The sequence below is a fragment of the Mirounga leonina genome, unplaced genomic scaffold (genome assembly GCF_011800145.1).
Source record: "Mirounga leonina isolate KUSES-001 unplaced genomic scaffold, KU_Mleo_1.0 Mir_200, whole genome shotgun sequence".
Classification (NCBI taxonomy): Eukaryota; Metazoa; Chordata; class Mammalia; order Carnivora; family Phocidae; genus Mirounga; species Mirounga leonina.
In genome coordinates, this window is record NW_023270503.1 from 26308026 (window position 1) to 26379434 (window position 71409).

The window sequence follows — 71409 nt, forward strand, 5'->3', positions numbered from 1 at the left end:
ATGTTACAAGAGTTTTAAGTTCTAATCCTTTTTTCATTGTGACTATTAGTTTGGCTCCCTTAGGGCTCAGTAGTTATTTTCGATGAACATAATTCTTCCTTGTGGTAGCATTCATGTTTCTGATCAGCGATACTGAGCAAAGTATCAAAATCTCACTGATACCAGTTTGTCAAACTGATTTTAAATGAATTTTATAAGAGTCATCACATACCATAATTATTTTTTGTCCAAAGTGACTATAACCATTCACATAACTTGTAGGTATGTGTACGTGTTTGTAAATTATTTCATGATGAGAATGCCCTAATTGTAGCTATTGAAATATTAACTGAAGTAACTTTTTGGCAGCTTAATAAACTTTAACTGTGGTAAAGCCTCTGGCTAAGACTTTTACTAGATGTTTATATATTTTTAACCTTAAAATGAAAAATATTGTTGAAAGTTTCTACTTGAGCAATTGTATTTACGTATATGATTTGTAAATTCTTCTAGGTAGTTATAACCAGAGTAGTGCACATTTGATATATGTCACTGTCTTCAGGAAAATTGGGTGGAAGGTGTCTCAACATCAAAAGTATAATACTACATACTTTTGTGCCAAGTCATGCTGAACTAGGAAATGGAGATTTTCTTTTTTAGTTCCTGTTACTGACAATTGGCATGAACTTGGGCCAGTCACTCTGTTTCCTGGGTTTCGATTTCATCATCTGTTAAATAAGGAGTTTGTAGTAGAAACTACTAGAGATCCTAGCTCTAAACTTCGTGATTTAGTTGGAGGCAGAGAATCCTGTGACATTCCCATCGTATTTGAACAGATAATTCCTTTATTTAGAAAGGATTTACTTAGGACAAAGTTATACCCCAATACAAAGGCACCTTTTAAAGATCTGCTCCTATTCAAAGCTTCACTGATTACTTGGAATTTGGTATCATGAATGCACAATAGCAGGATTCAGAGGTGGTAATAACACTGGGTCTGGAACTCCTTAAAGGGCAGAGCCTGGGGTCTTGCTGTTGCACCTACTAGCTGAGTGAGCTTATTGAGTCTCAGTTTCTTCATCCATAAAATGGCAATAGTAATAGTAATAGTAGCCACTTCATCAGAGAGTTATGAGAATTAGATTAGAAGAGGTTAAACACAATAATGTTGTAACATACTTAGCATATTCTGGGCACACTGTAGACACTGAAAGATTAGTTGAAACTATATTAATCTAGAAAAATGTAAAGGTTTAATTTTCTTTTGTAAAAGAACTTTTGAGAAGACATATAGATGGCCAAAAGACACATGAAAAGATGTTCATCACTCATCTTCAGGGAAATGCAAATGAAAATCACAATAAGGTAACACCTCACACCAGTCAGAACTGACTAGTATCAAAAAGACAAGATATAATAAGTGTTGGAGAGGATATGGGGAAAAGGGAACCCTTGAACGTTCTTGGTGGGAATATAAATTGGTAAGCCACTGTGGAAAACAGTATGGAGGCTCCTCAAAAAATTAGAAATAGAACTGCCATATGACCCAGTAATTCCAATTCTGGGTATTTACCTGAAGAAAAAACCCCACCAATTTGAAAAGATATATGTGGGCGCCTGGGTGGCTCAGTTGGTTAAGCGACTGCCTTCGGCTCAGGTCATGATCCTGGAGTCCCTGGATCGAGTCCCACATCAGGGAGCCCGCTTCTGCCTCTGACCCTCCCCCCTCTCATGTGCTCTCTCTCTCTCATTCTCTCTCTCTCAAATAAATAAATCTTAAAAAAAAGGAAAAGATATATGCACCCCTATGTTCATTGCAGCATTATTTATAGGAGCCAAGATATGGAACCAACTTAAGTGTCCATCGATAGATGAATGGATGCAGAAGATGTGCTATATATACATACAATGGAACCCTACAGAGCCATAAAAAGAATGAGATCCTACCATCTGCAATCACATGGATGGACCTAGAGGGTATATACTAGTTGAAATAAGTCAGACAGAAATATACCATAGAAATAAGAAACAAGTCAGAAAGACAAATACTGTATGATTTCACTTATATGTGGAATCTAAAAAACAAAGGAAATGGACGAACAAACAGAAATGGACTCATAAATGCAGGGAACAAACTGGCAGTTGCCAGAGGAATAGGGGAGGGGAGTGGGTGAAATCGGTAAATGGGATTAAGAGATGCAAACTTCCAGTTATAAAATAAATGAGGCACGGGAATGAAAAGTACAGTATAGGGAATATATTTAAAAAAAAAGAAAAAAGAAAAAAGCCAGCACTATCATAATTAGAGCCAATGTCCATCCCGGATAAATCCCAGGTCCTGTATGTTGAGATGCATCCTCAAACTTCTGCTGTTCATGGTGGGAGATAACCAGGCTGCTGCCCAACTCCTTTCTTCCCTTGGTGGATTCCAGAAGGTACTATGACTACTTCCTTTGCTCTAAAAAAGGATTCTGTAGGTATTTCCCTGTCTCCCCACTGGGGTGCTGCTTAGGGACTTTCATACCAATGTTTTTCCTTCCAGGCTCTACATTCCTTCTGTTATCTAAGCTCATCGGAAATGAAAAGTAGCTCCATCCACGAAAGCCTGGGAACCCTGTGCACCGAGGTATTGATTGACATCCAGAGAAACCAAACAGTATTCCCTCCATGGAATCAGAAAAATAAAAAATACAATCCGTGGGCTTATTTGGCTTTTCTGAGTTAAATTGGTAATTTATCTGTTGCAAAACCCACATCAAGAATCTGATTCCCCCAGTTAGCATTCTTCTCAGAGTTCATGAATGGCGAGTTCTGAAATGCACTTGATATAGAGCACATTTAAAAACCAAAATGGGGGCGCCTGGGTGGCTCAGTCATTGGGCGTCTGCCTTCGGCTCAGGTCATGATGCTGGGGTCCTGGGATCGAGCCCTGCATTGGGCTCCCTGCTCTGCGGGAAGCCTGCTTCTCCCTCTCCCTTTCCCCCTGCTTGTGTTCCCTCTCTCGCTATGTATCTCTCTGTCAAATAAATAAATAAAATCTTTAAAAAATATAAAAACCAAAATGATTTCCCCTGTTTAGGCTTACTTGATGCAATATTATGATACAGCCACTCTTTCTGAGACATCCTTCACAGTAATGAATGGGTGATAAGGAAGGGTTGAGAAATAATTTGTGAAGCCTAGGTTTTGCATTGTGTGTTGTAATTAATCACCTGGATTCTCCCCCAAGGCTCTGAGTTCATTCTTTTAAAAAACCCAAGTTGGTGTATTAGTATAATGTTGTTGCTCCAGGGTATGTAATCTTGTTCCAGGAAGAAGAAAATAGAATTTTTTTAATCATAAACCATAGTGCCAAAATGTGGTACTATTGAGAGCCATTCTAAAATACGCATATCCTTATGACTAAGTCCAACTTGGTGTTTCAAAAGGATTGGATTAATTTTTGAACTCACTTTCTTACAGTTTTTTTGAGTAACATTTAAGATCCCTAAGAAGGGAGTAGGAGAATGCTACTACTGATAGCATTTCATCAAGGCCTGGGAAGGGGTCAGCCCCTGGTTGTTGTGGGTTGTTGTATTTCTGGGCCTCTGTTTTCTTGCCTGTGAGTGGGGGAGGTCAGGACAGATAGAACAACCTCAACTTCAAAGAATTGTTTTCTTCAGACATAAAAAAATACAACTAAAATAAGTAATCCAGAAAAGAGTGGGATTCAAGCCTGAAGTTAATTTATAACGCAGAATTTAAAGTCAGAACCCAGAATCCCAGGCTTAGAGAATGGGCTTGGAGAGTGGGCAAGCCACCCCCTCCTTGGCATTGCCCCCATTCCAATTTTTTTCAATTCTGTTCCAGAGAATTTGGGCAACCACTCAGTCTCAGTCTCCTCATCTATAAAAGGGGGGTAAGAATACTTGCTTCACAAAATGAGATAATGTGTATGAAATGTGTGTCATATGATTAACATTGCAACTGTAATGCATTATTTCTACTAACAAGCAGTACGTTTTTGCAGGAGATAGACTAGTGCGCACCATGCTGTATGGAAACTGTGAGGCCATTAGAAACAGATCTGGGTTAGAATCCTATGTCTGCCTCTTGCAGGCTTTTGGTGGCTACTTCACTTCTCTGAGCTTCAATCTCTTTACAGGGTCATTGTAAGAATTGAATCAGGTAACATCAAATGTTTCTATCAGTGCAGAAAGCTCTTGGATGGTACTGATTTGTGTATTAAAATATCCAACATGAAGGTTGGCATACAATAAGGGCTCAATAAATGTTTTCCTCCCCCTTCCCTCCTCTCTCTGCTGTCAGTGAATTATATGAGCATGTCTGACCTCATGTTTCTTTTGGGAGTTAGGTTCTCAGCTGTCTATTTGCAAAAATCTTCTATTCTCTCCATTCTAAAACAAAAGCAACTTTATTAATGAAAAAATATGATGAGGTTTGTTGAGTCACCTTGTTTTTTTTTGTAAAGACAACCATGTACTATATAGTTAGAGTAATTACACAGTCAGTTATTAGGTTGATTATTCAATAATTAGGGTTCATTATGAGGACAGATTTATATTATCTTGATTAGTCTTTCCTACATTCAAGCAAGGACGACTGAGGGTTGAGAAATCATACTGTATAAATACTGGAAACCCGTGATGCCCTTTCTAGGATGGGTAAAATCATGATCTTACAGGGAATTTTTTGGGACCGATTTATAGAAAAGGGAAGTTATATAGCTTTAAAAAATAATTTATGAGCTGACTGGATTCCCTCCACTTCTAACCAATGTTGTGTGATGTCCCAGAAGGTATAAGCTCAGCTTTTTGAAATGTTCAGTTGAAAATTTTTTGTGTGTTTTTAAAGAAGTCTCTATAACCCATTCTAACTCTAAGATTCCAAAAATTATGCTCATTTTATTTTATTCCAGCAATATGCCCTTTCAGAACTGGGAGCAGCAAGAACTCAGAACTTCTAGCAGCCCTCCAGAGGAAATATCCAGGAATGTCAGAATGATGTATCTGTTCTTGGAGTGACAGCCTTCAGGTATGATCTCCAAAACAGTGTAACCCAGCCTTTCTTTCTGTGGGTAATCAAACTGTGGCCAGGACTTTTGAGGTAGAGCAGAAATGACGTAATGAGAAAGTAAATGCTCTCTTGTGCCTCTTGTGACCTGAGCATGAGGGATGAATACTGGCCCTTATCATTACTGTAACATTCCTGGATCATAAGTGATATCGGACAGCAGATGGTTGCCTTACATTTTTTGGATTTTCCATATAATTTATGAATAGAGGACAAAATACACAAAACAGGCTTTCCCGAGTCCAAAAGGTGTAACAAGAAAATATCCTCAAATACCTTTGTTCAAAATTACTTTAAGCTCTTTTGCCATTTTCCTGGAAATTGTCTTTTGTACCGATTTCTCCTCCCATGGCTCTCTGGAAATGCAGCCCCCTCTTGAGTTCCAGGGACACCCATGATCTTACCTGCTCCTGCAGGTGGCTGATGTTTTCCTCATACTGGGTGTAATTTTGCTTACTGCCAGGATCTCTCTGCTCGTGCCACTTCAAGATGTGACTTTCGAGTTTCTCGTTGGCCTCCTCCAGGGCACGCACCTTGTCCAGGTAGGAAGCCAGGCGGTCGTTGAGGTTCTGCATCACCTCCTTCCCACTTGCAGCTGGGAAGGAGTTGCCTCTTCTAGATCCCCAGGGACCTCCAGGAGGCAGGCAGCTTGGTGAGCTGAAGGAAAGGGAGATGCGGACACCCCCGGTCCCCCCATGGATGCTGGGAGCCTGAGGGAAGCTCCCCAGCTGGTCCCAGCTGCCTCCCCTGCCACGGAGGGAGCCTGAGGGGATCTGGCTAAAGTTGTGGCTGGAGTTCATGGTCCCATCTGTGTTTGGTGCAGGGCTGGGCTCTGCTCTGCTCCCTGGCACTGTAGGACTGAGCCGCCCCAGACTGCCCTGGATGGTTTTACGCCCTTTGCTGTGGGAGTTCCCTTCCCTGACAACTGTACCAACAAGATCGTATCATTGTGTGACAGGTGTTTCCTCTTGGTCAATCCCAAAGTGCCCTGGGCCTTCACACACATTGTTGTTGTTTAGAGCCACATCAACATACCAGTTTGCTTCTCCCTTCTCGTTGTAACCGGGAGGTGTGGCCCACGACGTGAGGTGGGTATTGGTCTCAGGTGTCTTTCTAACCTTCCTGTGGAATTTTTCCTTTGACCATTTATCTGAAAAGGACCAGACTGAAGTTTACAAAAAGGTTATTTGGTATACTACAGATTTCCTTTTAAAAAGTAGACATTAACCACACAGACACACATGCCTTCCCCCACCCCAAATAAACAAACCGCAGCTCTAAAGCTTGGGTGGGAGAGACTCCCAAGGGAAGAGCCAGATCAGAATCTCAGGTCCGAGAATAAAAATACTCATGCTGAGGAGCTGGAGAATGTTCTGAATATCTGATGTCTTTGTGGCAGTTACTGTTTGATGGAAAGTAATTTCAAAGGATCATTCTTAAGAACAAACCCTCAATTATAATTAATTAATGAATGACCGAGCCTTCCACTTCTAGGGTGCCTTTCATCCCCAGCACACCTCAAAACCAAACAACCCAGCCTGCACCACGACTTCCTTGGCCCCTGGGAAGAATGCAGCCTTTGGTAACTGGCCAGCAGCCCTGTCCTGGTTGAGCCCCGAAAAGGTTGGCTTCTGAGTGTCTGTGACCTGCAGGGGGTATGGAAGGACGCAGGACTTGTGCCATGGGTTGTCTAATGTGCTTGGTTAATCTTATGCTTCATCTGCCAAGGTAAAGGTTAGAAATGAATAAAGAAATAGTCTGGGGATGGGGAGCCACGTGCTGGTTACTAGCAATTAGATTTAAAGGGGACTTTGAAATAAAATGGCAACATTGGAAGGGACTTGAAATGCAGCCCCTCCATCCAAGCCACTAATTTTGCAGTGTGGAAAACTGGCCTGGGTGGAGGGGGTGGTGGGGGTGGCAGAGGACAGATCGTGGGTTAGAGGCAAAGCCATGGTGGGATTCTTTCCACCACACAGCGTTGTCCTTCATTGAGTTGAATCTTGACAGAGTCCTGTAAAGATTCTCTTCCATCATGGTGGTAATGGGACTTCCCAGGTTTCACAGCCCTTTGACGGTCTTTATTAAATGTGCACGACCACTCTTGAGGTAGCCATGCAAGGGTTATTGTCCCCATTTTACAGATAAAGAATCAGGGGCTCATGGAGGTGACTGCTTCAGAGCTGATTTGCATGTGCAATGTAATTCAGCACACAAATTTGTAGGTGTCAGTGCCTTGGTCTGTGCTGTTTCCACTGCTGGACACTCACTGCCTGACTGCCTGCACCTGCTCCCCTGACTTCCAGATGTAGTTCAAGGGTTACCTCCTTCCACGATTGTTTACTGAATTTTCCTGCATAAGTTGGGTGCCCCTTCTATGAAGAAACCACCTTTTCTGGATCCTAAGATCCTCCGGAGGGGCAGACAGCTTAGTATTCCCACCGCACTGTGGAAACTGGGAGCCCCTCAACTGGGCCCAGCCGCCTCCCTGGACCTGACTCCACCCCTGTTCTTACACTCATCACTCTGCATTTGTTACACTCCTCTGGGACTGCAGGCATCTTGAAAGCTGGGATTATGTCTTCCATCTCTGAAACACCAGAGTCTGGCTTCTTTTTTTTTTTTTTTTAAGATTTTATTTGAGAGAGAGAGCACGAGCACAAGTGGGGTGGAGGGCAGAGGGAGAAGCAGACTTCCCACTGAGCAGGGAGCCCAATGAGGGACTCGATCCCAGGACCATGGAATCATGACCTGAGCCGAAGGCAGACGCTTAACTACTGAGCCACCCAGGCACCCCAGAGTCTGGCTTCTTATAGGCATTTCATAAATGTGTGTTAACTCAGTAATGAACTTTTTTTTTTTAAAGATTTTATTTATTTATTTGACAGAGAGAGAGATAGCGAGAGCAGGAACACAAGCAGGGGGAGAGGGAGAAGGAGAAGCAGGCTTCCTGCTGAGCAGGGGGCCCGATGCGGGGCTCGATCCCAGGACCCTGGGATCATGACCTGAGCCAAAGGCAGCCATTTAACTGACTGAGCCACCCAGGTGCCCCAGTAATGAACTTTTTAGAGTTAGGATTTTAACCCTGCTCCTCTGATGTCATCACCTCCTGCCCTTTTGGGAAGTGTGAGTTGTAAAATCAGATAGTAGGAAAAAGCCTCTCCAAGGGATGAAAAAGCCAGCCATAAAGGCAACCTCATTCCTAATTACAAATAAAATTACCTAAAGCACACCAGCTCTGCTTGTCCACCCTGGCAACAAAACCTTGCAGAAGTCCTCTGGAATTTCTTCATCTCACTCCACAGTGAGATGAATTTTTCCAAGATGGAAAAATTTAATCAAGTCTAAAGGAAGACTTGAGTGTTCTATGGTCACTTACATCTCTGAACATGAGAAAGAGACAAAAGGGAAACAAGGCAAAAAGAGAACAAATGAGGGGCGCATAGAGACTTGTTTGGATGTGTGGTGGCAAGCAGTGCTCTGATGGATGTGGATGGTGCCATATCTTTTATTTTGACTCAAGGTTTGGGTCAACTCTGGATTGTGTTCTCATGGACCCAGCCTCACAAATGACAACATCCAGATGTAGGTTGCGTAAAGGGCCAGTCTGTGAGCCATCTCCTGAAACTCCCTCCCAGTGATTGGCGATGGGGATGATCACCTTCCCGCGCTTTGCAGGCCTGTCTGAAGTGGCAGTGACTTATTAGCCCCGTGAATTTGGCCCATGCGTCATTTTACATCAGTGTCTAGGAGTTTGGGTTTATGGGAGTTAACCTGGAGCAAAATACTTCTTGTATTATATATAGCAGGACCAGGTAAGGAAGAATTGGTGGTACCATCTGAGAAGACGGGAGAGAAGTCACCTCTTCTAGAACTATTATGCAAAGGTTTTCCTTGTAGCTCCCAATCTGTAGAGCTCCATTGGATTTTAAAAGAAATGGTGGATTTCTGTTGGTTGGTTGGTTGGTTGGTTGGTTGGTTGGTAAAAAATGATACATGCTTGTTATAAAAAATACTCAAGTAATACATGGAAGTATAAGAAAAAAGATTCTACCACACAGACAACCATCAGTAAATTAGTGAACATTATTTCAGATACTCTCTATCTGTATATATTGGTGGACATAGGGATGACTAGAATAATTTTAGAAAAATGAGCTCATATGGTTTATTCTATTTTAGAAGAATTAAATTTTAAAAATTTAGTTGACAGGTAAGCTGAAATGAATTCACTTTAGTTACATATTTTCTATAGGATTTTTAGACTTTCATCACATTCTTTTTACAATTTTTTAAAAAAAGATTTTATTTATTTATTTGACAGAGAGAGATAGAGATAGCGAGAAAGAGAGCATAAGCAGGGGGAGCTGCAGGCAGAGGGAGAGGGAGAAGCAGGCTCCCTGCTGAGCAAGGAGCCCAATGTGGGGCTCGATCCCAGGACCCCGGGATCATGACCTGAGCCGAAGGCAGCCGCTTACCTGACTGACCCACCCAGGTGCCCCTCTTTTTACAATTTTTAATGAGAATAAAATGGCCTGTATATTTGTGGAATCACAGAACTGGAAAGAAGGGCAAGAACAGGTCATTTGTTGCAGCTGTCTGCTTCTAGGTAGGTCCACCACAAATTGCTGAGCTTATTTTTAAACTAATTTTTAAACTAATTTTTAAAGAACTCAAGAGATAAAGGCTCAATCGCCTTCTTAATAGATGCCCAACATTTATTCATCTTTTTGGTCAATGAGCATTTCACCTACGATCTGGTTTCATGATTTTTTTTTTTTCTGTATTTCTATGGAGTTCAAACTGTTTCTAAATTATTCTTCTTTGCATGACTTTACAGTAAAAGATTTGTGATTTTCGCATTTGGTTCATCTTTCTGATAAATTGAGATGTGGTCACTAAAGGGGATGGATATTTTGCAGGAGAGCTTGGGCAGTGAGTGAATGAAGCGGGTTGCATGTGGGCATATCGGGGATCAGAAGGGAGCCCTGGCAGCCGTAGGCTGTCATTTCCTGGGAGCACAGTGTGTGTATGTCTTTTTTTTAATTTTTATTTTATTTTATTTTATTTTTTATTCTTATGTTAATCCCCATACATTACATCATTAGTTTTAGATGTAGTGTTCCATGATTCATTGTTTGTGCATAACACCCTGTGCTCCATGCAGAATGTGCCCTCCTCAATACCCACCACCAGGCTAACCCATCCTCCCACCCCCCTCCCCTCTAGAACCCTCAGTTTGTGTGTATGTCTTTTAAAGACAATCATTCCATCACTGAGACATTCCCTAGGCACCCTTTTCTTTAGAGTGAGAGAAGTACAGCCAGAACAATCCCCAAATAGATTTTAGACTCTGCATGGCATTTCAGAACAGATGAGTAGCAGATCTTCAGGCAAAATTGCTATGTCATTATCCTGTGATTTGGAGGGCTGCACAATAAGATTAGACATTTATAGAAATAAAACACGGCCCCTGCTGTGGAGCCAGGTTGGACATTCTATAAGTACCTAAGTTTATCAAACTGTGGCCAAATAAAAATAAGATTTTTTCATATTTTGATTTTTCCAGGAAAAAGGGGCCAACAGGGAGAAGGTTTAAGTGAAGAAGTAAGTATTCAGTATAGTATTCCAGACTAGGAGGGGAAGGCAAGCCAACTTAAGGTGCTTCCAAATAAGATGTGTATATATTGACTGATGTACAAGGAAAAATAATAAAAACACGCACAGGCAAAAAAAAATGTCAAGATCATAGAAGGAAGTTTTCTCAAATGGTAGGTGATGAGACAACTGTGTTGGAAACTCTTCTTGATCTGATTTTGAAAAGCAGGAAAGAATTAGATGAAGATGCAGAGGTAGACAGAGCCTCGTAAGTGACCACAAACAAAGAGCATGTGTGGCCTTATGGGCAGATTCAGGAAATTTGAAGAGAAGAGATCAGAATAAAGAAAGAGAAAGCAGTTTTCAATTCAATAAAATCTGGCCATAAGTATTTATTAGGGTCTTACTCTGTATTAGCATATTTCTGAGCAATTTGGACATATAAGAATGTAAGAAGCGAAAGACACGTTTGGCACATTTACTGCACGTCAAGCAACTGCCCGGTGACCCCAGCACTTAAGAGTAAGGAAGCTGAAAGACCCAGGCTCTGGATTGCTCACCTTTAAGTCCTCAATACTATTTTCAGTTTATAGAAGGCTGTGGTAGGCCCTCCGTAAATGTTTATTAACCTTGGTCTTGGGAAGTTCCACTACTGTTCTATGGATTGCGTCAAATAGACCACGTAAGATACAGATGAGAAGAAAAGGGAAGATGATGGTGGCCGGGTCTGGTTAAAAAACAAGCTCTCTAATGGAGCGGATACTTGAGGGACTCTCGTGGTTGAGAGGGTGCAAGAGATCCCAGGTAATGGAGTCGGAAAGAATGGCTGGAAAGGAAAAACAAATCCTGTGGAAGTTCCCAAATTCTAGATTCTGCTGATTGCATCCCCATGGTGTTTTGTTTTTTTTTTTAAACATGTTCCCCTGACCCCTGTATTTCTTGTAAGATAGTAGTTTGATCTATAGGCTTTATTAGATTCCTGTCTGACATTTTTGGCAAGAATGCTTCCTGGGGAGTGTTGTGTTCTTCTTGTTCATGCTTTAACAAAATGCCTCATATCACCCTTGCTTCACCATCAATGCTTAAACTCTTGTAGCTTCTGTATCCCAGGGGAAAATTTCCCAGGTGAAAAAACAAGACAGTGCCTCATTCTGAGCTGAGGTTTTTCACTTGGAATTCAATGGATAGACTTTAGGAAGTTAGTAAACATCTCTGAAAGTGTGTGCAAAATTGTCTCTGCATGTTCATATGTTCACTCTTCTGAGAGGAAGTTAAGCTTTCATTAACTTGTCAAAGGAGCATATAAATAGAAAAAGCTAGGATCTAATGGTGTAAAACTTTAAAGGTTCATTCTCTCACTGGCCTTTAGTTACCAGTAAGATGTGTAGGATTTTCATGTTTTGTAGGAACGCAACATTGAACTTCAGTAATGAACCGTATTTATCACCTGTCTCATACCCATCACTTTATAGACAGGAAAATAAAGAAGGGAAGTACTTTGAGCAAGGGCCCTTGGCCAGTTAATAGCAGAGCTAGGACTAACAGAAGGATTCCATGACACTGTTGTAGAGCTAGCCTCTCTACTTTATTACTATTTTTTTAAAGTCATAAAGCTGTTGCTTTGGATTCACTAACATTTTTGCACTTGTGGGATGTCGATTCATGCATTTGTTCATCTACAAATAGCCAGCTATGTTTAAAATGTTTCTGTTCCTTTTTTCTCCCGCCCTTCAACTATGCATCTTGTCTCTGATTCCATTGCTACTTAAACTCCATAGCCACACATAATTAAAGTCCTCTAATTTAATTCACTTAATTATTTATTTTATTGGGAGTTTCCTTTGGAGGTGCCCTGGACTAGACTGATGAGACACAGTTCCTGCCTTCAAGCATCCTTCCAGTCTATGGATATGGAGGTTTCGTTTTGCTTTGTTTTTTGCAGTTAGTACTCTGCCAGTGACGCAAACTGTTGTGTGAGGGTCTGTGCTAGGGGTGCTTAGGAGCAGTTCCTGATCTTTACCCATCTAGACCTTGAATTCAGAGTTGTGAGATCTCAGAGAGACATGGCAGTTCAGTATTACCACCAACAGAGAAAGCCATGTTTTCCTGGTTGTTGGGATCTTTCCACCCAGTAATGATGAAGTCACGTTGATGGTATAGTGGTGAGCATAGCTGCCTTCCAGTAATGATGAAGTCATCCTCATCTGAGTGACAGATTTGTCATTCAGTCCCTCATCGTGGAGCTTGGGGAGATTGGGTTGGCCTATCCCATGATACTGAGAGTTCAGTCTCATTTATCACTATCACTTTTTAAAAAAAATTTTTTAAATTTTTTAATTTTTTTATTATGTTATGTTAATCACCATACATTACATCAAGAGTTTGATGTAGTGTTCCATGATTCATTGTTTGTGCATAACACCCAGTGCTCCATGCAGTACATGCCCTCTTTAATACCCATCACCAGGCTAACCCATCCCCCACGCCCCTCCCCTCTAGAACCCTCAGTTTGTTTCTCAGAGTCCATAGTCTGTCATGGTTCGTCTCCCCCTCCGATTTCCCCCCCTTCATTCCTATCACTATCACTTTTAAAAAAGGAGGCCCATCCCCTCCCTTTTCCCAGTTTCCTTTTCCAGCTGCCACCAAACCTCTCTCAGAAGGTAAGAGATGTTCCAGCCAGACAGCTTCTTTGAAAGGAGTGCCAGGACAATCCGGGCTAAGCCTGGCTTTAGAAAGATCCCCAAGTCCTTCTGCACTACCTTTGGCATGACACCAGGACTTTTAAGGTGATTTTGTTCATTTAAGGCTGCAGAAGACAAACAGATCCTACCAGAGGGTGGGGAGAGCTAGTGCAAGACTGAAATGATTTCATTTTTTTTCTCCTTTTTATCATCTTAATCTGATGAACATGATAGGTAACAGATAAATCCCTTATACAAAGGTTGTTGTCATTGATAATCCTTGAATTAACCTGCACATTAGCTTCAGTGCTGGTGGGGTGTTCCTTTCTTTTGCCATTTAAGGAGATATTTTGAGTAACTGTGATGTTGGTTTGCTGAGACATCATGTCGTGCAGTTTGCTGAAGTCTGTCTTGGTAGTTTTTTTTTCTTTTAAAGATTTCATTTATTTATTTGACAGAGAGAGAGAGACAGTGAGAGAGGGAACACAAGCGGGGGTGGGGGGTGGGGTGGGGTGGGAGAGGGAGTAACAGGCTTCCCGCAGAGCAGGGAGCCCAATGCAGGGCTCAATCCCAGGACCCTGGGAAAATGACCTGAGCTGAAGGCAGATGCCTAACGACTGAGCCACCCAGGCGCCCCTGTCTTGGTAGCTTTTACCTCTAGTCCAGTGTGGTTCACGTTGCGACATAGTCAGTGTGTGGAGGGCTGTGGGAAGGTCCTTGTGCTCCAGGATTCTTTCCCACTTGACAGTTGTTGGTGCCTGAAATCCAACCATTTATTTGTTTGGTTCACCAAAATAGTGCTTCCTATTAAAAAAAAAAAAGAAGACCTTAATGTATTGTTCACCTTTTTATTCATTCATCCATTCCTTCAACAAGTATTTATTGAATACCTGCTCTAAGTGATTGGAGCAGAGAGAGCAAGGGGAACGGGGATGAGATGAAGCTGGAGGCACATAGGTGCTAGGATGTTCCGGGCTTTTCCAACCCTGAGTATTTTGATCTTAAACATAAGTTTCCTACAGAAAGATTTTAAGTGGGGGAATGCTGTGCCACGATCACATTTGTGTTTTAAAAAGATAACCCCAGGGGCGCCTGGGTGGCTCAGACAGTTGGGCTTCTGCCTTCAGCTCAGGTCATGATCCCAGCGTCCTGGGATCGAGCCCCGCATCAGGCTCCCTGCTCGGCTGGAAGCCTGCTTCTCCCTCTCCTACTCCCCCTCCTTGTGTTCCCTCTCTCTGTGTCAAATAAATTAAAAAAAAAAAAATCTTAAAAAAAAAAAAGATAACCCCGGCTGTCTTATGGAAGTTGCTTGAGAGCCAGAGTAAATGTGTGGGGGTCAGCTGGGAGGCTACCGTGCCGATCCAGAAGCAGAAGCAAGACGATGGTGGTTTACTCATTATTTTTTTGTAGGAAAATGATTTGGTGAAATATGCAAGGATATTTAAGGAGTAGCACAGCGTTAGTTTTCCGCCATGAAAAAGAAGACGTTGTCATAAAATTCAGTTTGTTTTTGATTCTTACGGCATCCACAGTATGTACGTGCTGCGTTGACCTTTTCTATAGGCTTATATCATAAGCACGGTGTTGAGTATGCTGTCTTAGATGGTACATGCTTGAGACTTGTCCTAATCAGTCTGCTTTTCGACAGGAAATAGACTAATCATATAGTTAGCTAAAATATTCTTTTGTTCAAGGTTCTTAACCTGTTTTATGGATAAGTAACTACTATGATGGACTCTCTGTTACAGATAAAAGAATTTACACAGGGCGCCTGGGTGGCTCAGTCATTAAGCGTCTGTTTTCGGCTCAGGTCATGATCCCAGGGTCCTGGGATCGAGCCCCGCATTGGGCTCCCTGCTCTGCGGGGAGCCTGCTTCTCCCTCTCCCACTCCCCCTGCTTGTGTTCCTGCTCTCGCTGTCTCTCTCTCTGTCAAATAAATAAAATCTTAAAAAAAAAAAAAAAAAGACTTTACACAGTAAAAGGGTATAGATTTGCCTGAGGTTGTCCAGTGTTGGTGGCACAGGGGCCCTGGGGGCCCATCCCCTACTTAACCACTGGCTTCAAATGTCATCCATGTATTGACCATGACTTCATGTGTGTTTATAGTATCTTTGCAGATTTATTTCTAGGTTGCTCCTCTTAGTATTCGTGGGTGATGTCCTTCTTAGCTATTTTCTTGCTTATTACTATTCATGGCTTGGCTTTTGGTTTGGGAAAATTGGATTTATTCTTTCCCCATTCTCTCCTTTCTTTTGGTTAGGAATGATCGCTTTTTCCTTTCTTTTCTCTTTTTAAGATTTTATTTATTTACTTGAGAGGGAGAGCAAGCGAGAGAAAGAGCATAAGCGGGGGAAAGGGGCAGAAGGAGAGGGAGAAGCAGACTCCCTGTTGAGCAGGGCTGGATCCCAGGACCCCAGGACCATGACCTGAGCTGAAGGCAGGCACTTAACCGACTGAGCCACCGACACGCCCCAGGAATGATAACTTTTTCTATGTTTCTAGTTTCAAAGAATTCCCTGCCCCTTTTAAAAATCACCCTGATGATGCTATACCTTTTCCATATCTTTGTTACAGTGTGGATTAGTGGAAGGGCTTTGGCCTGGGGGTTAAAGACCCTACTGTGCTATTAACACACTGGGTAATCTTAATCTCTTGGTCTCAATTTTCTTATCATTAAAATGGAACTAACAATCTTTCCTGTAATTAATAGGGCTGTTGTTGGGAGTGAATGAGTTAATGTACATACATGAGCTGTATAATCTATATGTAATGTACACACACAAACTATGTAATCTCTGTACAGTGTATATCCATGAGCTGTGTAATTGGCATTCAATGTACTCATATGAGCTTTGTAATCTGTAACCTTCAGTGCACAGTTGAGGGTAGAGGATAGTGATGATTGTAAACACTCCTTGTCTGCCCTGCAGCCACGATCCCACAGGTCTTGAGAGAGAGGAGACCAATGAAGTTGTCAGGAGGTCACAGAGCTCAATAAAAAAAGCCTCGCCTAACAGGTGTACTTCTGTCCCTCAGATGAACTCAGAAATAAACATTAATTGCAAGAGTTTACATTTTATAGATAGAGTCCATGTGAAGGTTAGTCTAGGTTTATGCTGATGAATGTTCTAGTTACCAGCTTCAAGTTCAGATTTTGATTCTGCCATCTGCTGCCCAACCCCTCAGGCCTCAATTTCCACAAATGTGAACTGAGCTTAATACTCTGATGGATAGGGGTTATTGTGGGGATTAAATTAGATATTGCATGCACTGCACATAAAAAGTGCTCAGTGGTGCTGATTAAAATATGTGTGTGTGTGTGTGAGTGTGTGTGTCTGTGTTAAAATAGTCTATTCTGGTCAAGTAAAATAAGCCTACATCACTCTGTGTTCTGGCTTCAGACAGTTTGCTGGGAAGTTATATATTTTTTATAGAATGCTCTAAACTTACACACTGTTTCAGTATCCTTGGTGTCTTTTAAATTCTCACTTTTCAATGAATTATATCCCAATTTCTTTGCTTAGTATATTTTATTCTTACTCCAACTAGGTTATCTGTTTGAAGTTACTTATATTTTAGGATGGACACTTTTTTCCAGTCCGAGGAAGTTACCAGAGCATTTTATTTATGATGTGTTATAATAACTGGGGTTTAAGGTATCATGAAACACAGTGAACCAGTCTTACCGTTCTTCCCTAGGAAGGCTTGAATTTGTCCTGTTTCCTTTGAGCAAGTGAAAGCCATTCCCAAACACATTTGTTAGATCTCACTCCCATTCTTTCTTTCCATCTCTGTCTCTCTCATTTCTCCCATGAACCATGACTCTTTCTCTCCCCTTTGTTCTCTCCACTCTCACCCAGAGTGAGAGGAGAGGTTGGGAGAGTGGCCAGATCGGCTGGAGGGACAGGATCATTCCAGCTAGCTGTCCTTTTTCTTTAATCCTAAAGGCATAACAGTCAATTAGGGAATAAATTCTTGCAAAATGTATGTTGGTTAAAAAAAGAAGAGGCAGTTTTGCATGATGGTTAAAAGTGCAGGGTCTGAAGTCATACAGCCCTGGGTTTGAATACTGGTTCTGACACTTAACTATCCATGAAACTCTGGTAAGTTATGAGTGTCTCTTGCCCGAGGCTCCTCGAAGATGAGTGGGTGTGTAGGAAATACACAGAGAGAACACGGAACACTTTGTTTGGCACATTGGAAGTACTCAGTAAATGTTAATTGTTGTTATTGTTGCTATAAAAAGGTGACCCCCAGAAGGTTATGGAGTATGTTTACATCTTCAAACTATTAGTTAAGGTATAAGCCTAAGTATACACTATCTTTACATCACTTGTGTTCCCTGAGGCTTGATGTACGACATGGAAACTTGATTGGTTGGTAGATTTAAATACTCATGACTTTATTACCGTACACATCAAGCTCCAGTTTGGGTCTTGTGTTTTATGGAGATAATACATGAGACCTCTCTCTCTATCTCTCTAGTTTTCTTTTGGTTTAGTTGTAGGAGAGTGTGACAGGCAGAATAACACCCTCTCCCCAGCATGTCTGTTTTCTAATATCTAGAACCCTGTGAATATATTATGGTACGTGGCAATGGGGAATTAATGTTGCAGACAGAGTTAAGGTTGCTAATAAGCTGGCCTTAAAATGGGGAGATTATCTTGAATGACTCAGGCGGGGCTGTGTCTTTAGAAGTGGAAGAGGGAGGTAGAAGAAAGGCCACATCAGGGAAGGAATGTGGGAGGCTGGAAGAGGCAAGGGCTCAGGTTCTCCTCCAGGACCTCCAGGAAGGAGCACAGTTCTGCTCACACCTTGTTTTCGCTCAGTGGGACCTGTGTCAGACTTCTGAAATAAGATAATAAATTTGTGTTGTTTTGAGCCACTCAGTTTGTGCTAATTTGTTACAGTGACAATAGCAGATTAATATAGCGTGTGTGTGTGTGTGTGTGTGTGTGTGTGTGTGAGTGAGAGAGAGATACAAATAGGAACTCTAGTGATGGAATTTTGCTGAAGACTAAATTAAGGTGAATAGAATATTTTCCATGTCATTTATAAAGCATATATTTTCACATGTATCATATGGATTTTTAATTGTTAGCATAATAGCAAAGATGGTTGTAGTAACTATTTCATAAACTCTATCCAAATTATAGGCAGATTTTTAATTTGCAAGTTAATGTATATTATATATCTTACAAAATTAAAGAATTTAAACCACATTTACTTAAACATTTCACCAATGGTTTTTATTGAAAAATATAAAGTTGCAAAAAAGCAGGACTTTTCTTGAAGAGCGAGGGCATCCGTGGGTAACATCATTAGGGTGGATGTGAATATTTGTTTTTCAGTTACAACCCAAGGCTATCTCCCACGTGTTCTCCTCCTCTGGCCTCAGCTCCTGAACTCCTCTGTGGACCTTCCTTTCAGATAGAGCTACCTGAACCACAGGTTTTTTTTTTTTAAGATTTTATTTATTTATTTGAGAGAGAGAGAATGAGAGACAGAGAGCACGAGAGGGAACAGGGCAGAAGGGGAAGCAGACTCCCCGCTGAGCAGGGAGCCCGATGCGGGACTCGATCCCGGGACTCCAGGATCATGACCTGAGCTGAAGGCAGTCGCTTAACCAACTGAGCCACCCAGGCGCCTGAACCACAGGTTTGTTGATCACTAATTGCTGTTTACTGCACAGACTTCATATCATTAATATGAAGAGGTAGGGCTGTAACTGCGGTGCTGGACATGATGCCTGCAATCCATTCCCACCAAACATTCTGTTCTGTTTGGGTGAGCTGCAAATGACCTCTTGTCTTATCTCACTCTGTGGCCACAAGAGCATACCTGTTTTCCCCCTTCTTCCTTCTTATTTGTCTGTGTCTCCCAGGATCTCCCCTGAATTTGCCAGTCATAGCATCTTCTACTTTTACTATCTAAACCTAGTACATTTGATTTCATTTCTGAGTGCTACCCCCCAATAATTTGTAGCCTATATTAAAGGGGATTCTGGGGGCGATTTTTGACATCCTATCCTGTTACCTTATATCCTGTTAATCTTAGGGTCACAACCAGAAAGTCCCCTGCAGCTTCAGCAGCCCATGATTGATGTTGAACTACAGATCATCTGTTGGAAACATGGATGGCTGGCAGCCATTGTTTCGACGTTGTGCTCACCATGACTATGAACAGGGTTAGAAATGAGATCTATGCTTTCCTGATGCTTCTCCAAATCAAGCCCTCTTGGTTTTATGTCTAGTATAGAGCTGTGCCATTCCATGCCAGTCCTCAAACAGTAAACTTCACATGAACTCAACCACTTAACTCCTGTATTTGGAATGAGATGAGATGGAAGTGCCATCTAGTTGGGCTGTCTGATCTCTGAGAAAGAGCTTCACAGGGTGACATTCCCTTGTGCAGTCACTCTGGTCTGAGTCTCTTCTTAGTCCGGTGAGTTCAAAAGCCCCATTTTATTAGTGCACCAGAACCAAAGGGATTCTCAGGAGCCGAGTCACAGGAACTCACCTAATTCTTAGGTGCCAGATGAACAAGCCAGAATGCAAACTTAATAATTTAATGGTGAGAGATGATCCATTCTGCAACCAAGAAATTCCCATCTGTGTTGTATCTGAGTATTAGAGAAACCAGACTGTGATATGGAAATTGGTTGGTAAAATGGAACCAGAAGAGAGATGTGGCGTGTTAAGGAATGCGGCCTGAGGAACTGCCCTGACTCTCCATGCACTAATGTGATTGCATGCAGCATCATTTCTTCCTGGATTGGGCTGGGTATAAACACTATCGAGTGCTTTTTGGGTTCACCTTCTTCAGAACTCCGGGACAAACACATTTCCTTAACTATTTGTGCCTTTGATTGGGCTACAGATATATTATATGGTCAAATTTGAGTGATTAGAACCAGGGCATTTAGAGTATGGAAGACACAAATTTGTTCAAATTTTAACTTGACCGTTACTAACCGTGTGATGCTGAGCAAGTTAGTTAACTTCTGTAAGCCTTGGTTCATTTATTAGTGAAGTGGGAATAATAATAGCATTGTAAGGTTTTTGTGAGGATTGAGTGAGATAACTCAGGTAAAGCACTTAACACAGTATCTGAGGCATAATATTCAACTGATTTTTAGTTGACTAGAAGAAGTGTTACTCTTTCTACTTGTTGACCATAGGAGGCACTGTGGCTTCTGAATGGATCTCAGCACTTTGATTACGTGTTGATTGTTCTGTAATAACTGGGACAGGTTTGTTTGGAGGCTTCCTGCTGCTTTCTCTGTTGAGTCCATAACCTGACTCCAGGGAACATCGGGGTCAGGGGAGACAAGGGCAGCAGAATCTTTTTCTCGGAGAAGGGCTCCTATCTGGGCTGCCCTGTCATGTTCAATCTCCACAAAAGTGATCCTGTTTATAGGGCTGGCTTCACACTGTTCTCCCTTCTCCTCCTGGGCTGTCTTCCTGTTGGCTGCCAAAGAGTATGAAGGTTGATATATTACAGGAAGGTCCTTTCCAACTGAGTTCCGTAACATTCCAGAAAATAGAAGAGTTGGGCTTACATGTGGTAATCATTTCCCTATGTATATGTATATCAAAACATCTTAAATAGATATATTTTTTTTAGATATATATTTTTTACTTAAAAGATAAATAGTAAAATAAAAAAAGAAAGTTTCCATCCTTAATCTGGTGCTTTCATTAAGTTATCGGGATGACTTTGCTCTGCAATGTCATTGTCAGCTCCAGTGAAATATTTCATTAGCTTGAGTGTGACTGTTTGGCAGTTGAATGTAAGTGTCTCAGAGCAACAATGAAATCATACTCACAATGTTCCTGGATGCCAGGCATGCCTAAGAGCTTTGCATGCATTCATTAATGTGATCATCTCAACCCTATGAAGTAGATGCTATCAATAGCCCCATTTTAAAGAAGAGGAAGGGGAGATACAGAGGTTCAGTAACTTGCCCAAGATCTCACAGAAGGTGGCAGGGCTGAGAATCAGACCCAGCTTGTCTGGCTTCACGAATCTGTTCTAAATCAGCATGTGATTGTTCTCCTTGGTCCAAAGCAGCCATGTTCTCTTCTTGCTTTTTTTTAATGCTTTGGTAGGCACAACTTGTTTTGAATTTTCACCCTAGTCTCCTTTTCTCCCTCAAGTTACAGAGTTCTCTTAAATAGGATGTGATTTTTACTTGCCTTCCACTGTGAGACTTCTCTCTGCACTCACAAAAGCTATGCTGGAGGTGGGGGGAGGTGGTCTCTTGGAGAGTGGCAGTGATGGAGAAAGGCACAGTTATGTTTTTCTGATGGGTCAGTGGCAAATGAGCTGACAAATACTTATGAAAGAGAAGACCTTTCTCTCCTTACATACAAGTTGGGGATAGGCAATTCTCTATAACTAACTATATGGATTTGGAGAAATTCAGCCCAAAATGTGGTCTCACTAAGTCTTCTGGTTTAGTAGAGTTGTGTGGCTTCTCTAAGAGCCACAGATATCAAGTAGGTAAGTAACTCTCAAGCATTTGCTGGACCCATTGGGCCACCACAATGAGCTATAAAGCAGAGGGTTTTACCCCGGCTTAGAAGAAGGCCTTTTGATTATAGAAAGATGCAAAAAAGGGAGCCACAAATCTGCTTTCTTTCTAGGAAATAGTAAGATAAACTTTAATCTCAGGTGTTTTCTTCAGGTACCACCAATATGTCCACTCTGATTCTTTTTTTTTTTTTATTCTTATGTTAATCCCCTACATTACATCATTAGTTTTAGATGTAGTGTTCCATGATTCATTGTTTGTGCATAACACCCAGTGCTCCATGCAGAATGTGCCCTCCTCAATACCCACCACTAGGCTAACCCATCCTCCCACCCCCCTCCCCTCTAGAACCCTCAGTTTGTTTTTCAGAGTCCATCATCTCTCATGGTTTGTCTACCCTCCGATTTCCCCCGCTTCATTCTTCCCTTCCTGCTACCTTCTTCTTCTTCTTCTTTTTTTTTTTTCTTAACATATATTGCATTATTTGTTTCAGAGGTACAGATCTGAGATTCAACAGTCTTGCACAATTCACAGCGCTTACCAGAGCACATACCCTCCCCAGTGTCTATCACCCAGTCAGCCCATCCCTCCCACCCCACCCCCCACTCCAACAACACTCAGTTTGTTTCCTGCGATTAAGAATTCCTCATATCAGTGAGATCATATGATACATATCTTTCTCTGTTTGACTTATTTCACTCAACATAATACCCTCCAGTTCCATCCACGTCATTGCAAATGGCAAGATCTCATTCCTTTTGATGGCTGCATAATATTCCATTGTATATATATACCACATCTTCTTTATCCATTCATCTGTCGATGGACATCTTGGGTCTTTCCACAGTTTGGCTATTGTGGACATTGCTGCTATAAACATCGTCCACCCTGATTCTTATGTTGTTCCAGACATAGAGGGAGTAAAGAGAGAGAGAGGGAGAAGAGAGGGGAGGGAAGGGATGGGAACAGCAAGAAAACATGTTCAGAAACTTTGCTACTGGTGACAACTTAACTGGAATATTTAGAAACATCGGCATATTACATATTTTCTTATGTGCATATAAGTGGTAGCCTGTGGCTTAAAAGCATCATCTAAGAAAACCCTCCAAATATAATGCTCAACCTGAAATGATCATTTGACTACATAAACCTTTCCAATGTTGCCAAATAGGGTTGGTTGTTCGCATTTGAACGGGGTGCGTGGGTTTTTCCCATGAAGCTTGTGAATCATTCATGAACACACCAGATGTTTCCAGCTAGCCAACCAGCCAAAGGATTCATTTCCTATAAAGACATTTGATTACAGTGTTGAAACAGTGCATTCCAGGCTTGCTTGCATTGATATTAAACATGGCATTGTGTCATGGATGCTGGTTGCCTCAGCCTACAAATTCTTCCTAGCGTGGATAGTGCTCTTCTCTTCTCTTCTGGGACACTTTCCGTTTCTCCTGAATTCTAATCTTTTTCTCCCTCCTCCTTATTTGGAGAGGGCACTTGCTTTAAAAAAAAATTTTTTTTTATCAGAACTTGCATTTTAAGTCAAAATGGACAGAATTAGGATAGACCTATTCAGGCAATGAGTAAGATACTTTTCTCCATCGTTTGGTAAATGGAAATTATGGGAATTAATAAGAAGAACATGCCATCATTAGCTTCTAAAGAACTTAAATATCTTATCAATAGCATCTAATTGCCTTTTTAAAAAAGACATCAGAGAGAGAAGGAATTGGAGGATATTATTTCTGGTGTTATTTCCTATTTACAGATGCAGAAGGCAAGACAAAATAAGGTGAGTAACATCAGGGATTGTAAGAGAAGCTGAAGATATTAGATCAGAAAAATCTCTGGGTGCAAGAGCAGAGAAGTCAAATGATGCTCCTAAGAACTAGAAAGGAAGGTCACTGCCTGCTGGTCCAAGGTTTTTTTCCATCACACCCAGTTCCAGCACTGTCTACTCCAGATGTGGTGGGGAATGAGAAGTAGAAGAAAGAGCACTGGATTCTTTCACTGACTGTGTCATCGTAGACCAGTCCCCTTTCTCTTTGGACCCCAGTTTCTCCACCTGTGATATGAAAAAGGCCATTAGATGCCATCAAAAATCTTTCTAATTTTCAAAGAAATATTAGTACTCCCATGTTCATTGAGGCATTATTCAAAATAGCCAAGAGGTGGAAACAATCTAAATGGATTGTTTGATGATAAATGGATAAAAAAGAACATGAGATATACATGTATGTACATATGTATGTATACATATATGTGTGCACACACATACACATGTAATGGAATATCATTCAGCATTTAAGAAGAAGGACATCTTGTGGTATGTGACAACATGAATGAACCTTGAGGACATTATACCAGTGAAATGAATCAGTCACAGAAAAACAAATAATGCATGATTCCATTTATATGAGATATGATATGATTCCACTTATATGAGACATGAGATATATCTAAAATAGTCAAACTCATAGAAGCAAAGAATAGAAAGGTGGTTGCCACGGAAGGAGGTTGCTTGGGGGGAGGGTAGAGGGAGAGTTGCTAATCAAAGGGTATAAAATAAGTTCTAGAGATCTGCTGGACAACATTGTGCTCTATAGCTAACAATACTGTATTGTTCACTTAAAAATCTGTTAAAGAGTAGATCTCATGTTAAGCATTCTTATCACAATAATGTAAGGTTAAAAAATAAAACTCACTTAGTCTATGAATTTATGGACAAAAAGAATGACCAATGCTGATATCGTAGACTCCTTAGATGGTCTCTCACTAGAAGCAATGACAAGCAGGCTAGAGAATAGTTCTTTGAAGAGTTGAAAAAATAATCTCTTGCTACTGTGAATTGTTTCCATTCTTGGAGATCGATTATAGAATGTATCCGGTGCTATTTTAACCTTCTTAAGGAAATCAAGTACTTAACATTCAATCTTATTATTGCGTGACACTGGGCGATAGTCACAGAGTACTCAGTATTCACACAATATTGTGTGATAGTCATTGAACTGCTCTATCCATTAGTTCCTTTATCTATTAAGTGGGACTATTAAGGGTAACTCCTTCGTGGTAGTAAGGATTAAATGAATTAGTTATTAAATGAGTTACTTATTAGCTTTTTTTTAACCCTACCTCATAAACAGGTGGATAGATATGTAGAGAAGGAATTGTCTGCAAGTGTGGTCATCTATCAAGCTAGTGTCAGAACTTAAAAGATAATTCCCTAAGGCAGGAAGTCATTCAGATCTTTAAACCAAAAGGCATTTGTCATTTAGCAAGCAGTGGCTTTTATAATTCAGCACACATGCTTCGGGTGAGAATTTTGTTAAATTTGGATGCCCAGGTCCCACACCTGGAGATGCTAATGCAGGAGATCTAGGGTACGGCCCAAGCATCTGAATTTTATAGGCTCCTCAGGGGATTTGGATATAAGTGGTTTCTGAGTCAACTAGAGAAATCCTGGTGGCAAGTAATGTAAGGGTTACCACCGACTGAACTCTTGAGGAAAAATTTTCAGGCCACTCCTTCTAAGCAGAAATTGGTGGAATTGATCCTAGAGAATGAGGATGGAGAGGTTATGAGCCATTTATAGGGATTGGGGGACAGTTAATGGTTGAGAGGCAAAGGGGAAGAGAGAAGCATGGTTACCCCTGCATTTGGAAGTGTTTAAACCAGCTGTCATATTAAGGGGGAGTCAACATGAAAAAAGATGAAATCTAGAGAAAATATATCCCTAAACCTCCCTTGTTTAGAAATATAATTACAGACCACCAAATGGGTTTTGATACTCTTTCCTTCTCTGAGACAGGCTCTAACAAACAAAAGGCCATCTTGCTCCTTGGAGTCAATGTCTTACTAGGACTTTATAGATTTCCATAGAAAGGAACCTGGTGTTATAACTGCCTTATAGGATTGGGATTCATAGTCTTTTTGGTTTCAAATATCTATAATTCAGCCTAGTATGTACGAGGGTAAGTTTGGCACATGGAATACTTTGCTTGGAGTGGGAAGAAGAGAGCCTATTTTGGGGAGAAATTGGGAATGGCATTGCCATATCAGCCCAAGATTAGCCTGAGTCCAGCAAGGTTCCTAAACCCTGAATCCTGTTGGAATAAAAACTCAGAGCAGACTGTGCTACTCTGGCCTCTCACCAATTGGTTTCCCAGGTAGTGTTGATAGTACATATCGGGTCCACTGGGGACTATCACTGAACCAGATACAAAGGAAGAAGTTTGTGAAATGACAAATGCCTAGCTTCCAATTAGGGGACAAAACCTCTCTTCTGCCTGGCCTTATACAGCCTTATACTATTATTATTCCATTTAATCCCTCCAGTGCGTCAGGACCTACATTGTTATGTCCCTTTTACTCAAGGTCATACACATAGACTGGGATGAGACTCTCTCCTAGGGCTTCTGAGCGCAAGCCCCCTGCTCTTCCCACATTTCCATCCTTCAGTCTGAGATGGTATGCTGTGAAGTGCTACCAGGGGTAATCTGGGTATTCAGATGGGAAGGAAGTTATTGATAGGAAAGAGATCATTCTGGGAGTTCTGTATTCCATTTGCTCAGTATAAGTTGCTACTTGTCTGGAGGGAGTGACTGCTGAGCTGTGAGTTAAATGATGCTTTTGTCTTTGCTGTGGGCACCAGCCATCAACTGATATCTGATATAGACCCTAAGACTTCAGAAACGTTTTACTGAATAGAATTGCAGGCTTGATGACAGGAAGATCTTGTTCTGTTCTTTTTTCACCCCTCAAAGCCGAGCACTATTAAAACTCCCCAAGTTATGAGTGGATAACTACATTTATGGGGAAAGAATTTTGACAGGAGATAATAACACAGTTAAGTCTAGGGCTGTAGTTAAAAGCAAAGCTTATGTAAAAATAACATTTGCATCACGCTCTTCAGTGTACCAAGTAGCATGACATTAACAATTTCATTTGATCTGCACAACAAACCTGTCAAGTAGCCATGGTCCTCATTTAACAAATAAGGAAATTAAATTAGATGAAAGCTAAATGTTCTGCCCAGGGTCCCAAGAGACTAGTTTAGGACTTAAGGTCTTTTGACTCCACATTCTGTATTTGATTTGTAATTATTTACTAAGACTTCTGGAAATGTCAAATAACTTTGTAGGGATTGACTGAAACCCTCTGTGACCCTGTGAGAAGCTCTGATAATGGCCAGTACATACATGGTATCTTCTCACTTGAGACTGTCTTGTGCTTGCAAGCAGCAATTACTCAATGATTACTTTTCTGCAAAGTTTGTGGGATCAAGTCCATTTCTCTCTGATGGATAGGTTGAAGGAGGAACCTAAGCTATGTTTTCATGGTCATCAGTCCCAGGGAGATGGAGGAACAGGGTTATGGCGTGAGAGTTCCAGCTCCATGTCCCTTGTTAAACAGTCAGAAACAACTCCCATTCCCTAAAGAGTGGAAAGAGAAATAGCAAACATTTAATGAAAGGATCCATGTTATTTCTTCAAAATGCTCTAGATTCACTCCCCCAACTCTTCCTGATGCTTGTTGAAAATATTCGGAGAGCTCAGTGGTTACAAAGTTTTGGAGAACACCGACATCTTCAAAAATAGCTTGGGGGAATGTAAAGTATGTGAGTATGGATAACAAACAGCAGAGTTCAACAGGAGTCAGATTCATGACTGTTCAAGGAAACAAAACATTAAAGGTCTTTTCCCCTATTCATCCTATTCCTATATAGGCTTCTTTCTATAGCCAAGGAAGGATTTTAGAAGGGAAGGTCGCTGCTTCTCACCTCATGTACCATGGCCAAAAACAATCCTAGAACTTGTCTGACTGGCTCTAGTGAGGAATGTAAGTAAACAAGACCTGAGTAAACAGGAGAGAAACCTGCCTATCACCTGTGGAGTTAAGTAATGTAGGGCACCTTTCTGGGAACTTACAAATCAGTGCCTGTCTCTCAGAGAAATGGGTAATGTCCTTCCAGAGAAATGTCATTTATTATCCTGTTGACAGCGGTGACTTAGGGAAGAATCGGAATACAAGGTATTCTATCTAGCAATGCAGACCCACTGTGGCAGTAAGAAACTAAGTACCTTAAGGGGCTGGGGACTTTTTAAGCCTTTCTGGTAGGAGCAAGTATTGACCTCTCTTTCATGAATGAGGGTCATTTTCATCACCTTGGGATGTTAGACTCTGACAGTTCTGATGATGAAGCAAGGCTGCACATGCTCATGAGAAGAAATGATTTTGCCATCCTTAATCTCCTGAGTGATGGTGAAGATTTTAACCAGTATTCGGGGCAGGGCTCTGTAGGCACAGCAGGGCTCGTGTGTCCCGCGGGAAGCTGATGATGTACTGTGAACTGGGGCTGTGCTTTCCATGGCACAGGCCTTACTGGAAGTCTCACATTTGGTGGCACACAGGTTACAGGGAAACCTAGAAAAAAACAGAATTTTACCTGTGATTGAGGGAAGGTAACGATGGTGATGGAGAACAATAGCGGTGGGTAATTTTTCAACATGTGTCACTCAAAACAAGTACTCCTAAATGCTTATTCATTCATTTTGTTCTATCGTTAGTCAGAGAAAAAGAATGAGAACAGATCCATGGGAAGGCAGCATCTTAGGTTTAGAAGCGTTAGATTATGTAAGCTGCCATTATGTAAGCTTCCACTGCATTGTGGAAGAACACCATGCCAGGAGTTGAAGACCAGGTGCAGCCCAGCTCTGTCATTTACCAACTGGTGACCTCAGATAAGTCAATGAACCCTCCTGAGCTTTAGTTCTTCATCTGCAGACTGGGTATAATGGGAACTAAACTTACAGGGTCAACAGTGATAAGGGCCAAGTTGAGGGGCTTATTATCTGAGGAAAAGAAGTTAATCAGATATTTTTCTGATCAGCAAGTCACAATACTACTGGTGGCCTGGACCCCATCTATGGAAGAGTCCTCAGTGCTTTATCCAGAAGCTTCAAAATGCCTTCTGGGAATATTTAAATGAAACTTTACAGAATTGGAGTTGGAAGCAGTTAACAGAACTCTATAGAAAGCATCATCTTTCTTTGATGATTCAAGGCACTTTAGTATATTGTAGCTCCTCATAGGGACTAGCTATGGTTAACCTTGTGCTAGTATAATGTGGCAGTTAAAATGTGCCAGTTAAAAGAATGCTGTGAACAGAGTTCACTGACTATCTGGGGGAAGAAGGTCTCCGTAACAATTGTAACTGAGTCTGCATCTGGGCATTACTTTGGACTGAGTTGCTTCCTCTAAAGAGTTGTGCTCTATCTGGGTCAGTTCCTTATGAGTTGGTTGGCTTCTTATTGAAAAGCATTACAATTTCTACTTTAAAAATGGTGCTAAAACACACATATCTACATGCTGTTGTTGGCATCAAGGACACGTGGCTGGACGGGGATGGGCATTTCAGCCTTAGCAGAATGTTCCTCCGAAGGGAACAGGGTCATCCTATTCAATCTCATGAAAGTTCATCTCACTGGGGGAAAATCTATAAGTCACCAGGAATATTTGAATATTTGGGAAAACCATTTTCCCCCTTGTACTTTAAAAAACTCAACATACAAGGAATTAACCTGGCACACTGGCTCTTCAAAATGACTCAACTCAGCTAAGACCTCAAATTTGGACTAGGTTACAATTGTAGGTCTCCAAATAGCACAGCTTTCCCTCCCACAAGTTTCCATCACTGGCAAGAAGATCAAAGAACACGCCCCCTGTTGCCAGTGGCCGCATTACATGTATGCAAGCATATTTCCTAGTAGAAGCTGTTTTTTATTTATTTATTTATTTATTTTTTATTCTTATGTTAATCCCTATACATTACATCATTAGTTTTAGATGAAGTGTTTCATGATTCATTGTTTGTGCACAACACCCAGTGCTCCATGCAGAATGTGCCCTCCTCAATACCCACCACCAGGCTAACCCATCCTCCAACCCCCCTCCCCTCTAGAACCCTGTTTGTTTTTCAGAGTCCATCGTCTCTCATGGTTCGTCTACCCCTCCTATTTCCCCCGAGAAGCTGTTTTTTATTTTACTTACTTGACATCTGAACTCTCCAGAAGGCTGCGGTATGTGGCAATCTCACACTCCAGCCGAGACTTGACATCCAGCAGAATCTCGTATTCTTGGTTTTGTCTTTCCAGGGCACACCGGATCTCTGCCAGCTGAACCTCCACGTTATCAATCAGACACTGGATCTGGCCCAGTAAGGCTGTGTAGCGGGCCTCTGTCTCCGCCAGGATACATCCCTGGGAATCTCTCTACCATGGAGGAGGAAAGTAGGGTTTATAATGATGACTCGTTGGAGCCTAGGTCACTTGTAAACTGCATCATTTTAAACAATGGTTTCTTTGTGACAGGTACTAATGAATCTCCAAGCCCTCTTATTACTTCCTAACCAAATAAATCCAAAACCAAAATTATCAACTATGCTAAAGCTCGCTTCCCTTTACCCTCTTTACTTATTTTTGCCTCCCTTTAAGCATTTACTTCTTTCTTAATCACCTGATAATATCCTACCACACTCTCCTCCCTGTGAGACAAAAAAGTATTCCAACTTATTTTACACCTGGGCTTTAAGAACCTGTTACCATGGTACCTCATTCTATGAATATTTATACCTTAAAAAAGAAGTTAGCAGCATTTAGCCATAAACAATTCTTTCACTGAGTCCATTCCTTTATATCTAAAACACGAGAGTTGAAACTTTGATGATTAAAGTTCTTTCCTGCTCCATCATTCTGTAAGTCTACAGATAATGGAATTTTAGGTTTGAATAACCTATTATTTCTATGGTTTTCCCAATTTTTAGAGAGGGGAAAACTGAGGTTCAAGGGGTTAGGTGAGTTGCCCATGGTCACATGACTAGCTGGTGACAAAACCAGCTTTGGGGCAGGATCTTCCAAATACCCTTCACATCAGAGCATTTAAATAATTCCCTACTTCAGAGAGGCAGTACAATGAGGCAGAAGTGGTTCCAGCTTTGGAAACTGAATTCTGGCTCGGACTCATTTCTTCTCTGACTTTTAACAAGTTACTTAATGCCTCAAGATCTCAGTGTTTCCATCTCTATAAAATAGGCAAGATGGAACTCACCTGGGATTTGGCATGGGAAAATCACTTTAGCTCCCTGAGCCTCAGTTGAAAAATTAGATTACTAATTATGCTACCTTCTTTATAAAATTATTTTATAAATTTGATAGTTTGTAAAAATGTTTTGCATGTAATAAAATGCTCCCTTAGTGTTTCCCAAAGTGTACTCCATGGGTCATTATTGCCATGAGATGCTCTTTAAAAAAGGGGTCCAGAGTCAAATAAGTTTGGAATGCTGAATACCATATATCTCCTTCTTGGAGATCTATAGTGCATATTAGCTTATTAAAGGCCTGCAGGAAGGTACCCTGTTGAACCTATGTTTACTCCAGCTTTTCCCAGGCTTATTTGACCACAAGCCTTTTTTTGGCTATAGGCCCTTTAGAAAACAGAGGAACTTCTGAAGGACACAATTTGGGAAACATTGCAACATGCAGGTGTCAGGGGCTATTGCCATCACTGCTGTGTTAGGCTTGGTCAGCTTGCTGGGTACCATTCGGTGCTGGGCCTGAAGTTCAATCTCCAGGGCATTCACGGTGCATTTCAGTTCAGTGACCTCCTTCAGGCAGCACTGCTGCTGTTGAGAGCTGGTCACCACCTGCTGGTTCAGCCCCTCCATCTGAAACACAAAGATCATGAATATTATGAAGGAAAATGTGACTTTGATTAACAGGCACCTGGAAATGCAATGTCAACTTTTTGGTTTTGACTTTTCTACCCTCCCCACCTGTGTGTTGAACCATTGTTCCACTTCTCTGTGGTTTGTCTCCATGATGGACTCATACCGACATCTCATTTCTTGTAGAACCCGGTTTAGATCAACAGAAGGGGCAGCGGTCACTTCAATGTTGAGTCTGTCCCCAAGCTGGCTCTGTAAGGAATTGATTTCCTATGGAAAGAAAAAGAATGTGAAGTCACTTGGTGAACAGATGACACCCTTGTGCTCTTGTATGTCTAACAGCAATAATTTAGCTTAATTGTATCTGAAATGTGGCTCACAATAAAGGAATAGATGATTTATAGGTGCTATTGAGATGCTATAAAATGACCTCAGGCTATTTCAGATATGACTCTGTGTTCAAATATGTGGAACATTAAAAGGAATTAATTAGTAAGATCAGAGTCTTAAGGAATTTAGATCATTTCTAGGGATGGGTAATGGTGAAGCAGCAGAGAGGTAGAATTTATAATAAGAGACCATAGTCTCTATGACCCCAATATGGGCTTTTGCCAATCGGACTTACAGCAATAGTGGCAGAAGTCTGTGTAGGGATGCCTACAAAAAGATGCGAAACCTGTGAGGACAGGAGAAAGGTTGTTTCCTTCTCCTGGAAAAGCTGGAGAGGGCAATGGAGGCCTCAGATACTGTGTTATAGGCGATGGATTTGAAACACTTGGAGCCAATGGTAGTAGCAGTAGGAATTGTTAGGGCTGAAAAGCAGAGTAGTATCTACTTTTTGGAGACAACTTTTGCCAAGTTCAACTCAAGGGAATTACTGCAATTTTTAGAGGCTTAGCTTGTAATGACTCTCTTGGTTTTTCTCTAACCTCTTCATGGTTGTTTTTGAGGCAGAGGAGCTCCTCCTTCAGAGACTTGACTTGTGCCTCCAGGTTGGCCTTGGCCAGGGTCAGCGCATTCAGGATCTGCTGTAGGCCTTTGGCGTCTGCCTCCACCAGCTGGCGTATGGACACCTCGGCTTCATACCTTTAAAAATGAGACATGGAAAGAGAGGCATTAAAATGCAGATGGTGTAAGTCAAGCCAAGCAGAACTCCCTTCCACATTTTCCTTTGGGCCTCTCATTTATTATATTTCTGTTGTGGGTTTTATTCTCTTTAGAGGTGAGACCACTTGATAAGCATCACCGTGTAATTATTATTCCTTAATCAGTTTGCCGGCGTGAGGCCATATTGCTGTTCTTTGAGATAAGGGAATTTATCCTCCTTCCCCTGCCCCTAGAGGCAATGCAGTAGACGTGGAAAGAGCAACGGATTAGGAGTTAGAAAACTCGGGTGCACGTTTTAGCTACGTCTTGTCCTAGTTGTATGTCTTTGGATGTAACTGAACCCCCTCAAACCACAGTTTTCTTGCCTTAAACAAGGCAACTATATATTAGCCCTCCCTATTTTCCTGAATTACTGTGCAGGTAATCAGATGGGTTCATATGTTAGAAACTGCAAGTACTGTTCACATGTGAGTGGTTATTAATCTTTATCGTTTATCGAACGTGAAGGTTTTTTTCTGGGCTAGTGCTGGTATGGTATGGATCAGGAGGTTTAGCAGATTTGGGGATAATCTTCTTGGGAGTGAGTAGAGTCAGAAGTGGGGTGAATTCTGTCGTGAATGACAGTGCTGGGTGGGCTTACTTGGCTCTCAAGTCATCAGCAGCCAGTTTGGTGTTGTCAATTTGTGAGACCAGTCTGGAATTCTCAGCCTTGGTACACAAGATCTAGAATTAAGAAATTGTACACACAAATGAGACAAACACCAGGATCTCCTTCTTAAAAACCAAGGGCTTGTGTGCATGGCAATTAACAGGGGCGGGAGGGGAGTAGTTAGGCTTTCATAGCTATACTTAAGAAGCTTGGGAAGCTTTGGAAAGTCCGAGTTTTTGTTATTTTCCTAAAAAATCAGCAAAAACCACTCCAATAAAAACGCTTGTATATGTTTTACTGTTAAAATATAAAATCTGCTCTTGAGTTGCCTCTTCTGGAATGTAACTGCCATGAGGACAAGGACTTTTTAGCTCACTAATATTTTCCCAGAGCCTAGAGTAATGTCTGGTGTGTTACTGGTGGTGTTTGGTAAATACTTGTTGAAGAAATAAAACGGAATAACTCTAGCATGTACAGTAGCAGCAGCATATCGCTCTGATTAGGAGCTAGGCTCGGTGTTGGAAGACACCATTGAAATATTTTGGAGATGATGAAATGAGCATGAAAGGGAGAAACAGTGGTGATGGTAATACAATGGATAAAACACCAAATAATTCCTAAACTGTTTAGGAACTTATTAAAACAAAACGCTCTTTCTCAGATCCCCGTGTTCTTGTTTTTGTTAAAGAAATGGCAGCAATAGGCTGTTGACATATTTTGGCACATGTTGACACGCTTGTGACACAGCAGAATATATCTCTGGAAGATGAGTAAGTATAAAACTCTGAATATTGCCTCAAGATGACAATTTCATTCAAGAGATTTTCTTTTTCTACAAAATATGTTTTTCCAGCATAAGATGAACTAAAAATATTAAGGTTTAGCAAATGGCTATTGGTTGGAGAGTGTCATGACACGACCTGATTATACACGTTCCTAAGAATCTTACCTTCTGCTGGAGCTCCTCAATGGTAGCGTAGTAGGACACGTAGTCAGGACATACAACACAGAGCTCTTTGTTACACTCTTCCTGGATTTTGCACTCCAGTGCAGCATTCTCTTGTTCCAAGATCCGCACCTTCTCCAGGTAGTTAGCAAGGCGCTCATTCAAGATTTGCATGGTCTCTTTCTCGTTACTGTTGATGCCTTCACCGCACCAGCTGCAGTCATCCAAAAGGGGACAGGGATTGAAGTTGCTTATTACGCAGATGGGTGTGAAGTAAAAGCAAGGAGTGGGTCTGGCAGCCCTCAGAACATGGCCAGTTGGTTGGCTGCTGTTGGCTTCAAGACCACCATGTTGGCAGCTGGTATTAGAAGAAATGGTCCGAAAATTTGTAATCCTAGAGCAGCCTTGGTGTGGCGTTGAACAAGAAATCGTTGTTGTTGTACAGTCCTTGGTATCCATAGTGTGTACCCAGTTTTGGTTTATTTCAGTCTGTGGTCCCGATCGAAAGCTCAAGCAGCCGCGACTGTGTCTGAATTCCAAGCTTCTTGGCTATTTCCTCTTTGAAGTGCTTATATAGCTTTTGCTCTAGGTGGGGTCACAGATGGCAGAATGTTTTCCTTTCTAATGTTTATATCAAATCCCGTAGGAACATCTCATTAGTCTGCTTTTTACTCACCTGAGAAGAGTTACTTGTCTCATAAAAATGTGCATTGAGGCTGTTACTAAGTTATGACCCGTCACAACTACCACTTGTCATTGGATCCAGAGCTTCACATGAAGTCTTCAAAAGGAACTGTCGTCACAGTTCTAACAGCATCCATTATTAAGTAGGTGTGAGTATATTAAGTTCATTAAATCCTTGTTGACCTCTCCACCTGGCACTAAGCTTGATCAGGAATGAGTTCATCCTTCTTTTCCTTTCTTCTCTAGAAAAGGGAAACTATTAATACCTAATAATTATTGGAGAACTTAGAAATCAGTGTTTTATTTTGTTCTGCCCCACTGATTTTCCCATTTTCATTGTTCAGACATTGTGAGTATAGGTTAAAATGTTAGTTTTAAATAAGACCCTTTTTAAAGGTGATTACTAGATTCCTGTTTCAGTTTGCCAGGTAGGGTTTGATTGCTAACAAGAAATTTCTTGGAAAACCAAAAGGTTTCCAAAGCCTACATTTTATGACATTTTTAGTGCTCAGTGTTCGCTTGTGGAATTACATTAGCTAAAAATTTGTCATGGTGTTGGCTTATGTTTGCTGTTTAAACATGATCTGTTTAAAGGCATGTGTTTTTTTTTTCTCAGGAATACTTTCTCAGCATTTTCTTAAGAAAGTTATTTGTTCCTGATCCTTTATGGAGACTCTAGGAGAGAATAATTTACTTGCCTTTTCCAGCTTCTAGAGGCTGCTCATGCTCCTCAGCCCGTGGCCCCTTCCATCTTCAAAGCCAGCAGTGGCAGATCTTTTTCACATGGCATCACTCTGACACTAACTCTTCTGCTTCCCTCTTCCACGCTTAAGGACCTTGTGATTATATTGGGCCCATGCATATCATCTAGGATAATCTTCTTATTTTAAGGTCAGCTGATTATCGGCCTTACTTCCCCTTTGTAATGTAGCCTAACATATTCAAAGGTTGTAGGATAAGGACATGAACATCTTTGGGGGCCCATTATCCTGCATATCACATAATGTAAGGAAAAAGCACAGTAATTAACAAGAGTACCAACAAATATAAAATACACAGGAATAAGTTCAGTTGGAAAGGTAAACTACATGTATAAAATATTAAAATGCACTGAAGAACAGAAAGCTAGAATAAATGGAAAGATATATCATGTTCTTGGACTGAAATACTGTATTCATCACTATAAAAATGTCATTGATTCTACATTAATTTAACTTGGATTCCAATAAATTATTGAGATCCTCCCAAAATGTGATTTTTTTTCAACCAGACAAGATAATTCTGAAGTTTTATGAGAAAAAATGAATCAAATTTGAATAGCCAGGAAAATTCTAAAAAAGAAAAGTCACCAAGAGATTAGTCCTTCCTATTTTAAAGCCTCAATAATTAAAATAGTATAGGATTCATGCCTGAATAACCAGACAAATGGATAGAACAGAATAAGGAGTCTAAAATAGACCTCTTTTGGATGCCTGGGTGGCTCAGTTAGTTAAACATCTGCCTTTGGCTTGGCTTATGATCCTGGAGTCCTGGGATTGAGTCCCGCATGGGGCTCCTTGCTCAGAGGGGAGTCTGCTTCTCCCTCTGCCTGCCACTCCCCCTGCTTGTGCTCTCTCTCTGACAAATAAATAAATAAAAATCTTCTAAAAAATTAAAAAAAATAAAATAGACCTCCTTACAGATTGGGATTTAGTATATGATAAATGTGACATTTAAAATCAGTGGGGGAGGGGCGCCTGGGTGGCTCAGTCGTTAAGCATCTGCCTTCGGCTCAGGTCATGATCCCAGGGTCCTGGGATTGAGCCCCGCATTGGGCTCCCTGCTTCACGGGGAGCCTGCTTCTCCCTCTCCCACTGCCCCCGCTTTGTTCCCTCTCTCGCTGTGTCTCTCTCTGTCAAATAAATAAATAAAATCTTAAATAAAATAAAATAAAATAAAATCAGTGGGGGAAAAGATAGACTATCATATGTATTTTGGGGACAATTCTGTATCACTTGAGGTCAAAGGTGGGGCAGGAAATGTTGGAATCATACCTCATGCCTTATAGAAAGACAAATTACAAATTTTTTTAAAGATTTTATTTATTTGAGAGAGAGAGCAGGAGCAGGGGGAGGAGCTGAGGGAGAAGCAGACTCCCCATTGAGCAGGGACCCTGATGCAGGACTCGATCCCAGGACCCTGAGATCATGACCTGAGCTGAAGGCAGATACTTAACTGACTGAGCCACCCAGGCGCCTGACACATTACAAATTAATCGAAGAATCAAATGTGAAAAAATGAAGTCATAACTGTACTAATATGAGAGTTCTTTTATAAATTTGAAGTCAGAAGGCCTTTCTAATAATGACCAAAGTAAAGAAACCATAAAAACTTATAAACTTGACTACATAGAATAACTTGTACATTGGTAAAAAACACATCCTCTAAAATCAGAAGACAGATGACAAACTGGGAAAGCATATTTGCAATAACACCGTAGATAATGACCAGGAAGAAAATACAAAAGGCACTCAATTTAAAAAGTGCCTTAGAAAAAATGCTGTGTCACTCATAAAAAAGGGAATGTAAATTTAAACTACACTGAGATATCATTTTATCTTTCTACCTATCAGATTGAAAAAAAAGCGCAGTTTGATAACAAATATATACAGCCTTTCATTTTTTGCTGGTGTATAAAACTCATACAAGTTACTTTTATACTTTTATAAAAGTATAAATTCAAACAAGTTACTAAACTGCCACAATAGTAAGTGTGATATTGGCATTAGGGTTGACAAATAGATCGGTGAAAAAGAATATGGGTTCTAGAAACAGACTCACATACATGTGGTCAGTTGATTTTTGACAAAGTTTCCAAAGTAAGTCAATGAGAAAAGGATAGCGTTTTCAATAAATATTGCCAATCAGTTAGATAATCGTATAAAAGAAATTACTATATCTTGAGCTCTACCTCACACTATATATAAAAATTAATTCAAGATGGATTAAACACTTAAATGTGAAGGTTATATGTACGGAGTTTTTAGAAGGCAACGTGGAAGAATATCTTCATAAACCTGTGCTGAGCAAAGACTTCTAGCACACGGAGAACACTAAACATAAAACAATGGATTAGACTTCATCATAGTTAAAATCTTTTGTTGGTTAAAATATACCACGAAGAAAGCGAAAGGGCAAGCCACTTCCTGGGTGAAAAGATTCACTATTTTATAAAGGACCCTCCCTTTGACCCAGCAGTTTCACGACTAGTTTTGTGCCCAAGAGAATTGAGTGTATATATATATATATATATATATATATATATATATATATACCCCCCCACACACACACACACACACACAAAGACTTGTATAAAAATGCTTGTAGCATTTTTATTCTTAATAGCATCCAAACTGGAAACAACCCAACTGCAAACAACCCAACTGCTCACAGGCAGGACAATGGATCAACAAACTGGTATGTTCATAGAATAGATTGGTACTCAATAACAAAACAGAATGAACTATTGGTATTTACAGTGACATGGAAGAACTTCAAAAACATTATGTCAGCCTGAGGAAGTAAGGCACAAAAGGGTACAAACAGTACGATTATATTTATATTAACTTCAAAAACAGGCAAAACTCCTCTACAGCATTATATATCAGAATAGTGATTGTCTACCTGTGATGGACGTGAGCTGACTGGGAAGGGGCATGAAGAAACTCTCAAGGCTGATATTTTACATCTTGGTATATGCTAGTCTATATCTTGATCTGGACGATTACATGACAGTGTATGTTTTCAAATTTCATGGAACTGCATACTTTCCATTGATGCATTTTATTATATGAAAATTAAATCCCAATAAAGTATGGTTAACATAAAAATTTAAGATTTGATACAGTTGAGTCGCTCTAGTAATGCTCACTACTTTATTCATATACCTGAATTTCGAATGGATCATAGATTCTCTTGTGAAAAATGGAAGTCATAGATGTGCTAAGAGAAAATATAAGAGAATTCTTTTATGAAATAAGAGTGCGGAAGGCCTTTATAACGATGACTCAAAATCAAGAAACCACAAAAAATGGATAAATTTGACTCTAAAAATAACAGCATTTGAAATAGTAATAATTTTAAAAACATATAAAAAGGATCGGAAGGAAAGATATCTAAATGTTAAGAGTGGACTTCTTTGAATTTTTTAACTATTGATGAATGTTGTTTTCTTCTTTATGTTTTTGTACACATTCCACAACTTGGATGTATCAGTTTCAGAATCAGAAAGAGAGTTTGATAATTATTTTGTATTTTTGTTTTTGTACCCTTTTCTCCATCTTATCACTTTTCTTCTCTTGTGTGTCTCAGGCAGAGTTCTTCCTTCCTTCCATGGCGGACTGCTTTATTTGTGCTCTGGAGCTGATTCCTCTTTGATTCCTTCAGTATCACATTTCATCAGTTATACTCCTCCTTTCTTGCATCTTGCACATCTTCTGTATTCCCTGATCAATTTTCCTTTCCCTGTAAGCGTGTTTGTTACTGATCCGAAAATATGTCTTACTGATAACTGTATAGCACTTCAGCCATGAAGGCAGCTTCTTCCTTCCTTCCTTTTTTTTAAGATTTCATTTATTTATTTATTTGACAGAGAGACACAGCGAGAGAGGGAACACAAGCAGGAGCAGAGGGAGAGGGAGAAGCAGGCTTTCCACTGAGCAAGGAGCCCGATGCGGGGCTCCATCCCAGCACCCTGGGATCATGACCTGAGCTTAAGGCAGATGCTTAACCAACTGAGCCATCCAGGGACCCCTTCTTCCTTCTTTCATTACCACTTTTTTTTTTTTTTTTGAGACAGCGTTGGGTGTCTGTCATTTTCATTTGCTATCACCAGCTCATTTGTTAACTTTTGGCAATCTGGCTAACCTGTAAACATTCTACGATATAGTCTATCTTGAAGAGCTTCTTTATCTGCCTTAACATAGCACCATTTTCCAGTGCAGAAATGCTTCCTACAAAGCAAGGTGCAAATTCTTGATTGCCTGACAATTAAGACACTCCACAGTCTTGACCCAGCTGACTCTACCTCATATCCCTTGACTCCTGTACCCACCGCATACACTCTAACCAAACTGTATCCCTTGCCATTCTTTAAGCTCTCTTTGCTTTGTTGCTCCAGAGCATGTTAATTGTTGAGGGTTCCTCCCCCTTTCTTCATCTAGGTGTTTCAACCTGCTCTGGGAGAGAATTCAGCACTCACCCATATTTGGTTCTCCTTTCCTTTGGGGCACATGGGAAGATGAGTCTTTCTTGTCCCCTTGCAGTTAGGAGTAACCAGGCCTTTAATCTCTAGCTCAAGACCCTTGGGCAGTCTCTTTCCCTGCCCCAGGGGCTGGGGAGGCAGCATGTTCCAGATGCTGGAAGAGCAAGTCTGAGAGTGATAGAAAGGAGTTCCCTTTTTACAGTGTTGTCCTGGCTGGAGCCTTCTGGGAAAGAGGCTGTGCAGGAGAGAGGAAGAATGGGCTTTAGGTCCAGCCTGAGATCAGTAGCTGAGATATAGGAAATATCACCTCTGTAGGGCCAGCAAGGAATCCACGAGTTGTAAATACCAAATATACACTATGAGGAGCCTGAGTCCTTGAGTCATGAATGCTTCTTGCATGTAAAGCAGGCAAATTTTGAGGCCATTGTTTTATGGGGTGGGCTATACATAGAACCTAGAATGCAAGGCTTTTTGCTGGTTCTTATAGATGAGTGATGCATTATATTTTAGATTATAATTTTCATGCAACACTAAGTGCTAAAATTACTGGTATCTTGTTTAGTGCATTATTAAAGCTACGAAGATATTATATTCTTAACTAAAAATTAAGACTCTACTAGATTTTACCGAGGAAGGTCTTATTGTTTCATCCAAAAGTAACATGGACATTTCAGTGTTTGACAACCCAGGGGAATGCCTACTGCATATGTCCACGTGGAAAAGGATGGAATTCCTACAATTTGGAGGAAGGCTTCTCAGTACTGTTTTGGGATGTCAGAGTTTTCAATGATGGAAATTTTTGCTCTTTGTGTATAATTCAGTCATTTGTGAATATTTATCATCAGCAGCAGCAATTAATTTGTTGTGGGTTGTTTGGTTAACCATAGAGTACATAATGATCCAGATTTGTAACAGTGATAATTTTGGTTTATACTTTTCCAATAACCGAATTTAAAAACATATTTATTGCCATGCAAATATAAATCTATTACTCTACTCCAAAGTAGACATATATTTAATGCTGCTAGGACTTTAGAAGTTTTTATCATTGTTGGAAGGTAGAAAGGAAAGAACATTTGGCCAGTCCATGTGTGATATGGTAAAAAAAAAAAAAAAAAAGCTTGAGGCCTCCCATCCCAGCACCATTTGGAACAGGGTGGCCAACCCAAGAAGAGGTCAGATCTAGAATTAACCTATGTCTTTTTTTTTTTTTAAGATTTTATTTATTTATTTGACAGAGAGAGAGAGAGACAGCGAGAGAGGGAACACAAGCAGGGGGAATGCGAGAGGGAGAAGGAGGCTTCCTGCTGAGCAGGGAGCCTGATGTGGGGCTCCATCCCAGGACCCCCGGATCATGACCTGAGCCGAAGGCAGACACTTAACAACTGAGCCGCCCAGGCGCCCCTAGAATTAACCTATGTCTTTAACATAATGTTTAGTGCAATAATATGCAAAACTGTAAAAGCAACTGTGAAAGGCTTCAAGTAACATGAAAGCTCCCAAGGCGGCCATTCTATCTTAAAGATATTTTCCTACTTCAGTTCCACTTTGATTTTGCATTAAGCCAGACTGAAAATATTTTTTTTCCCCCTTATATTTTTATTTTATTTTTTTTAATTCTTATGTTAATCCCCATACATTACATCATTAGTTTTAGATGAAGTGTTCCATGATTCGTTGTTTGTGCACAACACCCAGTGCTCCATGCAGAATGTGCCCTCCTCAATACCCACCACCAGGCTAACCCATCCTCCCACCCCCCTCCCCTCTAGAACCCCGCTTGCTTTTCAGAGTCCACAGTCTCTCATGGTTCGTCTACCCCTCTGATTTCCCCCGCTTCATTCTTCCCCTCCCGCTACCCTCTTCTTCTTCTTTTTTTTTTTTCTTAACATATATTACATTATTTGTTTCAGAGGTACAGATCTGAGATTCAACAGTCTTGCACAATTCACAGCGCTTACCAGAGCACATACCCTCCCCAGTGTCTATCACCCAGTCACCCCATCCCTCCCACCCCACCCCCCACTCCAGCAACACTCAGTTTGATTCCTGCGATTAAGAATTCCTCATACCAGTGAGATCATATGATACATGTCTTTCGCTTTTTGACTTATTTCACTCAACATAATACCCTCCAGTTCCATCCACGTCGTTGCAAATGGCAAGACAGACTGAAAATATTTTTAACTCAGAAAATACAAATAGATGAATGAATCCATGCAAAAATGTTGTAGATCATGGAAAGTAATTGTGTATTTTTCTGAGAGGAAATTGGATATAGCTCATAGGAAATTATTACAGATGTTGAAGAAACTATTAAATAAATAATACTATTTATATATTCATATAAACTATCAAATAAATATATTTTATATTTATAATAACTAAGATATATTTATATACAAATATATATAATAAATATATATTATATATTTGTTTGTTTATTTATTTGGGTTTTTTCCCCCACAGTTTTGACCAAGGCAGAAAAGAAACCATGGGAAAGGCCGAGAATAGGCGGATGCAGACAGGGATTGATATGATGGAAACCTCCGGGTGGCTGAGATTTATGATTTTATGACACTACAGTATTAGATTTCTTCCCGATTTCATTAGCCAGAAGAATAATGGGGTTTGACAAATATTTATTGGGTTTACTCATCTGGAAAATATTTTAGTTTGAGCATTTTCACTACTTTTTATTGTTAAAATCAAGAAAGTGATTAACACTTTATTAATTAATTAACACTTCTAACATAAATTAATAAACACTTCTAAAATTTTAGGTCTGCAACTTGACTTTTCTTTAAGCCTACCCTGGACTAATGATTATTATATGCTTTATTTCTGAGTGTTCACAAAATAGAAAAGTGAAGAGAACTTCCCTCCAGTTTTCCACTATATGTTTTTAAAAAGAACACTTGCATTTTGAAAATTATAGTTCCATATATAATGTAATATATATGTATATATATATAATATGTAAAATTATAGATCCACAGGAAGTTGCAAAGATAGTGCAGAGAGATCCCATGTGTCCTAGCTTTCTCCTGTGGTTTTATCTTCCTTGATCCAATATAGTTCAATTGTAAAGTCAGGAAGTTGACATGGATACAATGTGTATATAATACACACACACACACACACACACACACGGGATGTGTATATTTCTTTCACATATGTAGATTCATGTAACCACCACAGTACTCAAGATATGCAACTATTCAATCACCACAAAGATCTTTATGCTATGCCTGATTTTTCCCTATCTCTGTAATCTTGTCATTTCAAGAATGTCATATAAGCACAATCATATAATATATGACCCTTCAAGATTGCCTTTTTTCACTCAGCATAATGGCCCTGAATCTTGAGAACATTTTGGTTGTTTCCAGTTTTTGGCTATTACAAATAAAGCTGCTATGAACAAGTGTGTATTTTTTTTTCAATACTTTACTTTCAGCCTCTCTATATCATTGTATTTGAACTGAGCTTCTTGTTGAGAGCATGTAATCATGCTCTTTTTATCCACTCTGCCATCTCTCTCCTTTAATTAGTATATATAGACTGTTTCCATTTGCTATAATTATTGATATGGTAGGGTTTAAGTCTATGTTTTATTTTTTGTTTTCTCTTTATTCCTTCTGTTTTTTCATCTCTCTGTTCTATTTTCCTGCCTTCCAGTGGATTCCTTGAATATATATTTAGAATTCCACTTTGATTTATCTATAGTGTTTTAAGTGTCTTTCTTTGCATAGTTTTTTAAGTAGTTGCTTAAGGTATTACATTTTATATATATATGTATATATATACCTTATCATGCTCTATTGGTGTTGACATCACTGCAGGTGAATACAGAAACCTTACCTCCCTTCATATCCCTTGACTATCCTCTTCTTGGAGATTTTTTTTTTTTTCTGTCTGCACCTGCTGGTGTTTATGGGTTGTTGGTTTCTCCAGCTCCCAACACAGGATATATGAGGCCAAAAGAAAACCTAGGGAACTCACTACCGTGCTGTTCCTTGGATGTGATTCTAGTTGGTTTGGCTTCTTCAACCTTTCAGAGTCTGTTTATATTTGTTTTATGTAATTTCTCAGGTTTTTAGCCAAACTTAGGAAGAGGAATGAGGAAATACACATCTATTTCATTTTCTGGAGGTGGAGTTCTCTGTTTTGCTTTTTAAATGTGTGTGAATAATTATTTTTATACCCCAAATGTCCTATAATAGACCAATGTACCTTATGGTATTTTATTTATTTATTTTTATTTTTAAAAAATTTTTAAAGGATTTTATTTATTTATTTGTCAGAGAGAGAGAGAGAGAGAGAGAGAGAGAGAGAGCACAAGCAGGGGGAGCAGCAGGCAGAGGGAGAAGCAGGCTCCCTGCTGAGCAAGGAGCCCAGTGCAGGACCTGAGCCAATGCAGATGCTTAACTGACTGAGCCACCCAGGCGTCCCTACCTTATGGTATTTTATGCAGCCACTAAAATAATGGTCACAAGACAATCTTATATGTTTATTGGGATTGAAAATATTTACATGACACAGTGAAAAAATAGGTTACTCAACTATGTGCATATGTAAATATGATTACCACCATATGGAAAAACCTATTATAAGAAAGAAAGCTAGGGGCGCCTGGGTGGCTCAGTCATTGAGCGTCTGCCTTTGGCTCAGGTCATGATCCCAGGGTCCTGCGATCGAGCCCCGCATCGGGCTCTCCTGCTCCGCGGGAAGCCTGCATCTCCCTCTCCCACTCCCCCTGCTTGTGTTTTCTCTCCCGCTGTGTCTCTCTCTGTCAAATAAATATAGATTTTTTTTTTTTAAGATTTTATTTATTTGAGAGAGAGAGAATGAGAGACAGAGAGCACGAGAGGGAGGAGGGTCAGAGGGAGAAGCAGACTCCCCGCCGAGCAGGGAGCCCGATGCGGGACTCGATCCCGGGACTCCAGGATCATGACCTGAGCCGAAGGCAGTCGCTTAACCAACTGAGCCACCCAGGTGCCCTCTCTGTCAAATAAATAAATAAAATCTTTAAAAAAAGAAAGAAAGAAAGAAAGCTGGAAGTTCCTAAAATACTGACAATGGATGTGTTTGGGGTGTGGAATTGTAACTGACTTTTTTCCCCTTTCCTGTGCCAAATTGAAAAAAAAAAAGAGGAATCCTAAATAAAATAATATTTATTCCTAAATTTCCTCTCAGAAAGATACATACAACTGTCTTCCAAGATACATGACATTTTGCATGGATTAATCTATTTGTATTTGAGGAGTTAAAAACTATTTTCAGCTTCAGTTTGTGCAAAATCAAACTATCGCCACAGGTTTAGGCCATTACCTTGGCATCACATGATATTATATCCACAGTTCTAAGCCACAAAGCTATATTTACCATGCTAAAGGAATGAAACACATTTTATTCGGAGATTAGCAAGAAAGTTTTATAGACTCCTAGCATGTCACAAATAAGCAGTCGGGAGAGGAAATGATAAAGCAGAAATAAAGTGAGGATGTTTAGAGGTCAATTTTAGGGTAGAAACGCCTTCTTGACTTTCAGGCTTGGATGTCTCGGATTGAAGCCCCATCTCCTTTCCAGGACACTGTGGCTTTGATTCCTCCGTCTGCCGTGCGGGGGGTTTAGCATTCATGTACAGCAGTTTTCGACCGTGAAAATCACATACGCCGAGCATGGCTCACACGTGTTGCTTGATGTGCTTACGGCAGGACACGGGTTACAGGGAAGCCTGTGGAAATTTTGAACTAAGCTTAACAAGGGAAAGCCAGATAAAATTTCAACGCAAGAGGGCGCCTGGGTGGCTCAGTTGGTTAAGCGACTGCCTTCGGCTCGGGTCATGATCCTGGAGTCCCTGGATCGAGTCCCTGGATCGAGTCCCGCATCGGGCTCCCTGCTCGGCAGGGAGTCTGCTTCTCCCTCTGACCCTCCCCCGTCTCATGTGCTCTCTCTCTCTCATTCTCTCTGTCTCAAATAAATAAAAATTAAAAAAAAAAAATTTCAACTCAAGAAAGATCATGCCAAAATTTGCCCTGCAAATGATGTTCTGCACACTCTTTGCCGAGTAACATTTGACTTCAGCCTATTTCAGGCCTGGACCCAGCATTGCCGCTTCATGCTCACAGCAGCTGTGCTAGCTGAATACAGTTTTACGTGTTTATTCCACTTTGCAAATGTCGTCTTATGCATGTTTCTGACTTCCCTTTGGCAGAAGGCAGGAACAAAGGGAGACCCCCGCCCAGCATGGAATCTTATATACGATACTTGATCTGCTTTAGAACTTAGAATACTTTTAAACACTTCTACTGTCATGTGATTAGCCTCAGCCGTTTTTGTTTTTTACTCTTGTAAGGAGATCCTTTAATGCATTAGCGAGGTTTCACCTCGGGCAGATCTTGAGGAAGCAGGATTCTCCTGCATGAGCCCCTTTGTGACTTGGGGGATTTTGAGAATAATCGTGCGGAGCTTGCCTGCTGTCCTCACTCTCAAGGAGACCCCGGTACGTGTTGATCTCACACTCCAGCTGGGCTTTTGTGTCGAGCAGGAGCTTGCACTCCTGGTTCTGCCGCTCCAGGTCACACCTGATCTCAGCCAGCTGGGCCTCCACGTGATCAATCAGGCACTGCATCTGGGCCAGCTGGGTGCTGTACTGGGCCTCCGTCTCCGCCACGGTGCATTCCAGAGATTCTGTCTGCAGGAGGAGAAGAGTGTATTCAGAAGGGCTGTGTCGCATAGTCCATGGGGCCAGAGTGCCTGTTTTCAAATCCTGGCTCTACCCTAGTGCTGCTATGTGACTTTGAGAAAATGACTTAGCTTCTCTGAGCCTCCGTTTTATTCTATAAAAAATGGCAATGCAAAGTGCCTAACTCATAGGATGGTTGTGAGGATTAAAGGAATTAATATGTGTAAGGCATTTTGAACAGTGCCTAGAAAAATTTTAAAAGCTGTATAAGCATTAGTTATTACTACCACCACTATGCCCACTGCAACCTGCAACATACTGGTGTAGCTTAAGGAGGATCAACAGCATTTGAGAGGAGAAACTGAGAATGGGCTTGAGGCAGGGAGGAGCCGTATAGAAAAGAGGCTCTGGGATGGAACCAGCTGGATCCAGCTTCCACTTTTGTCTTTTAAAAACTGCATGACCTCTGCTACTTAATCTGAATCTCAGTCTTCCTCATCTGTATAATGGGGTTAATAAAGGGATTTACCCCATAAAGTTATTGTGAGGCTTTTAAGGCTCTCACAAGATGAAAGTGCAGCTATTATTCACCCACATAGTCTCTATAGGCCCTAACATGGCACAGACAGTGGTGTTCGACTGGAACTGGCTAGGGTGATCTTCAAAGCATGGTATTCTTTTTTTCTTAAATTGTTTATTTATTTTAAGTAATCTTTACGCCCAATGTAGGGCTTGAAGTCACGACCCCGAGATCAAGAGTCGTGTGCTCCTCCGATTGAGCCAGCTAGGCATCCCCAGTGCATGGTATTCTTGCTGCTTGGTGGAGTGGGGTGCAATGAGGGGTCTGGTTGAGGTGTGGATCCTGGGAAAGTTTAGGGTAATGGTAGAATACAATGTTTGAATACCATTCTTTTATATGATGATGAGCTTGGGAAATTGGCCTGAATCAAAAGAGAGTTAAAACCCACCAGAATGCTTGAGTGCCTTTGGCTCAGAGGTTCCACTCTCATTCTGCTCCTGCCCTCCTGCTCTCTCTCTCTCTGTCTCTGGAAGGTGCTGTAGGATCATGCTCAAGCCCAGGAGGGAAGGTCAGGGCATCCCGTTGGGGCAGTACAAGCTGTTGACCTATCACTTCTGCTTCTAGTTAGGTAAACAGCAGTATTTGGGAAAGGCAAGGAAACACAATCGTTGCAAATTGGAAATTCAGACTTTCTGCCATGTGAACTGTGGGTCTCTCCTTGGGGTTACGGAAGAGGGGATAGCATCTCAGGGTCTGATTCTTCAGTGAGAAAAACAGAGCTGTCTTTCCCTTCCATACCAGGCTTTGCTGTGCTTGGAGCTCAATTTCCAGAGCATTGGCTGTGCATTTGAGTTCCAGGATCTCTGTCTGGCAGCCCTGCAGCTGCTTCGCGATGCACAGCTGCTGCTGATTCAGCTCCTCGGTCTGAAACACAGGTATGATTAGAGGATGGAAAGGCAGAAGTCTGGAAGTCTGTCATTTCTTGCTTCGGGTGCTGACCTGAACAGCGAACAATTCTTCCACGTCTCTGTGGTTGTTGGCAAGCACTGTTTCAGACTGACAACGCATCTCGTCCAGGACCCTGTTGAGGTCGATGGTGGGGGCAGTGTCTAGCTCCACACTGAGTTGGTCACCCAGCTGTCCATGAAGCAAGTTGACCTCCTGGAAGAGGAAATGGAGTAAAGAGAGTCACAGAGGGGTGGGGAAAAAATCTACTTTGACATCCCAAGGGCATCCCATTTCTGGAGAAGTGAGTACAAGTGTGGGATTTAGATTCAGATTGCTTAGGTTGAATCTCTTTTCATCACTCAGTTTCTGCATCTGCAAAATGGGTATAATAATTTTGCCTTCCCCAGAGAGTTATTGTGAGAGATATGAGTTTAACATTCATATAAAGCACTTATGAAAGTCCTTGGCACATAGGAAGGTCTCAATAAATGCTATTATGATCAACACATGCTCAAAGGGAAAATACACTGTTACATCATTCAACTACTCACTTTGTAGCTTCATCAACATGAGATAATCATATCCTCATGTTTTATGATTTTAAAAAGTTTATAGACATAGAATATTTTAAAATACTGGTCCAAATATTGCATAAGATGTTATCCCCTTTCTGAAATGGCCTTCACACTCTGTGTTTGTCAGCCTGATTTTCATACCTTATGAATTAGAGTTACATGTGGCATAATGCCTCTAAGGAAGGCCATTTGTAAAGTTACCTCCTTCACAAAAGCAATGGCAGGTGAACAGTTTGGTTCTTTCATGTGATACTGGCCGGGGGCCATTTCACACGTACATCCAAAGCTATGCCAGAGTGATCAGGCTGAACAACATTAGTGCTGTTAGAGGTTAATTGGACACTTGGCCAGGGTCCCTAATAAGAAAACAGGGACCCGGGACAGCTAAGACAAAACCGCACTAGCATCCTGTTTTACAGCATAGACAAGACCACAATAGCATCCTATCTTGCAGCCTCTGCGGGAGTGACTTCTGCAAAACATCCTGAAACATTACAATTAACCATAAAACATTGGTCACTATCACAAGTTGAGGCAGTTAGTCTCCAGATGTCAGCCCCAAAGACCAGCAGCATGTGAACAATAACCCGATAGGTAGACAGGTGCATGATCAAAGCCCTGGTTGGCACACCTTAACAGCCAATCCAAAGGTGACCCATGCTCAGGATGCTCAAGACAGTTCCTCGAAAGAGCTTATAAAAACTGCTAGATTTGAACACCAAAACGGCCACCCTCTCAGGTCCCCTCCCACTCCAGGAGCTTTATACTATCACTCAATAAACTTTGCTTTGCTGCCCACCACTCTTCGTCTGGTTTACTTCTTCACTGAAGCAGCGTGACCAAGAACCGCGGGCACTGAGGGAACAAAAATCCTGTAACAGTGCCTTGAGTAATTTCGTTCCAGCTTTAGCAATATCTGCCGATTTATATACACAACACGAAATCTATCAGTTTGACTTTGTCACTTCTACATTCGTTCAGCAATTTTACCACTTTCCTCACCTCTTGGTGGTTTTTCTTAAGGCAAAGGAGATCTTCCTTCAGAGATTCCACATGGGCCTCCAGATCAGCTTTGCACAGAGTCAGCTCATGCAGGATCCCACGCAGGCCGCCAATGTCTGTCTCTACCAGCTGGCGGAGAGACAGTTCCGACTCGTACCTTTCACAGCAAAAGAGATGCAGACTGTGCTTACTTTGCTAGACACTGTGCACAGTGCTGGGCATGCTGGTGAGTGACACAAGGGCTCAAGGAAGCCATATCCCAAATAGTAAATGTGAGCTTTGGGAGCATTCTTAGCTTAAAATAAAGCTTATATAGAGAATATTTGTGGTGTGTGCACACGCACGTGTGTGTGAGAGAGACAGAGAGAGAGAGAGGCAGCCATAAATTCTTTTTTTTTTTAAAGATTTTATTTATTTATTTGACAGAGAGAGACACAGCAGGAGAGAAAACACAAGCATGGGGAGTGGGAGAGGGAGAAGCAGGCTTCCCGCTGAGCAGGGAGCCTGATGCGGGACTCGATCCCAGGACCCTGGGACCATGACCTGAGCTGAAGACAGACGCTTAATGACTGAGCCACCCAGGCGCCCCATAGATTATTTTCAAATTCAAATTTAACTTACTTTGACCTAAAGTCATCGGCTGCCAGTTTGCAGTTGTCAAGCTGTACAGCAAGTCTAGAATTCTCTGCCTTCGTGCACAAGATCTGGTGAGTAAGTTAGTTATATGTAATAGAGGGCTCTTTGGAAGAAACCTAAATATCTATTTAACAACTATGCCATTATTTATCTTTTAAAAGTCTTTATAAGAAAGTATAAAATAGCATTCAGCCTATTTTTCTTATTAACCATGTCGCTTCAATGGAGAAAAAAGCAGGACCAATTTATAAAAGAAATATAGAAAAAAAAAGGGTTCGTTTTTCAGTGGCCTAAGGCATTTTGCAATATTCCTTGGCAGTTGAACTCGGATTTTTCTCCATAGGTAGTTTGTATTATGATCCTGTCCCCATCCATGATAATAAAAATTCATCAGTAAGAAAAGAAAACGATTACTAGGGTGACATTACATGATTAAAAAGATGAAATATCAATATCTGTGTTAAAGATGGAAATATAAATGTCCAGTGTTACATACAGCAATAACTTTAGGTGTAATGCAGTTTTTTCTCATTCTCTGGATGATAAAGTCTAGATGTGAGTGAGTTTATTTTGGCCACTCAATGATTACTGGCAGCCCCGCAGGTAATGCTGATGTTTGCTGACTCTCAGCCCACCACCCGTTGCTCTACATCACATTACCTCTTGGAAGACTCCTTTCCCTGGGGGGACTTCCATAGAACAGCCTTTTTTTTTTTTTTTGTATAAAGATAAAGCAAATCACAGATTGGGAGGGTGGAGCATAGGGCAATGAAACACCAGACCTTTTGCTGGAGCTCTTCGATGGTGTTGAAGTAACGCTGATAATCGAGGCACACCAGTGGGATATCCTCTTCACATTGTTCTCGGATCCTGCATTCCAGCTCTGCATTCATCTCCTCCAGGCCACGCACCTTCTCCAGATAGTTGGCGAGTCTGTCATTCAGGAACTGCATCGTCTCCTTCTCACTGCTGTTGAACACTCCATCCTCACACCAAGCACAGTTCCCCACCAAGCACAGAGTATTACAATTCCCAGCAAAGTAGCATGGTGTGAGGCAACCAGTTGGCAAGCGAGACCTGGATAGGAAGCTGGGAGTCTGACATCTGGATGTAGCGGGGGTGCTGGGGAGGCAAGTGGTTTCCACGGAGCAGGTTGAAGCAAACGCACATTCAGAAGCCCTGGCACAGGATTCAGAAGGGCAGCACATGGGGGAACATTCAGAAGTCATCCTGTTAGAAGCGAAGAACAAAGACTAGTTGCAAAACTCTAGCTGACAGGCTCCCAAAGTCTCTTTCCCTCCTGAGACTTTTATACAGCCCACAAAATGGGTATTTACAGAATGTACCGGATGTTCTATTTATCACTGTTGGTGTGGGTTTTCGTATGAACATTCATTAGTGTTGTTTGTTTGCTGAGAAGAGTTTTATGCCTCATAAAAGAGGCATAACTTCAGGTTACTAAGTAAGGGCACTATTTCCATGTGCCAATAGGATAAAATGCTTGGTTCAAAAAATCTTCATAGGAAGCATTGTCTTTTTGGTAGAATATGGAAAGGCAGAGAAAATTTGGCCACTCAGTAATTACAGATACAACTGATTACAAATAACGAAAATAATATTCCCACAGATTTTGCTCCTATGTATTGGAAATTGTTTATATATCCTTTTAAAATTCATATTACATCTCATTAAATGCCATTTATTTGTTTGTGCCATCATAAAAATGTTCCATGTAGTTAGCAATCTTTGCAATGCTTTTTATGGTCTTGCTGTGCTCACATGGTAGAGGAGTGAGGTGTATACTGGGTTTAAAGTGTGTGTGTATGGGCATGTGTGTGCGTATGAACTATGTCTACTTGTGTGCAAATTGAAAAGTCACCTTATATAACTGATGGGCATAACTTGTGCCCTCCAGGCCAAAATACAAATTGGTTATCAAGATCTGGAGTTGTGATCTTTGATTTCCTGAAACTTGCTTTCTCCACATTTCCTATGCCTCATTTTTAGAATGGGGATACTATTTTTCACCTGTAATAATAATAAGAGTGAAATACAATTTTTTAAAGATTTTATTTATTTTTTTTGAGACAGAGAGAGAGAGCTCACGCAGGGAGGAGGAAGGAGAGTGAGAAGCAGACTCCCCTGCTGAGCAGGGAGCCTGATGTGGGGCTCTATCCCAGGACCCTGGGATCATGACCTGAGCTGAAGGTAGCCACTTAACCGACTGAGCCACTCAGGGGCCCCGAGTGAAATACAATTTCTAGGTTACAATCTTTTAGTCTCTTGGGAAACTAAACCCTCATGGGTTACACTTCAGAATAGGGACAAGGAAGCTACAGAAGTCTTCTTTTCTGAGATGGAATCTGTTTTCTCTTATTTACTTATTTTTTAAGGTCACAATTTTATAAACATTTGAAACACTGGGACTGGGAATAAAATTTTATAATGTGAGTTTCGGACCAGCAGTTCCATTGGCTGAAATCCCTGGTGCAATACTGAATGGATAGGGATTTGACATAACTTCTTTGGATTCTGTCTTGAATTTCATCTCCATTATGTAGCATAATCTCTTTCACTTTGCTTGGCATAATTGTAGTATTTTTTTCATTTTCAAAGGTGGGAAGAGAAGATTGCCTCCAGAATCTTTAAGTTTTGGAAAAACCCACTATTCTGACAAAGTCAAAATTTTCATGATCCAGAAAAAAACTTAATTTTTTTCTAACTCTGAACGCTTCTTCCTAGGTAGCTGATAGTGGAAAAACCAAAACCAAAACCAAAACAAAAGATCTTAAATAGATGGATGTAAATAGCCTCTTAGGATTTATTACTCTCCCAACCAAGTAATAACTAGGCCTGACTCTGCTTAGATTCCAAGATCAGAAAGGATTGGACACTTTCAGGGTGATATGGTTGTAGACTCTTAGGATTTATTATTCATTAAGTGGAGTTGGGTTTGATTTTAGTGATTCTCTTTACAATTCAACACTTAATGCTAAATGTTCTTTTTTTTTTCCTTTCAATATTTTATTTAAATTCAAGTTAGTTCACACATGGTGTAGTGTTAGATTCAGGAGTAGAATTTAGTGATTCATCAGTTGCATATAACACCCAGTGGTAATTACATCATGTGCCCTCCTAATGCCCATCACCCAGTTACCCCATTCCCCCACCCACCTCCCCTCCAGCAATCCTTAGTTTGTTCCCTATCTTTAAGAATCTCTTATGGTTTGCCTCCCTCTCTTTCTTTATCTTATTTTATTTTTCCTTCTGTTCTCCTATGTTCATCTGTTTTGTTTCTTAAATTCCACATATGAATGAAATCATATAGTATTTGTGTTTCTCTGACTTCACTTAGCATAATACACTGTAGTTCCATTCATATTGTTGCAAATGGCAAGATTTCATTATTTTTGGTGGCTGAGTAATATTCCATTGAATATATACACCACATCTTTTCCAGAGTGGCTGCACCAGCTTGCATTCCTACCTATAGTGTAAGAGGATTCCCCTTTCTCCATATCCTCACCAACATCTGTTGTTTTCTGAGTTGTTAATTTTCGCCATTCTGACTGGTGTGAGGTCGTATCTCATTGAGGTTTTGATTTGTATTTCCCTGATGCCAAGCGATGTTGAACATTTTTTCATGTGTCAGCCATTTATATGTCTTCTTAGGAGAAATGTCTGTTCTTGTCTTCTGCCCATTTCACATTCTTGGAATGCTGATGGTATATTGACACTGTTTTGCAGAGGTCATGAGTTCAAGGATTCAAAAACATTTGAAAATCAGAAATTACGAATCTCTGGAGAAAATTCTAATTTCCACAGTAACCTAATGAATCAAAGGAAGAATTTCTTTGAAGAGAATCCATGTCTTGGTTGTCTATCATAGGTTCTGATTAATTAAAATGCAACAATATGTCATTATTTTAAAGTAACTGCAGGTAAAAATAAGAAATATTTCCTTGTATCTTGAGCTAATTCTTTTTGTAAAATGTTGATATACGGAAAGAATGAGAGGAGAGAGAGAGAAAAGCAGTGAGAGCACCAACACACAGGACTATTTTATTTTGGGCTTGATTAATTAGGTAGTGTTGTATGACAATCGATAGCTTTAGTTCCCATCTTAGAATATTGAAATTGCGGGGCGCCTGGGTGGCTCAGTCGTTAAGCGTCTGCCTTCAGCTCAGGTCATGATCCCAGGGTCCTGGGATCGAGCCCCGCATCGGGCTCCCCTGCTCCGCGGGAAGCCTGCTTCTCCCTCTCCTATTCCCCCTGCTTGTATTCCCTCTCTCGCTGTGTCTCTCTCTGTCAAATAAATAAATAAAATCTTAAAAAAAAAAAAAAGAATATTGAAATTGCTGGGGTGCCTGGGTGGCTCAGTTGGTTAAGTGTCTGACCCTTGTTCTTGGCTCAGGTCTTGATCTCAGGGTCTTGAGTTCAAGGCCCTGTTGGGCTCCATGCTGGGTGTGGAGCCTACTTAAAAAACAAAAACAAAACAACAACAAAAAAGAATATTGAAATTGCCCAGAGTTCCTTTTTATGGCAGATCATCCTCAAAAGGAGGGAACATTGGGAATAGAGAAAATAAATAGATGCCATTAAAGGTCATGATAAAATGACATCATTGTTTCTTCTTGTAATGTGCCCTTACCTCAGAACATCCACTTACCACTGCTGGATTCACTTTAGTAAAATACAAATCTATTTTTTGCCACTTTCCACCTAAAAAATCCGAACTTCCTGGCTTGGCAGATGACCTTTTTCAATCTGGTGCCAATTTACCCTTCTAGGCTAATTGCCTGATACTTTGTCTCACAAACCCCAGACTGCAGCCATCCTTCAAGCTTTGTAGGTGGTGTTTCCTTGGTCCACTGCTCTCCTGCCACCCTGAATGAACCCACCTGTTAAGACAGCTGAAATGGCATTCAACTGCCCCACATTGCGATGGAAGTGTTTCCCATTGCACTCTGCACACACCTCCACTATAGCAATTGTCACATCTCTTAACATTCTCAGTATTTTTATGTTTACTGGTCTTTTTCCTTTTTGGAAAATGTCTCTTTTAAGACTGGCATATCTTATCTGGCTTATCCTCAGCTTATCCAGTATCCTTCCCATACCTTGGGACATACTATAATAGGCCCTTAATAAATGTTTGCTAAAAATATAACCACTTGGCTCAGTAGAGGTTTCTGTTTTGACACATAATTGCTTATGAAAGAAACTGAATGCTGCAGGACAAGGAAGACTGGCAGAGGACAAAGAGCAATGTCTTCCTGGTCATGTCTACATTCTCATTCCAGTGCTGTTACTAATTAGCTGTATTATCTTCATCTAGTCATGCAACTCCTTTGGGACTTAGTTAAGTCCTCGCTGTAGGGAAAAATAATAAGCTGTCACTTCTACATCGAGTTGTCAAGGCATAAACAATATGGATATCTTTCACTTTATAAATAATAAAATTTAATGCCAATGTAAGGTCTCTAGCTGATCAATCTTGGTCCCCAGTAACTCCCTAATTGCCAAATACATATTCTTTTTTTCTTCCAAAATTTTAAAATTGAGATGAAATTTACATATATTGAAGTGCAGTTTTGACAAATGCATATACCTATGTAACCTTCACCCCATCAAGATATCTACATTTCCATGACACCAGAATGTTCCCATGTACCCTTTTTCACTCAGTCCCTACCTCCCAAAGGTAAACACTCCTCTGATTCTGGTTACCAGAGATTGGTATTCTCTATTTGTGAGTTTAACAAATCACACAGTGTGCATACTTTTTAATTTGATTTCTTCGGCTCAATGTCATAGATTTTATTTCATCCATGTTGTCCCTTATACCAGCAGTACAGTATTTCTTTCCTTCCTTCCCTCCCTCCCTCCTTCCTTCCTTGGCTTGCTTGCCTCCTTTCTTCCTCCCTTCCCCCTTCCTTCCCTCCCTTTCCTTCTTTCCTTCCTTCCTCTTCCTTCTTTCCTTCCTTCCTTCCTTCCTTCCTTCCTCCCTCCCTCCCTCCTCCCTCTGTCCCTCCCTCCTCCCTCTGTTCCTTCCTTCCTTCCATCCTTCCTTCCATTCGCTTTTTTTCTTTCCTTCTTTCAAAAAAAAAAACCACACAAAAAAAACACACAAAGTTGCTGAGGAGTATTTCATTGTATGAATATGCTACAATATGTCAATTCTCCTTTGGATGAACATTTGGAGTATTTCTTATTTGGGGCTGTTAATGAATAAAACTCCCATAGATATTCTTGTACAAATATTTTTATGGATATGTATTTCATTTCTTTCTGGTAAATATTTAGGAGTAGAATAGTTGTGTCATATAGTAGGTATATGTTTCTTTTTATAAGAAACCACAGACCTTTTTTCAAAGCAATTATACCCTTTTATAATCTTACCAATAATGTAGGAGAGATTTAATTCCTCTATATCTTCACCAACATTTGATGTTGTCAGATATTTTAATTATAAATATTTTAGTCAATGTGAAGTGTTCTCTCATAGTTTAATTTACATCTCTCTGATGACTGATGTTGAGCAACTTTTCATGCATTTATTGTCCATTTCTGTATCTTTTTCTGTGAAGCAACTATTCAAGTCTTTTGCCTATTTTTCTTGGTCTGTTTATCCAGGAGAAAGTATATGCCCCTTGGCAACACATTCTCTACTGTCCCTCTAAATTTACCATTTCCAGTGTTCTTTAATGCTTCCTGTGGTCTGAGATTCCATCTGGTAAAATTACTATTTTAAATCAAAAGGACTTCCTTCAGTGTTTCCCACATAGGGGTAACATTTTAGAATCCAAGCCAATCAATTTCAGTGGATGAAAATACCACTAGGGCAAATTTACAGGAGCTACAAAATAAAGTGGCAATAACATCGTTGTTTTGCTTAAGATTATCAAAAAGTAAAAATTAAAAGAAAACTTTCTAAAGCAATTATTACATGCTATAGCATAAATGAAAGTTTTTTTCTGAAGTACTTTCTCTTAGTTGTTTTTCTTCAATTCCCATCTCTTTATAACAGAATATTATTCTTCTGAGTTAAAACAAAATTTGAAACACTTAAGGATTACTATAGATAACATTTAACTGTGTTAGCATCATGCTGATTATGGGCTAAGATAGCTGAAAAAATGGTATTAGTAAAATTTATTGATAGCTTTTCTACTCTCAGATCATGACAAAAATATATGCTTTTTTATTAGAAGGATATTGTCTTTGTTGATTATATTTTTCTGGATTATAAGCTTCAAGATGTATTTATTTAGTTATTTCTGTTTATATTAAAAAGTGATTTATTTATTTTTAAAATTCAATTTATTTAAACTAAAGAAACAAAACAGTTCACCCATTTCTTCTACTCCCCACTTCCCTGCCTCTGGTAACCAATCTGTTCTCCATAACTATCAAATTGGTTTTATTTATTTGTTTGTTTTTGATGCCACATATGAGAGATCATATGGCATTTATCTTTCTCCATCTGACTTATTTTACTTAGCATAATGCTCTCGAGGTCTATCCATGTTATTTCAGTGGGAAGATTTCATTCTTTTTTATGGCTGAATAATTCCATATATGTATATAGGTCATTTCTATATCTTGGCTATTGTAAATAATGTTGCAATTAACATGGGGGTGCATATATCTTTTTTTTTTAAAGATTTTAATTTGAGAGAGAGAGAGTGAGAAAGAGTGAGCAGGAGGGGAGGGGCAGAGGAAGAGGGAGAAGCAGGCTCCCTGTTGAGCAGGGAGCCTCACATGGGCTTGATCCCAGGACCCTGGGATCATGACCTGAGCCAAAGGCAGATGCTTAACCGACTGAGCCACCCAGGAGCCCCTGGGAGTGCATCTATCTTTTTGAGTTAGTATTTTCATTTTCTTCAGACAAATACACAGAAGAGGAATTTCTGGATCATATCGTAGTTCTATTTTTAATTTTTGAGGAATCTCCATACTGTTTTCCATAGTGTCTGCACCAATTTACATTCCCACTAACAGTGCACAAGGGTTCCCTTTTCTCCACATCTTGTCAGTACTTGTTATTTCTTATCGTTTTGATACTAGCCATTCTGAATGATGTGAGATGGTATCTCATTGTGGTGTTGATTTGCATTTCCCTGATGATTAATGATGTAAACATCTTTTCATGTACCTATTGGCCATTTGTATGTCTTCTTTGGAAAAATGTCTATTCAGAACTTCTGCCCATTTTTAAATTGGATTGTGTTTTTGGTATGGAGCTATATGAGTTCTTTATATATTTTCGACATTTGTGCTTTATCAGAGATATGATTTGTAAATATTTTCTCCCATTCAATAGGTTGCCTTTTCATTTTGTTGATGATTTCCTTTGCTGTGCAGAAGCTTTTCAGTTTGATGTAGTACCACTTATTTGCTTTTGTTGCTTTTGCTTTGGGGATCAAATTTAAAAAATCATAGTCAAGACCTATATCCAGGAGCTTACTGCTTATGTTTTCTTCTAGGAGTTTTATGGTTTAAGGTCTTATGTTCCAGTCTTTAATACATTTTATTTTCATCTTATTCTTTCATTTGGAAGATATTCCTCTGTTTCTTCATCTTGCTTGACTCTCTATATTGGTTTCTATGCAGTAGATGAAAGAACCACCTCTCCCAGTCTTGAAGGAGTGGCCTTACGTAGGAGATAAACCTTGTTTTTCAGCTCTGCTGTGGCTCTTGATTGTGTTTCAAACCTCTGTGCTTGTCCAAGTAGCCTGTTATATTTTTAATAGCTCCCAACAGGTCTAGGCTGTGCCAAGACCTGTCAGTGCCCCAAAGGGGAGGATCTTAGTCAGCATCTAGACTCAGGCTGACTGGGAACCAGACTCTTAGGCATTAGCTTTTTAAAGTACGAAAATATATACAGTCCTGTGGGACCCTAAGCATAAGCCCCACTGGCCAGCAAAGCCAGGTGATCTGGAGGTGTCCTCTGAGCAGTGGTCACAAAAACTCAAGATGAGTGTATAAGCCCGTTTCTGGGTTATACCACCGAGCTGGAGCAAGGTGGAGAGAGAGGGCCAAGATGGTGTCCACAGTCCATGTTCCTTGAGAGAGCTCAACACTGAATGTGTGCTGGGTCTGGAGTCCTCCCTTCAGGTGGAAGCTCCAGGACAAGGAAGAGGCCTCTTCTTCACAGAAAGAGGAGGGCGTGGGGGTGGGGGGGAATGCATTGTCTATGTAGTTCTCTTGGGGGTGGCAGCCTGCCAGGAACTGTCCACCCAGTTGCCACAGTCCTGTGGAACCCCAAAGCGCAAAGTAAACAAGGGGTGTCCCTTGGGCACCAGACAAAAACCAGGGCACCAGACGTGTGTAAAGTTCCCTTTCGGGGGACACTGGTGCTCTAAAGTGCCCCCGAGGGTGAAGGTGAAGATAGGGCCCACCCGCTGAAGTCTCTAGAAAGGATTACAAATGTGTGTTTATTTTTTTTTCTTTTTTTTTTTAAAGATTTTTTATTTTATTTTATTGAGAGAGACAGAGAGAGAGCATGAGAGAGAGGAGGGCCAGAGAGAGAAGCAGATTCCCTGCTGAGCAGGGAGCCCGATGCGGGACTCGATCCAGGGACTCCAGGACCATGACCTGAGCCGAAGGCAGTCGCCCAACCAACTGAGCCACCCAGGCGCCCCACAAATGTGTGTTTAATGGGAAATTATCTGCTGTGGCTCTTAATGCAGCCATGATGATTAGCTAAAGGCCTTTTGGAAAGACCAAGCTCCTGGGTAAGGACTCTTTCTCCCTTGGTTCCAGTCCTCTGGGACACATGAACATAAGCGCCACTGGCCACAATAGGGGTCCCCTTGTAGCACTCCCCCAAATCGGGGTGCCACACAGGGTTCTGAGCTCCTTCCTGGGTGACACGGATTATTACAGTCCCACGGGACCGGGAACACAAGCTCCCCCGGCTTCCAGAGCCAGGCGATCAAGACGCATGGGCGAGACAGCTGTGGCGGCAAAACCCCGGGCACCAGCTGAGTATCATAAACGCCCGGTTTAGGGAAACGCTGCCGCCGGGAGCACGAGCGGGAGGACGCCAAGATGGCGCCCGCCGGCCTCGGTCCGTGCTGTCGCCGAGGCGTGTGTGGAGCAGGGACAGCCCCTCAGCCACCCGCGCTTTACTCCAAGCAGGAGCGCCTCCTCCGCTGGAAGCCTGGGGACCGTCGGCTGCCTGGAGCTGGGCCCGGCAGCGGTGAGTCCAAGCGCGAGCCCCTTAAGAGCCCTTTCTCATAGCAGGAGGGGAAGAATGAGGGGGGGAAATCGGAGGGGGAGACGAACCACGAGAGTCGATGGACTCTGAGAAACAAACTGAGGGTTCTAGAGGGGAGGGGGGTGGGAGGATGGGTTGGCCTGGTGGTGGGTATTGAGGAGGGCACGTTCTGCATGGAGCACTGGGTGTTGTGCACAAACAATGAATCATGGAACACTACATCTAAAACTAATGATGTAATGTATGGTGTTAACATAACAATAAAAAAATTTAAAAAAATAAAAAAAAGAAGATAGGAGGGCAAGAATGAAGGGGGTAAATCAGTGGGGGAGACAAACCATGAGAGACTATGGACTCAGAAACAAACAGGGTTCTAGAGGTGGGGTTTGGTGGGAGGATGAGTTAGCCTGGTGGTGGGTATTGAGGAGGGCACATTCTGCATGGAGCACTGGGTGTTGTGCACAAACAATGAGTCATGGAACACTTCATCTAAAACTAATGATGTAATGTATGGGGATTAACATAAGAATAAAAAAAAAAATCAAGGGCGCCTGGGTGGCTCAGATGGTTAAGCGTCTGCCTTCGGTTCAGGTCATGATCCCAGGGTCCTGGGATCGAGTCCCGCATCGGGCTCCCTGCTCCTTGGGAGCCTGCTTCTCCCTCTGCCTCTCTCTCTCTCTCTCTCTGTCTCTCATGAATAAATAAATAAAATTAAAAAAAAAAAATCAAAAAAAAAAGAGCCCTTTCTCAGATCGCTGTCCCGTGGGGCTTGGGGGGCGAGCCCCCGTTGGTGTTCAGGATTGCTTGTTGTGGGGGCTTGTCTTTCAAGTGCGTGGCTGAGAACTGGGATGCCCGTGTGGGCTTTGAACGCTTAGCTGCTCAGGGAGAGGCTCCGGGTTTTGAGTTCTCTCCTGGCTGCGGGTCGCCCCGCACCCCCAGAGGTGGGGGGCGCGTGGGTAAGGGGGCCGATGGCCAGGTTGTGCCCGGGCCTGTCCTACCCGCGTCGGAGGCTTGGTGTGTCGCTCCGCCAGCCGTTAGGTTTCTGTAAGAGAAAGTGTTTTTTTTTTTTTTTTTAAGATTTTATTTATTTATTTATTAGAGAGCGAGCGAGAGAGAAACAGCACGAGAGAGGAGAGGGTCAGAGGGAGAAGCAGGCCTCCTGCAGAGCAGGAAGCCCGACGCGGGGCTCGATCCCAGGACCCTGGGACCATGACCTGAGCTGAAGGCAGATGCTTAACGACTGAGCCACCCAGGTGCCCCTTGGTCATGATTTCTTATAGTAGCCTGGAAGTTCCTCACATATCTGACATGTGGTAGAGTAAACTCTGTGGTGGTGAACGTTGTTAGGTGACAACCAGGCTGTGGCAGAGATTGAGGTCACATTAGGCAGCCTGCTTTCATTAGAGTTGAATCCGAGACGCAGGTTCTAGAATTAAGCATAATGGCCTTTTAATTATTTTGGTTGGTTTGGGATTTTCTGCTGTTCTTAATTACACTGGTAACAGATCCATTACAGACCTTATGTTTTGAAATTTTGGTCAGTCTGAAGTTTGGTTTTGCTTAGTGTTAGGATTTTTTGGTTTTTAGTAATTAAATGTTTGGATTTTTTTTTTTTAAAGATTTTATTTATTTATTTGAGAGAGAAAGAATGAGAGACAGAGAGCATGAGAGGGAGGAGGGTCAGAGGGAGAAGCAGGCTCCCCGCTGAGCCGGGAGCCCGATGCGGGACTCGATCCAGGGACTCCAGGATCATGACCTGAGCTGAACGCAGTCGCTTAACCAACTGAGCCACCCAGGCGCCGCCCAAGAGAACGTGGTTCTAAACGTGGCCGTAGAGCAGCGTATCTGTGGGAGGAGGGAGGTTCGGGAGCCGCTCAGTCGTCCTCGTGAGCCCGGGCGCCGACGTCGTGGTTCAGGTGGGCGCTTCTTACTAGCTTTCTCGAAACGTGTTTTCGTTTTCCTTCCATTTTGAAAGCGGGTTTTACAAACTATAGAACTCTGAGTTAAGAGATTGTTTTTATTATTATTATTATTTCCAGGACCTTTAAAACGCGATTTGATTGTCCTCTGGCCGCCATTTTTTTTCTCTTTCTCTTCGCTGCCCTCTGTTTAATGTGTATTTACTCCTCCTCTTTTAAGGCGTGCTGTTGATCTTTTTTTACTCAACAGTTTGTGGTATATCTAGGTGGTGTCTGTGTGTGTGTGTGTGTGTACGTTGTGTTACCTGTTTGGGGTTTGTTGAGAGTCTTCAATTCGCAGTTTAATAAGTTATATCATTAAATTGGGAAAAAAAATTCAGCCTTTTTCTCCCCAATTTTCTGCCCCACTTTCCTATCATTCTGGAACTCCTATTTCATAATTGTTGGGCCACTTGGTGCTGTCCCACAGGAGGCTGCTCAGGTTCTATTCATTTTTTTCAATCCCTCTCTCTGTTTTAGTTTTGATAATTTTGACCTATCTTACGATTATTTTGAGTCATCTTAATTCACCGAACTCACTCCTAATTGGCCATTTCCAGTCTGCTTTTAAGACCATCTATTGAATTCTTTATTTCAGATTGTACCCTTTAGTTCTATAATTTTTATTTGCTTTTAATTTAATTTAAATAATTTAAATTTAATTTAGCTTATTAGTTTGTTAAAAGTTTAAAATTTCACTTTTCTGGTGAGTTTCTTCATCTTGTTCACTCTTTTCCTTTCACACTGTGTTCATCTTTCCCTATGTCCATGAAAATACTTATAATAACTTTTATAGTAATTGTTATAAAGTTCTTGTCTGTTAATTCTAATATCTGTGTGTCTATGGACCTGTTTTTATTGGCTGATTTTTTTTTCTTTATTATGGATGACGTTTTCCTGCTTCATATGTCTGGCAAATTTTGTGGGGTTTTTTTGGTTTGTTTTTTAGAGTTATTTATTAGAGTGAGCATGCCTGTGAGTGGGGGCGAGGGGAAGAGGGAGAGGAAGCAGACTTCCCACTGAGTGTGGAGCCCACAACCTGAGACCACAGCCAAGCCAAAACCAAGAGTCAGTTGCTCAACCGACTGAGCCACCTAGGCACCCCTGTCTGGCAGTTTTTAATTGTATGTTGTTCATTCTGGATGATATATTTTAGGAAGTCTTGATATGTTGTAGAGTTCTGAGTGTTGAGTTTTGTTCTGACAGGAAGTTAAATCACTGGAAGATTCTCTTGATTCTCTCAGACTTGGTTTTAGACTTTTCTAGAGCAAGTATAATTTGGTGTGTTCTTTACTCAACGTTGTGATTTTTACCCTCTTGGTGTGTCCTTCTGGAACATCAGTTGAATGCCAGAGGTACTGAGAGCTTTGTCATCTCTTGATGTGCTGGAACTTCGGTGTCTGTTAGTATTGATTGACTTCTGGTATCCCCATTCGGCTCTTTATCCCCCAGCAGCCACTCTGTCAGCCTCATGGAATTTTATCCTGCATGCATACAACCCAGCCCTTTGCAAGTACTTGATAAGAACTTTTACACAGGGGCGCCTGGGTGGCTCAGCCGTTTAGCGTCTGCCTTCGGCTCAGGTCATGATCCCAGCGTCCTGGGGTCGAGTCCCGCTTCGGGTTCCTTGCTCGGCAGGGAGGCCTGCTTCTCCCTCTCCCACTCCCCCTGCTTGCGTTCCCTCTCTCGCTGTCTCTCTCTCTGTCAAAAAATAAATAAAAATCTTTAAAAAAAAAAAAAAAGAACTTTTACACAGACTTGTACACCTTCCCTCATATTCCTCTCTAGAACACTGTTGTGCAAATTTTAGCTTGCTAACCTCCCATTTAGATGCAGAATTGTGCCTCAAACTTGACATATCTAGAGCAGAATACAGAATTTCCTTTTTTAATTCTCTCTTCCTTCTCTGCTTCTATGCTCCATTGGTGACATAACCCCACTGCCTAATCTCTCTTTGACACCTTCTTCTCTTTCATATCCCTTTTACCACCAGCTCCAGTTAGTCTCCTGACTATGTCTTTCTCCTGTTTATCACTATGGCAACAATCTTAATTTCTTAATTGTCCTCAATTTTATGGTATCACAGCACTTTACTAATATTACTAGTAGAACACTTGTATTTTTTATTATAATACAGTGCCCAGCATTTAATAATTGTAAATTGTACGAAGGAATGAATGGGTATTGTGTTTGTATCTGCCTGACCTGCTAGACAGTCTACTCATTTTGAGCAGGGACAATAAAATATAGGGCACATAATTAGGTATTTAATAAATGTTTACTGAAATAATGACGTTATAAAGTTACTAATTTTTTTGCATAAGCCCATCAAGTCATTGGGAGTTGATATGTTATGTCTTCATATCATGTTCAGTTCTTCCCAATTTACCTTAAACCATTTTTTGGGAAGACAAGTCAGGGAAAGTCTATTTGCAAGTATGCTGATATAGTGGACCTTCTTATATGCAAGGCCATTTAGTTTTCTTTAAAAAACAAGAACAATAAACGCAAGAAACATTTGTACAGTCACTATTTTTAGTTTTGCAGATGTTCTCAGTTCTTCTTAAAATGCTGACTTTTGGAGGTAAGTACATTTAATGAATTGATAGGAATAAACAAACATAATTGTAGACATTTGTGCTATGCCAGAGATGGAAAATTTATTAGTATGATCATGAAGAAGCTCCTCAGTTTCCAGAAAGATACCACCCAGCACTGGAAACAGAATTCCCAAAGCACCCAAAGAAAGATAAACTTTAATATGGAGGAAATGAAAAACTTTGGGAAGCCAGCAGCATCCTCCTATTCAAATTGCCCGTGATCACTAATATCTACCACGTGGCCATTGAAAGTCTCTCGGTTTCTTTTTGAGCCAGAGTTGTCAGGGATAACGTCATCCTTGTTCCGCCTTGGAAAGCAGAGGAAATTAGTTGCAGGTACTGAAACAGGTGAACGCTAAAGCTTCTGGGTCCTTCATTGTCCGGCACAGAGCAAAGCAGCCATCATTCAGCAGGAGCTTGGGATGCAGGGCTCACAGGAGGGCTGAGTGAAGGTTGTGAGGTTGATGGTCTCCAGGCCTGGGGTGGGGTAGGAGGAGTTGAGCAGGAAGCAGGTGGGCACACAGGGCTGAGGAATGTGGCAGGGTGGGGGGCAGTTGTCACAGCATGTTGGCTCCAGTAGCCAAGTCGTGTGTGGGCAGGTGCTGGGCAGGCAGACTCCGCACCGGCAGCATTTGTCAGAGGCACAGATGGTGGTGGCGGGGCCGGTGGGGACGCTGCAGCAGCAGGGAACACAGCAAGCCATGACGTTGGGAATCTGTGTTTTTAATTGCTTTGGTTGGAACGACAGATGAGGCTTCTAAGGTGTGAATGTCTCCTCTTGCTTTGAGGCTCTTATATACCCTCCCCAGTGGGTGTTGGTCCAACCAGAAGGCTTCTTTCCTGGTTCTTGTTTATATTAGTGCACCCATTATCCTTTGATTGGTTTGACATTTAGATGCTTGTAAAGAGTCTCTATGCTCCTAATTAACATTTATTTGAGTTCCTTGCTAAATCTGAACTGATTACTCTTGCTATTTGTGACTGGAACACAAGCTTTATGACGTATCACCAAAAGCTTCTATTATAATTCCAACACCAGACTTTCTGGGGAATATTGCGTAGTAATATACCTGTAGTATGTAGGTCTTATCTCTAGTGCTGGTCTAATGTTTAGTCTCTTTGCCTTTATCTGTATCAGTTGGCCTGATGATATATTCTTGTTTGAAAAAGTTGAACTTAAGTTTAGTAACTTCTTTTAGCTTTGGGACTTTAAAAAAATTAATTTTTTGTTGAGATATAATCGACATGTAACATTGTATTAAGTCTTGGGACTTTCGAAGATCATACCTACAATTAATATGGAGAAATATGCTATTAAGAAACATGGGCAGACTTTTAAAAGAGACCTATTTTTCCATTTTTGACTATAAATATTATATACTTAAAAATTTGGGGTAAATACCCAGTAGCGCAATTGCTGGGTCGTACAGCAGCTGTATTTTCAATTTTTTGAGGAACCTCCAGACTGTTTTCCAGAGTGGCTGCACCAGCTTGCATTCCCACCAACAATGTAAGAGGAGGTTCCCCTTTCTCCGCATCCTCACCAACATCTGTCATTTCCTGAATGGTAATTTTAGCCATTCTGACTGGTGTGAAAAAAAAAAATTTGGACAAAATAAAGAAGTGTAAAGAAAACTCACTTGTAATCTTATCATCAAGAGAAATTCTCTATGAATATTTGTGTATATCCCTGTAGTCATTTTTCTATACATTTGTTTATTATTTTTTATGTTACTGGAATCATACCTACTGTTCTATAACTTGCCTTTTTGCCTAAAATATATTTTTTCATTATCTTGTATTCTGAAGTATATTTGATAATGATATTAATGTTTCCTAGCATTGATCAGTTACTTTAAAATTTTATATGATTAATCATTTAGGTTATTTGCATGGTGGTAATTGTGGCAGTAGTAACAACTGTGGATAGGAATCTTGATGCACATTTCTGATCATCTCAGGAACAGACATAATTATTGGGCAGAATTATTGGAACAGTATTTTAAGGCCTTTGGTATTCATTACCATACTGCCTTTCAGAATGGTTCTTTTTGCCTCTAGTTATGTATTCCCACCAGCTGTATTTGAGAATTGCCGTTTCCCTATACTTTTTGTTGGATATTTTAAGTGTTTTGCCAATTTAATGAGTGAAAAATGAAATTTTGTTGTTGTTGTGTTTCTTTTATAGCTAGTTAAGTTGAGACATTCCTTCGTGTGTGCATTGGCTGTTTATCTCTCTATTGAGAACTGGCTCGCTTTGTTTCCTTCATTCACTGCTAAGTGTGAGAAAGTTGAATTTGTAGCTTATGTCTACATCCTAAGTAAAAGAATAATTCAAGACCACGCTACTAATATTCACATGAAATTACTACCAATAGAAAGTGAAGTTAAGGGCCTAAGTTAATCTGTATACATTTGATTTTATTCTCTCCCCCCCCCAATGTAGTGCATTTTCTCCCCAAATCAAATGTATCTGTGGTAGAAAGGACCTGGACTCTTTAGTTCCAATACACCATTTAGGCTTCAGGCATGGTTCAGTACTTAAGACGGAACACAGAGTGGGCTTCTGTGCAGGATCATCCTGACCTTCACACCATTTCCAACTCAACTTTGACTCACTCATTCTTCAAGCCATGATTCTTCTCGCTTGCTTCCCACCTCCTCCTTTAAGTATACCTGTGTATCTCTGCATGATGGGGGAGCATGTCTGTGTGGTTTTCCTGGAAGGCGTGTAGATTCAAGAGGACCACATTAGGAGTCAGAAAGCTCTTTACTTGTCCCAGTCCTGCTCATTGCCTTCCTTGTTATGGCAAGTCATTCACATTTTAGAGCTTCATCTTTCTCCTCTGCAAATAAGGATCGTAATATCTGCCTTCTTCTACTTGGAAGATTATTGTCCATAGACAATCATAAAGTGCTATGCAAAGATAATCATTATCCAAGTAAGTTGCAGATCAAATTCAAAGTAAGGAAAAGGTAAAATAAACAGTCTAAAGAAGAAAAAATACAGCTGCAGATAAGTAGAAGAGCAACCTTATAGGAAACAGCAAGCATTTATCTGAAGGTTCATACCTACAATTAGAGAAAACACCTGACACAGAAATTGATAAACTTCAAATTTTAAAAAAGTTCTTTATGACTCTGCTTGGAAGAAAGGATTTGTAATCTCTGCTGGTGTCCCTGGACTTCAAACAGATTTATCTTTGAGTGAATACCTGCCAAATTGCTCACTCTTTTATTTAGGACTGATCAACATTTTCAGTATTTTAAAAATAATTTAATAGACATTTATTGAGCAGTTGGCATGTGCCAAGCACTGTGATAAATTTTGGATATACAGCAGTGAACAAAATAGACCTTGTTCTTGCTTTCGTGGAACTTGGAGTCTGATGGAAGGTTTATCATGCACATATTATTATAAGTTGCTGTTATACATTATGATAGGAAGGGTTATAAAAGCATAAAAATTATAAGCAGAGGGAAATTATTTTGACATTTTAAGAAAAACAGTACAAAGGGGTTTGCAGATTCTCACATGATTTCATGGCAGAAAGAGATCGCTCTCTTATTTACAGTGCAGTGTTACTTTGTGTCAAGCTTATAAGGATAAAGAAATTGTTACTGTTCTGTGTAGAATGTTATATTTCCATAATTATAAATAATATTTAAAGATATATTAGAAACAGTTGTAAAGTAATAAGTTTATCATAGTAAACTCATCTCTTATTAAAAAGACTTGTGGTACTTTATTAAAAATTTTTCTGTGCCATGGTCTAAGAGACCTGGCAATAACTCTCCTTTGTTTGTAAATTAGGACAGTGAATCCTAGAGAGGTGAGCTAATTTGCCTTAGATGGCCTGGTGACTGACTTGTTATAAACTAAATATAGGACCTATTGAGATTGAGCTACCTCTTTTGTGGTCTAACATGCAAGTTTAGCATATGTGTCAGAGATACTAAACATTTTATTTTTAGAAACAAAGGTACCTTTTTCCTTTAAGCAAATGCAGGAAAAACATGGTGATTCTGATTAGATGGAAATTTTCAAATTGCTGAAAATATACACACATGCATGCACACACACAAGAACTTGCCCAGTTTTAATTATATCATCTGTAGTCAATGGGGGTGTGGAGAAGGAAAAGTTCTTCCTCTCCCCTTGAAGGTCTTCCAGCTGGCCTAAGAACTAAATTTACATGAGATAGATTAACAGGAGAAAACACCAAAGTTTTATTATGTGCACATGGAAGGCCAATAATGAAATTGAGACCTAAAGAAATGAGGCAGGCCGTTTTTATACTTCTGAGGCAGAGAGAATATGTGAGGAATTGACAGGTCAAAGAAGACTTAACTTTGGGAGCTTCAAATAGTAAGGGATTGTAAATGCAATTTGGGCTGTGGTAGTAAATTAGTAAAAGGTAGCAAGGTTTGTGTATACATCCTTCTCAGCTCTACATTCCCTATCTCTGGTGATAATGAGGATGTGTCTTTACCGCCTAATACAGGGAGGGTACCTTTCACATTGGAGATTTATTTCCTGCTCTCATAGGGGCAGTAGAGGATCTGAATGTCCTTGCATAGGCTGTCTCTTAAGTGATTTTTATTTAAAATAATCAGTATGATAAAAAAATTAGTGTGCCAAAGTGGCACATACTGGGGTGGCCTGCCCTTGGCCCTACAGGGATATCTGTCACAGTGAAGACATAAATTAAATGTTGATAATAAAAAAGAGACAAACTAGGGTTGTTATTTTCTTCAAATCTCTCTTGGTTTGGAGGTTTCAGTCTTTTTTTTTTTTTTTTTTAAGATTTTATTTATTTGACAGAGAGAGACACAGCGAGAGAGGGAACACAAGCAGGGGGAGTGGGAGAGGAAGAAGCAGGCTTCCCGTGGAGCAGGGAGCCCGACGTGGGGCTCGATCCCAGGACCCCAGGATCATGACCTGAGCCGAAGGCAGTCGCTTAACCGACTGAGCCACCCAGGTGCCCCTAGGAGGTTTCAGTCTTAAAACCCTTTGCTTAGGGAGCCCCAGTGTCAGGGTCTTTGCATTTCTTCTCTCCTCCTCCCCTCACCTCTTCTCCCTATCTTCAATGCGCTCAATCCATGAGTTAATAAGTTGCTGTTGTGTCTGGAACAGCTTCTCTCCACCTCTCCTGCCTTGTCATCTTTTAACGCTTAGCCTGGATAGCATGGAGGCTTTTCATAACTATACCTCACCCTGACCCTGAATCACCAAATATGGATTTTAGTTCCTCTGTATGCCTGCATGCCATGCTGCTCACATCTGTCATAGCAGGAACCACATGGCATTATAAATATATTCATAGCTGTATGTAGACCACATGTATTGTGATTATAATAACTTGTCTGGCTCAGTTGGTTGAGCATCTGACTCCTGGTTTTGGCTCAGGTCGTGATCTCCTGGGTCATGAGATTGAGCCGATATTGTTGGGCTCTGCACTCAGCAGGGAGTCTGCTTGAAGTTTCTCTCCCTCTGCCCCTCCCCCCCACTCTCTCTCAAATAAATAACTAAATTTAAAAAATATATATCTTGTCTGTCTCCCTCACCAGATCTGAGAGAAACTTGAGAGCACTCTAGGTAATAATATTTCTTTTATCTTTATAATCTTAGCACAGATACGGTGCCTGGCACAGGGGGAGCCCTCATCAAATACTGGCCAGATGAGTGAATGGACTAAATCCCTTGTTGGCAGTATTGCAGGTTGTTTCGCATGTATCCCATGGCTGCTAAGTTCTGTTCATTCAAACCACTAATAAGCCTGTGAGATCGTTTGAGAAATCCCTCTCTGGGGAGACTGGCAGGCACTCTATGGACATTGAGAAAAATGTTTATTTAAAGGCATTTACTTCTTCCCTTCCTTGCCCTGACTTTTTCTTTTTTGCCTATATTCTTTTGGTTTTAGCTCAATGCTTTTCAAATTCTGACTTGTGCCTTTGTATATGAATGACATATATACATTATACATGTATTATACATGTATACTTCATGATATATATTATATATGTATTCTCTCTTTAA

At 40.8% G+C, this 71409-nt stretch overlaps 4 protein-coding genes across 5 annotated transcripts in view; all 4 read right to left on the minus strand.

Moving 5' to 3' along the window:
• KRT23 (keratin 23) overlaps nt 1-6127 on the minus strand; it is a 16038-nt gene extending 9911 nt beyond the window's left edge. For both annotated transcript variants that reach the window (XM_035027413.1, XM_035027414.1), the window contains exon 1: nt 5457-6127. In XM_035027413.1, coding sequence (XP_034883304.1) covers nt 5457-5852 — 396 coding nt within the window. In that variant the 5' untranslated portion in view covers nt 5853-6127. The remainder of the gene's footprint in view (nt 1-5456) is intronic.
• A 21911-nt stretch (nt 6128-28038) lies between these two features.
• KRT39 (keratin 39) lies at nt 28039-34747 on the minus strand. The gene is made up of 7 exons (XM_035027415.1): nt 34292-34747; nt 33334-33416; nt 32516-32672; nt 31695-31856; nt 31461-31586; nt 29915-30135; nt 28039-28288 (listed from the first exon to the last, which is right to left on the minus strand). The coding sequence occupies exons 1-7, from the start codon at nt 34745-34747 to the stop codon at nt 28039-28041; spliced, it is 1455 nt and encodes a 484-aa protein (XP_034883306.1).
• A 10571-nt stretch (nt 34748-45318) lies between these two features.
• Nucleotides 45319-52594, minus strand: KRT40 (keratin 40). The gene is made up of 7 exons (XM_035027416.1): nt 51369-52594; nt 50572-50654; nt 49951-50107; nt 48425-48586; nt 48224-48349; nt 46694-46914; nt 45319-45954 (listed from the first exon to the last, which is right to left on the minus strand). Exons 1-7 carry the CDS (start codon nt 51813-51815, stop codon nt 45855-45857), a joined length of 1296 nt encoding a protein of 431 aa, XP_034883307.1. The 5' UTR covers nt 51816-52594; the 3' UTR covers nt 45319-45854.
• Nucleotides 52595-65775: 13181 nt separating this feature from the next.
• LOC118025084 (keratin-associated protein 3-3) lies at nt 65776-66072 on the minus strand. Its single transcript, XM_035027418.1, has one exon. It carries the CDS (start codon nt 66070-66072, stop codon nt 65776-65778), a length of 297 nt encoding a protein of 98 aa, XP_034883309.1.
• Nucleotides 66073-71409: the final 5337 nt, after the last annotated feature.

What these genes read in the sequence shown, in the direction of transcription:
- KRT39 (XM_035027415.1), bottom strand. Translation starts at nt 34,747, where the DNA reads ATGGATACCAAGGACTGTACAACAACAACGATTTCTTGTTCAACGCCA. An exon ending in GCTGATGACTTGAGAGCCAA is followed by an intron (nt 32,673 to 33,333) that starts GTAAGCCCACCC and finishes TCATTTTTAAAG; the next exon opens with GTATGAAGCCGAGGTGTCCA. An exon ending in TTCAGGCCCAGCACCGAATG is followed by an intron (nt 30,136 to 31,460) that starts GTACCCAGCAAG and finishes CCTCCATGGTAG; the next exon opens with AGAGATTCCCAGGGATGTAT.
- KRT40 (XM_035027416.1), bottom strand. Translation starts at nt 51,815, where the DNA reads ATGACTTCTGAATGTTCCCCCATGTGCTGCCCTTCTGAATCCTGTGCC. An exon ending in TCGAAGAGCTCCAGCAAAAG is followed by an intron (nt 50,655 to 51,368) that starts GTCTGGTGTTTC and finishes CTTACTCACCAG; the next exon opens with ATCTTGTGCACGAAGGCAGA. An exon ending in TCCAAGCACAGCAAAGCCTG is followed by an intron (nt 46,915 to 48,223) that starts GTATGGAAGGGA and finishes CTCCTCCTGCAG; the next exon opens with ACAGAATCTCTGGAATGCAC.
- LOC118025084 (XM_035027418.1), bottom strand. Translation starts at nt 66,072, where the DNA reads ATGGCTTGCTGTGTTCCCTGCTGCTGCAGCGTCCCCACCGGCCCCGCC.